The 72,089-nt window shown below is 42.5% G+C and overlaps 1 protein-coding gene and 1 pseudogene across 1 annotated transcript; one reads left to right on the forward strand and one right to left on the reverse strand.

Moving 5' to 3' along the window:
* Positions 1 to 5,689: 5,689 nt before the first annotated feature.
* LOC115108319 (nuclear receptor subfamily 4 group A member 2-like) lies at positions 5,690 to 11,071 on the reverse strand. Its single transcript, XM_029632511.2, has 8 exons — positions 10,901 to 11,071; positions 10,203 to 10,308; positions 9,098 to 9,969; positions 8,402 to 8,531; positions 8,073 to 8,236; positions 7,488 to 7,690; positions 7,150 to 7,328; positions 5,690 to 7,034 (listed from the first exon to the last, which is right to left on the reverse strand). Exons 3-8 carry the CDS (start codon positions 9,965 to 9,967, stop codon positions 6,778 to 6,780), a joined length of 1,803 nt encoding a protein of 600 aa, XP_029488371.1. The 5' UTR covers positions 9,968 to 9,969; positions 10,203 to 10,308; positions 10,901 to 11,071; the 3' UTR covers positions 5,690 to 6,777.
* Positions 11,072 to 18,007: 6,936 nt separating this feature from the next.
* Positions 18,008 to 56,060, forward strand: LOC115108326 (glycerol-3-phosphate dehydrogenase, mitochondrial-like; annotated as a pseudogene).
* Positions 56,061 to 72,089: the final 16,029 nt, after the last annotated feature.

Raw genomic sequence — 72,089 nt, forward strand, 5'->3', positions numbered from 1 at the left:
TCTTTTATTTAGTCAATAAGGTCAAAGGGCGAGGTTCAAATGTTCAGTGCGGCTGCATGTTGCTTCTCACTAACTTGAAAATGAAGGCCTTTTTTCATGTTTTTTTTCTTGGTTATGTTTGTGATAGCTGTTACATGTATATTTAGTAATTATGACATGTTTATCCAAAAGAACTGTGATATATCCATGTTATTCATATAAGTAGCCATCTTAAAAACATTTGGGAACCACCTCCAGACAGATAATTCTATCAATCTCATTGCATGAATAACTCCAGTTCAAGTATTTTATTAATGGATTTCTTCTGTGTGCTGACCACACTTGAAATAATAATTTAAAGGGATAAATCACCCAAATTACAAAATGACACATTGGTTTCCATACCCTGTAAGCAGTCTACGGACAAGGTATGACAGCAATCCATGCTTTAGTTTAGTTCCTCTGGCACTGTTTCCACATGCTAACGTGTTAGCATTTGTGGCACAAATTCTATTCAAGTCATGGGACCGATGTTAGCATTTTTCACGCATCTGGTTAAAATCTGCTATAAGTGACACTGTTGAGATTCACAATCAATTTGAGATACTTTCGGATGATTTGGACATGCTGCTCGAAAAATGCTAACATCGGTCCCATGACTTAAATGGGATTTGTGCCACAAATGCTAAAACGTTACCATGTGGAAACAGTGCCAGGGAAACTATACCAAAACATGGATTGCTGTCATACCTTGTCCATAGACTGCTTACAGGGTAAGGAAACCAATATCTAATTTTGTAATTTGGGTGAACCATCCCTTTAACAACATCCATCCGAAATCCATCAGAAATCAATGTGCAATAACAGACTACCCACAGCTGTTAATAGGAAGTAAATATTTATGAGTGATCTGACTGGGCATCAAGTCCAGTCAATCTTCTTTAAAAGGATCTTTGCAAATGATTAACCTCATTTTACTGGTCCTGTCTCGCTTGCTGACGGCCATTAGAATTGAGGAGGACAGAGGACTTTGATTTTTGGCTCTTCATCATTCACAGCTTGTCGCTTCCCTTCATTCGCCATACATGGCTGCTGAATTGATTGTCTGCTTAGTCCTATGAATGATAAAGCCGCTGTGTGTCAGGGTGATCCAAGGCCTCCAGAGGCTCCATTCCCTTCTGTGCAAGGTGTATTTTGTCTTCACTCTCTTTCTTGGAGTGCAGGGTTGTACCCGTTTTTGTGCCAGATGTTTATCACAGACTTGACTCAATACCATTGAGAAACGTATGAACTCTTCCTCAGTATACGGCAATACATTTTAGCAATAGACGGTGCCTCAATACTCGTTAAAAAATACACGTCACCAAATACTACCAAAATAAATGTTCAAGTAAGCTCCCAGTATAGGGCGTGCATTGAAGGGATAACTATTTGCAAGGAGTCAGGGCAACCAAACACAGTTTAACAACACGGTGGGCTTGTGGGCTGAAGCAGAAGAGTCTAGTTCAACTCCGATGTTCTTACATTTTTACATTTTTAATTTTTAATTTTTTTTTACATTTGAGTAATTTAGCAGACACTCTTATCCTGAGTGACTTACAGTAGTGATTTTTTTTTGTACTGACAGCACTCACAAGTTGCACTCATCAAGCAGCTGTAGCAGACACCGGGCTGAGCATCCATTAGCTAGACCCTTGAAATATGTGAGAAATATTTTTGTTATTGTGTTTCAGAGTTTGCTTCAGTATGATTATGTTAGGGGCCTTGTGAATCAAGCTTCTCAGAGTAGGAGTGCTGGTCTAGGATCAGCTCCCCTCACCAGTCCATGTAATTGTATTAATATTGATCGAAAAGGCCAAACTGATGCTAAATCTCCTACTCCTGCCCCTACTCTGGGATACATGCGGCCCCTAATCATCACATGCAGGATGTGGGAGAGGGAAGCTTCCCACACGGCACTGTAAGTAGACTGTAGTCTGTAGGCTAGAGTAGAGAGCTGAAGGGAAGTGTGACATGGGAAAACGTAAGAAGAACATTAAATGCTATGAAGTGCTAGGAAGTGCTATAAAGTTCTATGACGTGCTATGAAGTGTTAAAACGTGTTATGAAGTGCTACCGAGTATTATGAAGTGCTATGAAGTGTTAAAACAGGTTCTGAAGTGTTGTGAAGTGTTATGAAGTGCTACCGAGTATTATGAAGTGCTATGAAGTGTTAAAACGTGTTATGAAGTGTTGTGAAGTGTTATGAAGTGCTACCGAGTATTATGAAGTGCTATGAAGTGTTAAAACATGTTATGAAGTGTTGTGAAGTGTTATGAAGTGCTACAGAGTATTATGAAGTGCTATGAAGTGTTAAAACGTGTTATGAAGTGTTGTGAAGTGTTAAGAAGTGCTACCGAGTATTATGAAGTTCTATGAAGTGAAGAGACTGCCTGGCCTTGTTCTCCTAACTGAAGCTCACTCACAGTCAAGAGCAGGGCCTTGACCAACATCTTTTCTCAAAGGCACCAATGGTCAAAGATTGAAAATGAATATAGACAAGAGTTGTTTAGAATACTTATTAAGTGGAGCTCCTATTTTGTCAAATAAAAAATGTGAAATCTATATAATGGTCTTGTCACATAAATATGAGATCAAAGTACACTCATTGTGGTATTCCATAAAACTACCTTATCCAAATCCACATTTATTCCATATTAATATTTTTGCTTTTGCAGGAAGGATTTGTGTGACTAAACCCATCCAAAACATTTTATAACACAGGTTAGTCTAATATCTGTAAACTTGTGTAGTTTTTCCAAATCTATCATTCTGATCAGGTGAGGTTTTTGACTATTGCACGATAGCATTTCACCTGTGTTGCGACGCATTCTGGAGGACACGGAATACATTGGGGGAGGACGAGGGAATACATGGAAGAAGGAAAAAAATACAGCATTTCACTGGCAGAGGTCTGCAGGAATAGTAGAAGCCCCGTGAACTAGCAGCACTCTCAGAGGATGAGATGTACCCTTTTCTCAGAACAGGTGCATGCACTTAGCAGAGGACGTTTGGGCACAGTCTCTTATGGAGACCATGCTATTTCTGTCACTCTCTCTGTGCTGCTTTCTCCTTCTTCTTACTACAGACCATGCACTTGCATAACCCTGTAAAGGTGCTATAATGCTATAATCCTATAAGGTTATAGTGCGATAATGAAAAATAATAATATTGAGACCACGTGACGATGAGTCATATTGGATTACAAAATCAATGTATTACGGGTTTTTTTTCAGTAAGAATGTCCCGTCAAAACCTTGTATTGATGTTAAGTATGCTGGTAATTAAGCTAAATGGGACTTACGTATGCAGCCACTGTCAAACGCGTTTTTGCCACATACAAATATCATATTTCATTGTGCAGAGTCATTGGAGTCAACAGAAATGAACTTGAGACATTGCAAGCATCCTTTTCAGCGGATCTGGTAAATGTCACCAAACCGGTTCGGAATATAATCACAATTAGTCTTGGAATTAGCACTTTGCGGTAAAGATCTAATTATTTAGACAATTTATAGCCTTCTGCTAAGAACTTTAAAGACGAGCTATACTGCTGCCATGTTGATCATGTAATACATCTTGTAACATTTGTGGATAAGATCCAGACATCGCCTTAGAGCCACACATCACTTTCCTTTTAGGGGAGAGTGATGTGACCAGCAATGACAGTATAGTTCAATTGCCTGTTTGGGTTTTTGCCTGTGGTTTCTTAATTGCATCTGTAATGTAGCAGTACAATGGTGAACAATGTCTCAACTACTTTTATGTGACAATGTATAGGCTATGTGTAGGCCTACATATGAAGCTATACATAATTCAGTGCGTGCATATGTAAACAATAAATCATTGCAAATGTGAAAAATGCGGGTTAAGCACAACGTGTGGTCCTGCGGGCAATATTATTACATACACTAAGACATATTTACTTGATGAGAAAAGCATTTGTCTGATGTCAAATATCCATCTGATATCACAAGACATGGCCAATTGAAAACCCCCTAATTACATAGATTCAAAGTGATATTAAACGATTACAATGGGCTATGTGACACCTTTGTGGGTCCTTTCTGAGATTTGGAGATGACGGACTAATACATTGGTTGATCAGGGTCCAATATCAATTTACATAGTCAGAACGGCTAGGTCTGTATCAGATCCATATCCCCAATCAGCAGAGGGACACGAGCCTTCCCGCACTCCGTACAGTATGTGGCTACGAACAAGTGATAGTTGGCGGTAAAGGTGCTTTATAAAATGGTCATGGTACTTGAGCACAAACAGCTTTCATATTGTTCAGAGTAGTGCCCTAATGAATTAACTTGATGCTATCTCTGTTTCAATTGTGGCAGTTTTCTTGTTTGGTATATAGGCTATAGCCTACCGGCATAGGCTATTGCTCTGGAGTGTGTTTGCACACCTTTGGAACTGACAAAACAACTTTTTTAAAACGTTAACTTCTATGTTTAAAAAAAAGGACAGACCTATTTCAATGAGGAAGTAATAACTCATTTACGCGCCTCTGACGTCAAGTAAGCAATAGTCTACTATAGTTTAAACTTAAATGTTTCAGTAATTATTATATAGGCCAGTCATAGTTTATCTTCAAATTAATGAGACTGATTAAATTGAAATAAGGATACTTTATTTAGTTATTTTCCTAAATCATATACGCCATAACTCCAAAGTAGATACCCTAATATACCTTTCATAACTTGAATTACTCCTGTTTGTCTATTAATTTCGTTCCAAAACGCCTTTTCAATTATATTGTCCATTATTTTGTCCAGGATAAATCACACTTCGGACAACTATGTTTTTTGACAGATATACTACTGTTGGTTATCAAATTTCAAAAGCTGTCAGAAATGATGCAAAATGTACCGTGTCCATCCAACTGTTTTGAGACGGTTTTACTTCTTTGGTTTGATAGCAGCCTTGTCCTTCTGGCGTGATTGCATAAATAAAGACAGGGACATTTTATTTTATTATGTTATCGGCTGTCAATTTATCTATCAATTTAAATGTAGGCTATGGGCCTTAAGGATGCAACGTCAGCATGCCACTTCTCTTGAAATGTCAATATTCCCAATACTTGTTGAACGTGTCTTTTGGTTACGTAGGCTTATAGGCTACAAAATACGCAGTCCCCATAAGAGAAAATAATGAACAATGTAATTATACGTTTTGTCCAATTATTTTGAGTCCAAGACCGTTCCGACTTTTTTTTTTTTTTTTTTAGCAAACTGCTAATGTTCCCCTCTTTCTTGCAAATACATATCAAATACATTGAATCATACATATCTTACCTCAATGAAACACTTCCAAAAAACCAAACGACGTTCAAGCATTCATGCCAATTACTGAGGGTTATCTATTTTTGATAAACGATTTTTTTTTTTGCGTTAATGTCAATTGTACGTTATTTCACTGTAATCAAAAATCCACTGTAATCACAGCCTTACTAGTAACATCTTATTTCTGCGTAGCCTGAACAAACAAACAAAATATTCCTTAAGACATAAAGAGAAAGAATTTCGTCAAAATGTACACTATATTTACAGGAAAGCAATAATTCACTAAATTAATTTGAGATTGAATAATTTCATTTAGATGCACCTGTAGACTATTTGTAAAGGAAAAAACAATTATGAGGAATTGTTTCGCAAGAAAAAACGATTTAAAAGTTTTATTTGTAAACATTAAATATCTCTTTCTCTCTAAACGTTTGGAATTCGGCACCGAATGCATTGCAATAGCCTACTCAAATACACCAAGAAGGCAAAGGATGTACCGCACACTTATTTATCTTTTATATAGGACGAATTGTTCATTTTCTAATGTGTGAAATTATAACTATCTAGACGTCTATAAGACATAAACATAGACAACGTGCTCAGCATGAATTATGATGGTTTGAAATCATTTAAACTGCTCCCATGCTTAATTTAGCTTTTGGCAATAAAATAATAAATATATAAACGTTTATATTCAACAGCAACAATACTTACAACACATACAAACAAGGAATGTCTGACAGTTTTACAAACACCATGGATCCCTCTTTATCTATACAGATGGAGATACTTTTTCACATATGCGTCATACATAAAAGGTGTGCCAGTACTACGAATCTTTATAAAATCTAGCAGACTACATAGTGTCCGGTATATAATATAGACATCTCCTCGACAGCAAGTGCCTATAAAACCTACAACATGCGTCGTCTTTTCGAAATACTTCCATACCTCTCGGATCCTGACAGAAACACATATAGGCACAAGTCATAAAAGAAAAATGGCATTTTGTCATTAACGAACTTTTTACACGTGTTATAAATTGACGCATTGGACGCGTCACATAATCTATCATATATGTGCATATTTATATATGAAATATATTACATATCAGTATGCGTTATCAATGGAACAGATGTTTGGTCAACCACAAGGAAAATAGGCTAAGAGTTGCAAGAAAGTGTTTTTTTAACTTGGTCGAGAATTGGCCTTGGAGACTTTCCCCGACTGGCTATACTGGGGATTAGGCCTATAAAAAAATCGAACATCAGTGTGTTTTCTGAGGCCAATTTTTTCTCACTCTTCTTTGTATCTATTTCATGGATCCTTGATCAGGATGTAGGGGATTGTACTAGGGAGCTTGGAAATATTCAGAGTTAAAATCTAAAAAAATGTGTTAGGCTGACTCAAACAGAGTCTGTGGAAGTTCTTTGAGGTCTCATTAAAAGTCCGTTTTAAAGTCCATTTAAAAAGGTAGAGTGTCGAGGAAAAGTTTGTCAATTATTGCTGGCGGAGGAACCAAGTCTTCGAGTTTTAAGTAGAAGATACGCTGCAGACCTTGTGTACATAGCGTGCGAAGTTCAGGGAGTTTTCCCAAAAGTTTTGACAAGTAGTTCGGACGAGTCAAGCCCCCGCCATTGAATGTCACTTGGTCTTTGAGGCAGTTCACTATCTTGTTTTGAAGTTCTTCAACCCTCTTGGGTTCCTTAAGCCCATGCCTCTCTGTAACATGAAAATAATAAAACATAATTACCAAAATGTGAATACAAGAAACACATTTAAACAGTCTAACACTTGGGAGAGGGATTCAATTGAAATATGTCCTATATTTGCTTACCTGTTACCATAGCAAGAGCGGCGATGCAGGAGAATGCTGATATGTCGATGTTCATGCTCTGCAAGTTAGAGGAAAACTCCACAATCGAGTCTATCCATTCCCCAAATCCTCGGACGCACTGCAGCCTGTGCAAGACCACCCCGTTGCAAAAAATGAGTTTGCCTTCCACTGGGTTGGACCTGCAATTAATAACAAAATGTCATTAATTACTATGAGCAATAAATTGGGATTTAAGAGGCTCCTAATTATTGGGTGGCTAATAAAAGCCAAAAGAGCTTGAAGGGGGGGGTGGATATTTATTATAGTCGAGGTTATTTCATAATTACGAAGAGGCTTACCTGTATGCCAGCCGCAGAACAAAAAGTTCCAGAAAGGCTGATTCGAAGAGGAGATCTTGATCCTGCTTGGGAAGATCAGAAAACCCAGGGATCTTTTCCGCCCAACCTCGGATAATCTCCATGGAACCCGTCAGGAGATCATAGAACTGCTGGATGTGCTGGGTGTCGTCTCCACTCATTTGGTAGTCAGGGTTAGACTGAAACTGGAATTTAATTTCAACAGGGCTTAATGAGGTCCTTTAAAATATATAACCCGTGAAATTGCAAAGCCTATTTCTAGGAGGGGAGTGCTTTCTTACTATTAAATTCATGTCTTCTTTTTATTGAGTTCTCCGTTTCAAAGCGATTTACTTAAGTAAAATATGCCACCTTAAAAGACGGACAAAGTTTTGAATCCAGACCTGTCTTACACAAAACTTTTGAAGTCCATCAATTGTGTGACAAATGCACATCGAAACATGATCAAATAAATCCAGACATGGTTTGTTCAAACGTTGTATTTTCACTCGAATTATATTATAAATCAGAAAGACAGTGTTTATGTTCATACACCATTTATTGAAGAGAATTAAATGGTAAACTCACTCTTGAATAGTCCAAGCCAGACATGGACGGGTTGGAATCGACATGGGACCTAACAAGGGCACTTATGAGACTGACAGGCGGCGAGGGTGGTGAGGCGTCTTGGGGACTTTTAGGTTTAGAGGGAAGACGGCCTCTTCGACCCTTTAGATTAGCAGTCCGGACAACTGTGTTAAAAGGAAGACAAGAGAAAATATAGAATTGGATTTAACTGTGATTGTTGTGCGTAAAGTTTCAACTTGCTTTACGCGCAAACTTTACGCGCAGGACCGCAGGTGCTTTATGACCATGCACGGACACAAACAATCAAAGTGACCACAGTATGTCCTTACCCTCTTTGACCATTCCGACAACCATGCACTTCTGGAAACGGCAGTATTGGCAACGGTTTCTTCGGCGTTTATCGACAGGACAATTTTTGTTCGCTAAACACACGTATTTAGCATTTTTCTGAACAGTGCGCTGCAAAGGTGAAGACAACAGACGTTTAGCATGGACATCAGTGCCTGTACAATGAATACAAAGCTAGCACTCATTGAGCAGCGCTATATAGGATGATTGATATTGTAACAGCACATCCATCCTTCCAGTTTTGGCTGTTATATATGCGAGGAACCGAAGAGGTAGACATTCAGTAAATACACATCCGTGGGCATTCATAATTTTACGGCCCTCTGAGACCACCTCTATTTAAAGAGGTAAGATTAGGCCATTGAACAGGGGTTCGAAATAAAGTCACCATTTAATTTGACCATGGGGAATATTGTGACACTTTCTAGTCCAGAGATGACTGTCATATCACAAAAAGAGCTCACAACACTGAGAGTGTTTAATGACTTGTTGAAAATGATATCCAAATGTTATTACAATTGTCATAATGGTTTACTGGGCATACTCCCACCACCAATAATAAGAGGAATATTAAAATAACAATACGACAATTGTCTGACAAAAAAACAACAGGCCTAATTATACCATTAATAATTGTAATAATTGAGTTGCATAATTCACAATCAACAAAAGCTCACCTTAAAAAATCCTTTGCAACCCTCGCAGGTTCTCACTCCATAATGCTGGCAAGCAGCGTTGTCCCCACACACTGCGCACAGACCCTCGTTTGACGGTGAACCGCGGGACGGGGGCGAATGGACTTGGCTGTCCATCAACTGGTGTCCATGGCCGAGCTGAAGGGAGTGGGGGAAGGCTAAGCCGGCCTGTTTTCTTAGAGCACTGGGTACCGCGAAGCTCTGGCTGTCTAAGCCTCGGTGTGCCCCTGGGTTGTCGTGGTTCATGGAGACGTGCAGTGGACCATCGAATCGCATCTGGCAACTCGACACAGGGGTACCAGGAGGGGACTGTTTGAAGGAAAATAGTGACAGCCTTGACACCGGGTTTTTGCGCTGGTCTATCATATGAGAGGTCGCAGCCACATAGTTCTGGTGGAAACTGTGGAGGGACCCAGGGTCCTCCCACATGTGATTGGGCTGAACCTGGAAGTTTGGTGTGGTTGGGGCGTGAGGTGAGGAGGGTTTGAAGTAAATTGACCCGGAGTGGGCCATCATCTCTTCCGTCTGAGGTGGCAAATGGCTCTGCTGATGATAGCTGTGCATCTGGACGTCCTCGACTTTGATGGAGGACTGCTCTCCAGAATGCGGCATTTGATATAGACAGGGCGGTTTAACGTCGTAACTGGTGCTATAGTTGTCAATGAATGTGCTGAAACTAGGGAGAGAAGTAGTAGCTGTGATCTCAGTGTTGGTCAGGTCCATACTAAACTTAACAAACTCAGGTGTTAAGAAGTCGCAGTTGTATTCTCCAGCGGTGTGGTAGCTGTAGCTCTGCGAAGCGGGGCTGGCTCCTTGCGGTGATGACCCATACTGAGCCTGAACGCAGGGCATGGCTGAAAACGAAAGTGACAACATGTTGATGTTAAAATCCATTTATAAACTACAAACTATAGACATGCCATATCATCTACAAAATAACAATAATTCTAAATAATTTAGATCCGGATCTAATCTTATGTTCAGATAACTTATTTAAATCGCATTGTTTTAAACGGGACAATTTCGAAATACTTCGGAACTATTCATAATCATTATTTATAATATAATGTATAATTTACTCTCCTACCTTTGGTCTTGGGACTGTTTTTTCGGTGACACTTGAAATAGACAATGTTGTCTGGAGGTGTATGGGGTCAGGATTCAAGAAAGAGTCTCTTTTCTGGACTCGTCCCCTAAAGAAATAATCACTTTTACTTACATTCATTTAGAAAACGCATCAGAGAAGTCAATGTGTACTCCAAGAATCGGTGAGAAACACGCTAAGCAATTAAGCACAATATCGCGACATGTTCACTATGCTTTTACTTTTGCGCGCCTCACAGCCTAAGCTATAGCCTTATAGACAAAGGTTAGATGATGAACCGCATGGATGAGCTTTAAAATCACACAGTGCTTCGCAGTTGCCCGTTATATGTTATACACACGCATGACATTTTGAATGAAGAATTTTGAAGTTCGTCGCTGAATATCCATCCTCCACGGTATTGACATCAATGACTTTCGCAACTTCTCCTTCTCCAAAGTAACGTTGAACAATCCATGTCAAATGTAACAATTCTACATCCGTAAGTACCATTCCCAATGTGTACAGTAACAATGCTTAATTAACAGGACACAATGCCTGAGAATTAAACTGTTACAGAAAAACTGTTTTTTCGATGCCTCCCAATCATTTTCTACAAAGCAAGATGTCACAACTAAAAATTCAGACACAGCCCGCTTATTAAAAATAAACATAACGCTTATTAAAATAAACCAACATACCTTCTTTCACACCAGAAACGTGGTTGTCAATCCATGCATAAAGCATGTAGATAGTCTTCTTCAATTCTGTAAAAAGCTCCAATGTGTGAGCGAGAGTATAGCCTACAATACCAAGCAATCTATACGACTTCCTCAGAGCACTGCGCGCAATACAACCATCGACTACCCCGTCTGCCAATGTGCCTTTGTTTATGTGAGCTCTGGGCAGCACAGCCCACGTGTTTCACATCACAACGTCATCTGCGTCGCCAGTGGCCTGCACCAATCTCTTTTGGAACATGGTCCAGTCAACACGCTGAGTCCGTTGCATAGCCTGTGTATATGTACACCTGAGACGGCTCTCCTTACTGATTGTGTACCATAAAAAAAGTATAGGAAAACATGATTGACATATGGAAAACAGGTTAATGAACAGAAATGTAAATATCTATATATATATTCAAGCCAAGCTTTACTGTGCCATTCTGTTTAGACTGAGTTCATCACCTGTTTGTGCTGCACATCATTCTCATCGTTAGCTTCAACCAGCCAGGTGTATTTCGTAGCCGCAGCCAGGTATTCAAAATAGCCTAGGAACGACGCACAACAGGTCACAAGAGGTTCACACGAATTGTACAGGTAAAGCTCTTTTGCAATATGTCAGTACGCGTAGAAGCCGTTTTTTGAACACGAATAGCGTATGCCTGCTTTTTTTGCCAAGTGAAATATTGGCTCAACATTCGATCATGTTTTAGTGGCAGTGATTTGTTTATCCATGCATGTCATAATCAACCTAGTGGTGGCCTCCAGAGCGGTTCACCACTTTGTTTGGTTAGATAGGCTAATAGGCGGTGGGTCAATATTATTCCTGGCTATCTTTAAACTCAACTAGTAGATTTCACTTGGACTCCAGCAAATCCATAATTGCGTGGGTGTGTGGTCTACCTTTTTCACAAGTCGTCAGTCATGTTCTCTGCTGCTCACGAGCAGACTATAGAACCGTGGGCAGGGCTCATTATTACGTGTGGAGAGCCAGTTGTCACGGGCGAGCCAATTTCATCGAGAAAGGGAAACGCGATAGGGAGATCGCACGACGGCTTTGACAAACGACGGCGTTGACACAGTCAACAGACCTCCAGTCATAGTCTTGTCCCTATTGTTATTGTGCTGTAACAGTATTGCTGGTCTTTAGTTTAGACCTACTTGCATGTGTGTCCACTACACAGTCTTTGAAAAAAAGGTTCAGGATATAACCAAGGGTTCTATTTCTTGTTTCATATATGGCCCCCCCTAAGGGTTCTATATAGAACCCCTTTGTGGGGTTCAGGGGGTCAGGTTTTTTTTTTTGATCTGATTGATTCTTCTTCACTGAACCAACATTGGTTCCAAATAGAACCCCTGTGTTCCATATAGGGTTCTATAGAAGAACCTTAAGGGGTGTCATTCTTGAAGCAAACACAGAACCCCTTTTGGTTCTTTTTCTCTACGAGTGTAGGCCTATTCCACAACTGCTTATTTTAGCAGCATGTATCTGCCACTGAGGCTAAGGACGATAGGGTGTGAATATTCTGCCACAAATTTATGCAGCTTTGAGAGGGAAATTAGTAGGCTTAGAGTCAACAATTCAATCGTCTTGTACTCACTAACACATAGCCTGTGTCTTCATCTAAATTCATATTTCCATGGGATTATGAACTCACGGTCCACGATCAGTGAGCTCTGTTATAGTCATAACATAGTGATAACTAAGGGACAGTGCGGGGGGGGACCCAAACAACACTTCATGGTTGCACTCACCTCTAGAGGACACTATTGTTCATCACCCATAGATCATGCAATCCCTATTTAACTCTGACTTGAGTGAACTAAGGCTACAACATTACACTTTAGAAGTGTATGAAATCACCTTTACTGACATGGAAAATCAAACGTTTTGTAAACGCAGACTTCACCGTATTCCTGCTCAGTGGAATTTCAAAAGTTGTTAGCCTAGACCTAGATCCTGTATGAGTCTAGGTTAGCCAAGTCAATTGTGTTTAAACGGTGTTGTATTTGCAGGGAGTGCTTGGAAAAACTAGATGGTTTCTACATCTCATTCAGTCTACCCTCTGAAAAAGTAGATAGGCCAAGGTATGTGCTCAAAACAGAAGAACAAAATACCTTCTACCTTTGTTGTAGGCCTAAAGTGCATCAGTTACAGTGAATTACAGGTGTTCTTGTATGGTGAGTCAATAGCAACGTTCCTCAAATTATCATAGGCTTGGCATCCTATGACAGTGGGACCCTACAAAATGGGAACATTTCAGGTTTTGCATATACCTACAGATACTCCCATATTATTAAGCGGTGTTGCTTTTGTCAAATCAAGGAAACATTTTCCTCTTTATACCCCCAATGCAACGTAGTTTATTAGACAAACACCATTATGTCACAACAACAAGCACGTTGCATATTTTTTCTAACAAGGATGAGTAATGAAGCCCAACAACTTTATCCTGAAAGTCTCAGTTGTTACGGTGCATTATGAGCCTACTGCTGTTCCTTAATCTACTGTTATCCGTTTACCAATTAAAGTTTCAAATGAAAATACAATTAGCAATTTAATTGCCCATTTTACTGTAGAATAACCAAGTACCTCATTTATATGCACAATTAATTGACAATCATTTGGATGTGGGGCGCTAATCATATATAATCAAATCAGAGCAAAGATATTTTCTAAAAATGATAGCTGTTAAATCTGTGGTGGATGGAATTTAGACTGACATTGCTAATCACTGTCAAATGTGTGTGTGCATGCGTGTTGCGCTCTGTCTTTTATTGACCCGGGAGTATATTAGAACTCATTAGATGACAATTGTACAGTGTGTGTGTCTGTGTGTGTGCGAGCGTGCACGCGTGATTGTGTTCTGCCAGTAGGCAGACTGTAAAAACACAAAGTTGCTGTCCATGGTGCTGAAAAAAAGTGTGCGTTGTCATACAAAGTAAAAAAAAAAGAAAAAAAGAAGAGAGATCTGTCCAAGGTGCTGAAACAAGTGCTGTCCATGAATCATCATCACTGCTTATCTGAACACTAGCCCTGACAAGGTCAACATCTGTTAAACTGACCTCTGTCACAAATAGACCACCACGCATGGCCATGGTCTTACTGTACAGTAGTCTACTTGCACACATAGAGGGTCGGTCTGAGGCAAGTGGTGTGCAGTTTCTCTCCTTGATAAAATAGGATCAATCATGATTGGACAACACTCTATTATCTCTGTTTTGATTGGTTTACTGGGATGCTCATTATATGAATCTACTTCTTGGTTCGACTGCCAAGAGGTTGTTGCTAGCAACCGGTCGCCTACCGGGCTCTCAAGTTGTTGTTTTCACGCTTTGCAATCATTGATCCTGGGGTCTGTGCAGGTTGATAGCTGCCAGAGACATCAGAAGAACTGTAAGTTCATTCATTTTTAGCACAAGACCCCCCCCCCCCCCCCCCCCCCCCCCATGGCATACACATACCAGCATACATAATAATCACTTGTCAGAATGCACCCAGAGATTCTGAACCATTTTCTTTGACATGCATTAGGAACCTGTGGTTTTCTCTCCGTAACTCTAGCTAACCAGCTCAGCTAACTAACATTAGGCTACGAGGTGACAACTTTTGACTAAGTTGCTCAAGATGCCATTGCAATTACTGCTAACTTTAGCTAGGGACACTGTACAGCTAGGGACACTGTACAGCTAGGGACACTGTATTATTCGCTAAAGTAGAAATACTGCAAGCTCCAGAAGCTGCCCTGCCCTGTCATAACAACCATGTCAGTATCAGTGCTAAATATTAGCTAGATTAACCAGTTGTTTATTGTGGCTAGCTAGCTAGTAGACCACCATAGTAGACCACCAGAGCTAGCTAAATGGATAATGATAATACATAATTTCTTTACCATAGTAAATGTCCTAGCTAGTATGGAAATGCCTGCATTTCCCAGTGTCCACCCAGAATTATGCACAGGTCAGGGTGATGTAGGCCAGCCGAAATTATATTGAAATCGTCTTTTGGGTACACAAGCTGCAACTTGCTCATGCAACTCACGAGTAGGTGCGTTCCACCAATTCTGTGTTTTTTGAGAAGTGGTAAAAAATAAACCGTTTGATTTCACCACATTTTATCATTCTGTCGCAAAGAGCTCATATTCAACTTCATAAAAAATATTTTTTCCCATCTCAAGAGGTTAAATAAAAAATATATACTAATCCACTAATCACATGAAATAAATAATTATCTTTAAAAATGACTTTGTAAAAGCAAGAAAATAACTAGGGCTTTATAATGATGGTACGTACACAGAACTTGGAGAAATGTTGGCATTTAGGGGGTTAAAATCTTCCTGAAAGTCACAGAGGTTGCACTGAGGGACATGTCAAAATGCTGAATTCTTACACGTTAGCAAGTCCTTATTCATATTGAAAATCAGATTGATTGCATTCTTCATGTGATCTTTATTAAAGGGCACTTCATTGAATATAACAGGCCTTTAGAAAATTCAGAATTGGCGCGCAAATTTCGACTTCAAATATCAAGGGACGCAAAAAAAGGCACTCTTTTCATGGAACGACCCAGGTAACCTATTGATGTCTTAACTGTCACTTGCAGTATTATCCAGTATCCACCTTTCTTACTACAGTGCAATGTTTCAGGTCACGCAGTTTTTAAATAAGATAAAGGATTTGGTCGCATACTGATACATAGATTTAGGCTAGTTTAGTAGCTCAGGGTAAAACATTTTCCACAGTAGCCTATTTGATATATTTGTTGATAGAACTGACAAACTTCATGACACGGATTGTAAGGAACCTTAACTTTCCCGAGCAGTCTCACCCTAAAGGCGTTCCATTGCCCTGTCTTTTTTCCCCCATTTCAACATTCCCTCTTTACAAGCTTAAATGTCTACTTAATGTGCTTTAATGCGTGCTCTTTAGAGCCAAGGAGCACTTCATCACTTTAATACACTTTTAAATAACATACTGTTAACTAGCGATGCCTTATGGAACAGCTTGTCTTGCAGCTGGAAGGCGCCGCCATGGTATGATGGAGGTACCCGTTCACCATTCACAATGAGACAGTAAAATGGGGACAGAGGCCTTTGCATAGCACTGCCTCTATATCAGTCACTGATGAATATTCATGAATCACAGTGTCATGACATGCTCTGTAATTGGCAGCAACATTAGTAATGACACTGCTGGTATCGAGGCCCTGCATATTCATGTCGTGCGGCAATATTTCCAAGTTGGGCTCTTTTTTACCCAAAATGTATTCTGAAGCTGCAGGTGGCCTTGATGCCACAATCAATTGCCTGTTGGATTGAAAATCAGGGAAACCAATAGTTTCTTTGTAAATCTTTTTGTTGATGATTAATCTAGCTATCCTAATCATTGTGGAAGACAACAGGATCTAAATAGGCAAATTTAGGTCTACATCTCACTGTTGGGCTTTGTATGAATTTAGGTCTAGCCTGTTTTAGGACAGCTTATTTACTTGTATTACAAATTGACAGGGTTTGATTAGATGCGATTTCATCTTACTCTCAAATCACGTCTCTGTTATTTAACTAGGCTAATTCTAATTGATCTATATTAGAACCAGAAATAGATGAAATCATGAGGCAACTTTGTATCTGACTCTGAGCCACTGCCACTATTTACTGTCATTCCATCTTTGCTTCATAATTTGCTATGTTTCCATTTCGGTCCTTCTAAAGTCTCCTAGAATGGATGAGGGAATTGGCTCAAGCTTTGCATAAGCTGCATGGCTTTCTACTTGAGCAGCTGGATGGCAGGATTGTCTCGCCTCGTGCCTGCTGCACACTCCAACTTGTGGTGCTGATGAGGAGGCTGTCCTGGCAACAGTTGAATAGGCCAGGCTCTGGTTGAAATCGACGGTATCAGGAAAAAGTTGCACACCAAACCACCACTGTTGGTCAGGGTAGAAGAGCGACCACAACACTAGCGCCCTTGAGAGCAATTTCCTAAACCTTCAGTACACTGAACAAGCAATGAAAAAGGGGTAGGCCAATTCTCACTGCTTTCAGAGACATATCATGATGATGATAGGCTAGGCCGATAAAGACCTGTGTTTTTCTTTTTTCTTCTCTGTGAAAGTTGTATTTTGTCTTGCAGGAAGCGTTTCCGAAAGGCAGTCAAAGGAACTGCTGTCATAGCAAGTGTAGGATTGGTAGCCTTTTATGGCCTTACACAGCCGACTGGACAGAGAAAAACAGGTGAGCCTCTAGAGTCCACATTGTTGAAATGCTACAGTGAAACTTGAAAACTGCATGTCAGCCAAGTCAAATATGTGCAGAAACCAACTAGGCTTAGAGACCTTGGTTACTTTTTGGTGATCTTGGTAATATTTGGCCTTGTAGACCTCAATTTGAATGGCTTGATGTAATAGACCTATACAGTTTATGTTTAGAAATGATGAGATATCAGAAGATGGTTTGACAATGTTAATCCTATCCTTACAAAGACTTTGCTTATTCTTTCTTTGTTATAATGCCATTTTGCTCATTGTCATCATCCCAAAGTATTAATGGGTAAGCAACTTCTAAGCAGTTTATATAAAATGCCACTCATTATGCATGCTGCTAAGAAATTAGGCTAGTTCTTCACATCTCCTTACTGATGACCTTTGAGTGACCTTTGAGTGACCTCTCCTGCAGTGTTTTGTCTGTTTGTTCTGTTGTAGATAATCTGGCCGTACTTAATGTTACTGTACCATACTATCAATACTTTTAGTGTATTTAGGCTTCTGTATTAGCTTTTCTTTATTAGTTTCTCTGCAATATATTTTTTGTACTCTACAAAGTTATCTTAACACATATGCATGTGGCATGCAGGTTTTGTCATTAATCTCAAAAGACAATATTTGGAAATGGGGTGGGGTATAGGGTTTATTATGAATTAGCATGTTATTTATGATTTTTTTATTCCTTCGTGGTGGCTGCCATTTTTTCCCCACAGATAATACATGGTTTATTTTTTACAAAATCCATCATAAAGAATGTGAAGACATATACATACCAATGAAGTACATTTATTCACATGCACTGTCCCCTGGAGTCATATGACAATGAAATGGATGACTGGTTTGTTTGTGCTGATGGTCTAGGCCCGACTCTCGTTGAACTGCCGAACGTGGCCCTCCAAGACGAGCTCCCATCCAGGCAAGCCCAGCTAACGGCCTTGCACAACACCCAGGAGTTTGATGTGCTCATTGTGGGGGGAGGAGCCACATGCTTAGATTGTGCCTTAGACGCTGTGACACGGAATAAGCTGCCTTTTGCAGTCTTTGTCACTTGCAGTCTACCAGTTGTTCCTAATGCTTTATCTGTTCATTCCTTGCGTTTCTTTTGCATGTGGATCATTTATTTGCAGCACACAGGATAGGCCAACTGCTGGCTTGAAGCAAGGCCGGAATTTACACTGAGTGTACAAAACATTTGCTCTTTCCATGACATACACTACATGACCAGAAGTATGTGGACACCTGCTAGTCGAACATCTCTTTCCAAACATGGGCATTAATATGGAGTTGGTCCCCCCTATGCTGCTATAACAGCCTCCACTCTGGGAGGCTTTTCATTAGATGTTGGAACATTGCTGCGGGGACTTGCTTCCATTCAGCCACAAGAGCATTAGTGAGGTTGTGCACTGATGTTTGGCGATTGGGCCTGGCTCGTAGTCGGGGAGTCCAATTCATCCCAAAGGTGTTTGATGGGGTTGAGGTCAGGGCTCTGTGCAGGTCAGTCAAGTTCTTCCACACCGATCTCAACAAACCATTTCTGTATGGACCTCGCTTTGTGCACGGGGCCATTGTCATGCTGAAACAGGAAAGGGCCTTCCCCAAACTGTTGCCACAAAGTTGGAAGTACATCATTGTGTAGAATGTCATTGTATGCTGTAGCATTGAGATTTCCCTTCACTGGAACTAAGGAGCCTAGCCCAAACCATGAAAAACAGCCCCAGACCATTATTCCTCCTCAGTTGACACTATGCATTGAGGCAGGTAGCATTAGCCTGGCATCCACCAAACCCAGATTCATCCATTGGACTGCCAGATGGTGAAGCGTGATTCATCACTCCAGAGAACGCTCCAGAGTCCAATGGCGGTGAGCTTTACACCACTCCAGACGATTCTTGGCATTGTGGATGGTGATCATAGGCTTGTGTGCGGCTATTCGGCATGAAGCTCCAACGAACAGTTCATGTGCTGACGTTGCTTCCAGAGGAAGTTTGTCCCGTTCTGTAAGCCGTTGTTGCTCCTAGACGTTTCCACTTCACAATAACATCACTTACAGTTGACCCGGGCAGCTCTAGCAGGGCAGAAATTTGACAAACTGACTTGTTGGAAAGTTGGCATCCTATGACGGTGCCAAGTTGAAAGTCACTGAGCTCTTCAGTCAGGCCATTCTATTGCCAATATTTGTCTATGGAGATTGCATGGCTGTGTGCTCGATTTTATACACCTGTCAGCAACGGGTTTGGCTGAAAGAGCCGAATCCACTCATTTGAAGGGGTGTCCACATACTTTTGTATATATAGTGTAGATTGACCAGGTGAATCCAGCTGAAAGCTATGATCCCTTATTGATGTCATCTGTTAAGGCCTGTTCAATCAGTGAAGATGAAGGGGAGGAGACAGGTTAAAGAAGGATTTTTAAGCTTTGAGACAATTGACACATGGATTTTGAATGTGTGCCATTCAGACAGGTGAACGGGCAAGACAAAATATTGAATTGCCTTTGAATGGGGTATGATAGTAGGTGCCAGGCGCACCAGTTTGTGTCAATAACTGCAATGCTGCCGGATTTTTCACGCTCAACAGTTTCCTGTGTGTATCAAGAATGGTCCACCACCCAAAAGTACATCCAGCCAACGGCAGGCCAGTGGTCGAAAAACGGGTCATTGATGAAAAGACAAAGGAGGCTGACACAAAAAGTGCAGAGCAACAGATGGGCTACAGTTAGTCAACTGACAGTCCAGTACAACGTTGGCGCCCAAAGACCCATAAAATAATGCACAACCCGTCATACTTTGACACGAATGGGATATGGCAGACGACAACCTTACAGAGTTCCACTTCTTTCAGCAAAAAAACATTAAACTGTGGTTGCAGTGGGCTAAGGAACGAAAACACTGGACAGTGGAGAATTGGGAAAACATTGCCTGGTCTGATGAATCCCGGTTCCTGTTGTTTTACGCTGATGGGAGGACTTGGGTATGGAGAAAACCACATGAGAACACGCGTCCATCATGCCATGTGTCAATATTGCAGGCTGGTGGTGGTGTGATTGTGTGGGGTGTGTTTTAATGGCACACATTAGGCCGCTTGTTAAAAGTGAGGCAACATTTGAATATCTGAACATCATTGACGATCAGGAACATCCCTTCATCACAGCAGTGTATCCATCTACAAATATATTTTTTTCAGCCGGATAATGCCCCATGCCACAAGGCTAGGATTGTCCAGGAATGCTTCCACGAACATGACAGTGAATTTAGCTAACTACAGTGGCCTGCCCCGTCACTAGATCTCAATCCAATTGAGCATCTGTGGGGATGAGATGGAACGAGCTATTTGGAGTAGAGATCCACTACCAGCCAACTCGGCACAACAGTGGGAAGCATTGGAGTCAACATGGGCCAGCAACCCTGTGGAACGCTTTTGACACCTTGTAGAGTCCATCCCCGACGAATTGAGGCTGTTCTGAGGGCAAAAGGGGGTGGTGCAACCTCAGTATTAGGAAGGCTACTATTCTATAGGCTATACTATACTATGTACAGTGCATTCGGAAAGTATTCAGACCCCTTGACTTGTTCCACATTTTGTTACGTTACAGCCTTATTCTAAAATGGATTAAATAAACACATTTCCTCATCAATCTAAACACAATACCCCATAATGACAAAGTGAAAACAGGTTTTTAGAATGTTTGCTAATATTTACAAAATAAGAAACATAAATACCTTATTTACATAAGTTTTCAGACTCCTTTGCTATGAGACTCGAAATTCAGCTCAGGTGCATCCTGTTTCCATTGATCATCCTTGAGATGTTTCTACAACTTGATTGGAGTCCACCTGTGGTAAATTCGATTGATTGGACATGATTTGGAAAGGCACACACCTGTCTATGTAAGGTCCCACAGTTGACAGTGCATGTCCGAGCAAAAACCAAACCAGAGGGATTGTCTGTAGAGCTCCGAGACAGGATTGTGTCGAGGCACAGATCTGGGAATAGAGCTCCAGAGTTCCTCTGTGGAGATGGGAGAAGCTTCCAGAAGGACAACCATCTCTGCCAGACAGAAGTCACTCCTCAGTAAGGCACATGACAGCCCACTTGGAGTTTGCCAAAAGGCACCTAAAGGACTCTCAGACACAAGAAACTAGATTCTCTGGTCTGATGAAACCAAGATTGAACTCTTTGACCTGAAAGCCAAGTGTCACATCTGGAGGAAACCTGGCACCATCCCTACGGTGAAGCTAGGTAGTGGCTGCATCATGCTGTGGGGATATTTTTTGGGCAGCAGGGACTGGGAAACTAGTCAGGACCGAGGTAAAGAGGAACAGAGCAAAGTACAGAGAGATCCTTGATGAAAACCTGCTCCAGAGCTCTCAGGACCTCAGACTGAGGTAAAGGATCCCCTTCCAACAGGACCACGCCCCTATGCACACAGCCAAGACAACGCAAGAGTGGCTTCGGGACAACTCTCTGACTGTCCTTGAGTGGTCAAGCCAGAGCCCGGTATTGAACCCGATCGAACATCTCTGGAAATAGCTGTGAAGCGATGCTCCCTATCCAACCTGACAGAGCTTGAGAGGATCTGCAGAGAAGAGTGGGAGAAACAGGTGTGCCAATCTTGTAACGTCATACGCAAGAAGACTCGAGACTGTAATCGCTGCCAAACGTACTTCAACAAACTGCTGAGTAAAGGATCAGAATACTTATGTAAACGCAGTATTGTTATTATTATTTTTATATACATTTGCAAAAAAATATATGTATATAAACCTGTTTTTGCTTTGTCATTATGTGGTATTGTGTGATGAGGGGAAAAAATGATTTAATACATTTTAGAATAAGCCTGTAATGTAACAAAATGTTGGAAAAGTCAAGAGGTCTGAATACTTTCCAAATGCACTGTGTACATAATCTTTTAGGGTATCATCAACAGCCAATATTCTGGGCTCGTGATTTGATCGTGAAATAGTCTGATTTCTCTACTAGTACATAAACTATGAACACTTCATTGTGGATATCACACACTATTAAGGAAAAACTATTTTGATTACTCTCACATGTTCTCTCTCTTAATTCTGACGAATCCGATTTATTCAGCTAGCACCACAGATGCCGTTTGTAACCACATTTTGCAGGGATTTTGAGTGGCGGCACACTTTTGTTCCAGTCCCCCCTCACAGCATCGGGTGGGGGGATATTCTCCATCCTGATGTTGCATAACCTCCTAGTCATTGTGCTGAAGCTGCCTCCAAGCCGTCTCCCTGGAGCTCAGACTGTAAGGCGCTTCAGAGGCCAGCTCCAGAGGATGGAACTGCAGAATAGCTAATAGGACTTGGAGGACGTTTCCCTGGAAAAGACCAGGGGGCAAAGTCCACTCACCAAAAATGTAAAGATGTCTCTTTTGTTCCCCCTGATGAGGCTTCCTCTTGCAGTTACCATTACATCCTAAATCAATTATCTATGCTGCTGGTTAGAGGTTTCTTTAAGCTGTTTTTCTCCTTTATCCATTTTGACTGTCTAATGGTGAAATAGGGGGGATGGGGTGGAACCCCCCCCGCCTCATCCCCCTTTCCTAATCCACTTTTACTTTCCCTTTCTTCTTTTCAAAATTGGGATTTACAGTGTTTATCCGTCAGGGACAGAACACAAGCCTCTAATGGTGGGAGTGACGAGCGGTTTCAATGTTAAATCATTTTATGGAAGCCAGACAATTTCTCCTGCAATATAGACCTACTTTCATTTTAGATAACAATATATTGACAAAAACACGACAAAAGTAAAGTGCATAGATTATTTTTTAAATTAATTTTTTAATTTTTTTATTCTATACTTGTTGGGTCCTTGAATTATTATCAAAACCTTTTTACTCGTTTTTATGGTTCACACAGTGAAGAATTATGAAAATGCTTGCCGTTTTTTCCCCAATGGAATACGTGTGCCTGCACAAAATGTCTCCAATCATGAATTATTACAACAGAAGGACATTCATATGAAAATAATATGTGATGTATTCTAAACATTTGGGACAATAAGTAGCCACATATCAGCTTGCTGTTGATCTGTTGCCTTGGTTCCCTTCTCTCTGTCAGATCTTAAAACTGCCCTGGTGGAGCGAGACGATTTCTCATCTGGGACCAGCAGCCGGAGCACCAAGCTCATTCACGGAGGAGTCCGATATCTACAGAAAGCCATCGTGAAATTAGATTACGAACAGGTAAATGCTTCATTTTTTCTCTGCAGCTGACACTTATCTGGTGAATTCCTGGTCCGTCTGGTCATATTGCTTTATTTACCCTCCGTGATCATTTTTCATTCAGAAGAAGTCTTGACATGCTCTCTTTGAGTTACTGCCTGTGATATTTTTATTTCAAAGTTATTTCAAAGAATTCCTACAACTTGGAAAGAGAGGAATGAGTAACTAGTGCCCCCCTGTCATTATCAAGACGGGAATTAGGCTAATACAGGAAAATTATATCAGAGTAATGGGAGGAATAAAGCATTTAGGTGTTCTTTTTGTCGATGTATTGTTAAGAAGAGACACCCAGGTTCAAACTCAAATGTCACAGTTTTCTGTTACATTTCAGAGCACTTGAAGAATCTCATTATTTTCGGCCTGTGTTTTCTCTGGGAGTCTTATTTTCCTATCTGTATGAACATGCTGGGGTCTTGGAGGTGAGCTGGAGAAGGGGCCAATTAGTGTGATTGCAGGAAACGTAACTGCAAAGTCAGCAGCAGTGTAGCAAAGTACAGGCTTCTCACCTACTCTACATGCCAGGGAGGAAACGGAAAGCAAAAGAATGAAGGCAATGCCATTCCGTATTTGTTTTGGGATGGCAACTTTGGTCATCCGTGACAACAATAACTTTTACATGTTTCTACTAATAAACTAATAAACAATTAATCACCATTATACTATTTAAATCCCTGACCTAACAAGACATTACCCATTTTTATATATATAAATATATCTTGAGAAAAAAATATATATATATATTTTTTTTTCTCAAGAAAAACATTGACCTTACGTTATTTCACAGGACTCCACTAGCATAAATGTATTAAATGGTTATTGATTCACATGGTTATATAAGCTACTCTGATAGGAGTCAGTGTATTTCAGTATTTGTTCTAAGGTTACCTCAGTACTATTGTATTAGGATTGAGAGAAACATTTTGTAACCAGGCTTCAGGAAGGGCTATGTGGATATGATTGAGCTTGTACTATGATTTTATTCCCTGGAAATATTTTTGTATCTTCTTTTCTCCTCCAGTATATGATGGTGAAGGAAGCACTACATTAGCGTTCCAACCTTATGGATATCGTAAGGACACCCTCCCATCTCAGCATCTTAGACAGTTTCTCACTACGTACACCACGCGAAAATACCACATGAAGCAGTAAACCTTTCCCTCGGTAAAGACATGGGTTTTTTGAAGATGGAGACAAGTTCAGCTGAATGACAATAAACTTTAAGAGAGGTCCATCGTGGGTAAGGGTGAAATGGCTGATCACCATCTTACCATCTCACCCCGGCTCTCTGAGCCTTGTGTGAACTTAGGGGCTTGATTTGATTGGTGCTGCCTGGTATCATGAGCGTTAATTGCACATGACATTTAAGATCCGTCTCTGGTATTTAAAGGAGTGTACAGGTGTGCCTCATTACTGAAGGGTGTGGGAAATCTGTATTGGCTTCCAGTGCTCTGCCAAGCATTGCGTAAGTCATCATGCCAACACAAATCCTATATCCATCACACACAGGAGTGCCAATTTTACACCAACCTACCTTCCAAATTCCATTGTAATCCATAAAGCTCATAATGTGTTATTAGTTGTTTATTTGACATGTACAGAATGATACCTAATAGATTCATAGTAAATCATCTGGATTTGATGACATCATCAAGAGGCACTTTCTTATGACCTTTTCTAATGATCTTTTTGATTACAGAAAGTAGAAATGCGCCTGTTTCACATATGTAGTACCAGCCGGGAAGGCACCCAATCAGATTGAGCAAAAACATGCAAAACACCATGAGATAGAATTCATAGCAAGCAGTGCACTGGAATGACATTCAGATGAACTGTAATGACATTCACTCTCATGGGATGGGTGGCCAAAAATAACTAACTGAAAGCCACACCCCCAAAAAGCCATGAATATGACCGCATTGAGGCATGTCACTGTGTTTCTATGGCTATATGCACCATGCCACTGCCTACTTATTCTGTTCATTTAGCAATGCCTTTATCAGTCAGCACACCCACATTTAAGCTTTAATTTGCTTTAAAAATGCTTAATGTTCGCTCAGATTCATGGCAAAAATGTGTATAATTACAGGAAATGTGCTGTAAAACAGCAACATTTTCTCTCAGTCTCATGGCAAAATGTGTATGATAACATTAGAAAACCTATAAAACTGCAGTTCTCTTTGCCCCATGAGAAATGTGTAGAATCTTAAGAACCCTTTTGGTTCCAGGTAGAACCCTTTTGGGTTCAGTGTAGAACCCTTTCCACAGAGGGTTCTACATGGAACCCAAAAGGGTTCTACCTGGAACAAAACGGGTTCTCCTACGGAGACAGCCGAAGAACCCTTTTGGAACCCTTTTTTCGAAGAGTGTATGGTGCTGTATGTGAAAGGTTTCCTACCACTGGGCAGAGATCAAGATGTACGACCTGGTGGCTGGATCCCAGTGCTTGAAGAGCAGCTACATCCTCAGCAAGACCAAGGATTCTGGAGCTCTTTCCTATGTTGAAGAGGGACAAACTGCTGGGAGCCATTGTCTACTCTGACGGTAAGCTGCAAACCCTTTCAACTCAGTGGTCCAATCAGTCCTATGTGCAAAAAAGGCCCTGCACCTTTTAAGATGCCTTTTTTTTTCACTAAGAATCCAGAAAAGAAAAAATATATATCTCTGTCACGCTAACATATATGATTATAGTCCCATATAGAACACATTATATGTTATTGTATCTTTATTATTTTCTTCCCTCCTTAATCTTTGGCCTTTTTGGGTTCCCTCGTAGAAATAACCCTTTTCATGCACAGCAATGTAATTGCTGGCCTGGCTATGTGAGCGTAAACAAATGAGAAATAACATGGCTTAAAGCAGAAAATAGCCAGTAGGCATTCCCTTGTTAGTTCCAACCAGTCCCAGGACAAATCTTTCTCCAGGCAAAACGTGCCTCGTGTTGGCATCAGAAAAACAAAGCATATGTTGATTGTTAGCCAGGGTGTACATAGCATGTCCTGTTTACTCAAGGTCTCCTCCGTAGCCTCAAACTCCCAACTTGGTTTCTCCAGGCTATCTGTCAGACTTCATTTAACATTTGAGGATATGTGGATTCCCATGTACTGCAAAAAGGCAACATATTTCTAAGGGAATGTGTCTGCGATCTGAGCAGTGATCTGTCAGCCTTACTCATTTAGCAGAAGTAAGTGGGAGAGGGGGCATTATGCTCAAGCTATTTATATTTGTTTTTTCAATGGAAAAATAGCTAATATGATTTTATATATTTTTAAAAAACAATACGTTTTCTAAAGATCAGATTGTTTTGGGAGAAGACAGAAAATAAAAAGCCACACAGACTTGGATTGAAATATTATGTTGTATTGTATGTGTTAGTTTATACACTTTTTCCCTCAAGCTGTCATTTGTTTTAAATTCCATTATTCAATTGGGGACTATTATGGGAATAACATTTTCAAAGCTGACCTTCCTTCTTGGGGTTTGGTCTTTGATTGCTTCAGTTCATCTCCTCAGGATTCCCCAAGCCATCATATTCACATAGTTTCAACATGTAGACATGCCTTAGATTATGGAGTCGTGACAAATGTATACGGTTTGGTCAGAAATGACAAAATATATTGTGAAACAACACACACACACATGATGAGCTACAGATCAAAATATTCACATGGATCTATTTCAAATTTGATGGTAGTGAATAGTATTATATCCTACGCAGAATTACAGTATAGCTGTGATAAGGTGATATATAACAATTATTACACTTCATCATTTTCACATGCATTTTTTGAGGAAATACAGTCTCTTTGTGTGTATTTATCTCTCCTCCCTTCATTGCCCTCCTCTCCTTTAGCCAGAGGAGTAATTCACAGAAGCGTCTGGGATAATAACTGTGTCCCCCGCTGTACCTGCAACAATTTAATTGGACAAGTCAGCCCAGCCAAGCATCTCTCTCTCATGACTGGGAGACATGAAATTCATTGTCATTATTGTCCCTGTCATTTTGCAGCATTTTGTCCAGCCGTGGAGTTCCTCTCACTCCAATGAGTGTTCTACCTCCAGGAGGCGCGGATTACAGTGGAGGAGGAGGTAGGGGCTTTAAGGGAGGGTGCTGGGCCTCCACTCAACTGGGAGACATGACGCTCGGAGCCCTATGCTCACTATTGATGGCTTGTGCTTTAATCCTCAGATTATTTGTGTTAGATGTTATCATTATTAGCATCGTTATGATTATCAGATTATAATCCCATTAGTGTGGCATGGTAATAATCCCTTGTTACACCATCTGATTTCAACTGGAATGAAATCACATTGAACATTGTGATGAATGTGGTCTGTAATCAGATTATTTTAACATTGTGATGGGTGTAGCTCTAATCTGGGCGCTGCTAATTTGTGACAGGCAGCAGAGACAGGCACATAGTGGCGAACTGTGAATCATGAGGTTAGAGGTCAGCAGGGGGCTCAACAATCATCCGGGATGAGACACACTGACTCTAGCCCCTAAGTATCTGATTTGCTGTGTACATCCACAGCACAGTGCATGTTAGCCAACCATACACTCTAATGGTCATATTCAGCCCACAGAGATTTGGAAGGGAATACTATGGTCTTTCTAATACATCATGGCTGGGTGCATACTCTTGTATATAATTCATTCTAAAATGTGGCCTTTAAATCTGATGTTTTCTTGTGTTTTACTTTTTTGTTTCCAGTTTATTTCTTTTTCTTAGTGGTGGAATGGCTCGGAGCATGCGGTAGCATTAACCAGCAGAGCCTACCAGTTACCTAGCCTCTGGTTGTTCAAACCGCAAATAAATCAGGGCACAAAAGAACCTGCTCATTCCTGCAAAGTAGCAACCTTCTCTCCTCCTCAAGGCCAACAATGAGGACTTGAACCCCGACCTGGTAAAAACAAACAGAAAGAAAGTCGTCCAAGACACCAACATTAAAAGTGAATCATCATCTCTATCCTCTTCTCTACTATAAACCAACAGATTTCCCAGCGATAAATCTTCAAAGACGTACATAAGAAGCCCTTCCTAATGAAACCGGGCTTTGTTCATTTGTCACCTTTTAGACCCTTTCATTTAAATGACAGAATGTATGACCTGCTGACTCTTGAACATAGATCTGGGTATATTCTCAAGCCAGAGAGGGATTCATCCATTCATCTTCATACCAGATTCCTCTCTCCATTAAAAGGAATCTGAGGAGGGATCTTCTGCTTTACAAATAGAATCCGTCCCTGTCAGAGTCCCGCTCCTGATGCTGATGTATTGGAGAGCATGGCTACCAGGGACATTGCGAATGATTATTTTGCAATTATCACTACCATTATCACCCCCCTGTTTTTTTACCCATTTTGAAAGGGAGCAGCATTAGTGATTGATTTTTAAGTTGAGTCTATCCTCACTTGACCTAGTCTCCTGCGTTTCCTAACTGAGGTGCCTATTAAATCGGGAGCAACGTGTATGAAGCACACATATTATAGTGATTATGTTTCCTGTAACAAAATGAGTGTCATGCTTGCAGGCAGTGACGGCACACTTGCGGTCTCATGCAGTGTGTGTGTATAAAAATACGCATGGGCTTTCAAAGAACAGGTTAGTAAAAACTCCTAGCCCTCAACTTGGTGGGTTTAACACTTTGAGGCCCAGCTCACTGAGCTCAGCCTGCTGCTCTTCTTGTGGAACCCCCTAGCCCAGTGCAGGGGAACGGGGGTTGGGAAGGTCAGGGCACGCGGACCCCACTGCACACACAGGCCAAAGGCCCACTGTGGCTTTAAGTGTCCTCCTTGTGTGGCCAGAGCAGCCATCCCACTGATACAAAGTGACAGGGACAGATGTGACATATCGGTTCCGACACACTTCCATACCACCAGTCACAGGCTGGGGGTGACTCACATCCGCTCCCCTGTTCCTGTCCCCCTGCTGCAGGACAACGCGACGATGCTCGAATGAATCTCGCCATCGCCCTCACTGCTGCCAGGTATAGGGCTGCCATAGCCAATTACACTGAAGTGGTGCACCTACTGAAGAGGGCAGATCCTCAGATGGGCACGGAGAGGGTCTGTGGAGTGCGTTGCAGGGACGTGATCACAGGTAAAACTACAGCTACAAAGCCGCTGCTTCTTCCTCCCTGCTCCCTAGCACTCAACACGAGGCGCTAACGCTCAGAGCCTGCCTGTTAGGGAGCCCTGTTAATCAGGGCTATTTTGCACATAGTCATAGCACATCTAATGTGGGGCTTTAATATTTTATAAGGGTTTTATGGTGTAAAGGGCTCTTTCAGATCTGCTAGCAATGTAATACGGAATGAGCGTTCTCCAAATGGCCTTACTTACCTTTTAAATGTCATGCATAGGAATGGCTTTGGAGGAATAAAGCTGTAAGGGGAACAGATGGGTTTCATGAGTAACCAAGATTTTAGGATCTCAATACATGACTGCCCCCTCATGTTTTGAAAGATGGAAGTGGTGCTTTTCTTTCTTTCCTTCTGAAGAAGAGGAAGAAACATTTCACTTTCGTTTATGAGAGAGAGACCTCCCAAGGAAAGTGCTACTAGGAACACATTGAATCAGTATTTTGCTTTAAATTCTAACAAAATGTCATTTTTATGTCAGAGGTAAATGTCTCTGCTTTCATTTGGACACAAGTCAAATTAGGAGGATGGTCCATCATTCAAGCCGTTGTCAAAACAGATCATTTAGTTTCATCATGCTACCTTTGATATGTGCCCCATTATAAAGGCTCGTCAACATCAGGCAGCATATTAACAAACATTGCCTGAATCCCAAATGGTAACCTTAGCCATACATAGTGCACTACTTCTGACCGAAAGTACTTATCTTAACAGTGGAAAGGATGCCATTTGGGACACATACATTTCCCTGTGCACATTAAAAGCACTCCCTCACACACTGCCTCTTGGGCTGCACTTTGACACAAAGAGGCGAGAGGGAAATTAGGTGTGTCTGTTTCCTATTAATTACAATCCTCTGAAGTCTCCCATGGACACACGCGGGCCACTCTATTACGGAAGGGGTGTCGGCTGATAAATGAATAATCCCGGTTGTCACTGGGTACAGATGAATGGCTCCTGATGATTGATGCTGTTTTCTTTCATAGGGCAGGAATTTGATGTCAGAGCCAAATGTGTTATCAATGCCACGGGACCTTTTACCGACGCACTGCGGAAAATGGATGATCAGAAGAACCCCAACATCTATCAGCCCAGTGCTGGGGTGCACATCGTCATCCCGGGCTATTACAGGTAACAAACGACGCCCCCTTCCGTCTCTGTCATCCCCCCCCCTGCGTCACTGCATCATTAGCGCCTGCCTGATCAATTCATTAGCACCTTCGGCTGAGCCACGGAGACAGGGACAGCCAGGACAAAACATAGGTACTCTTTAAGATTAAAGAAGCTCTTGCATGGATGGTTCAGAACAGGTACTTACTGCTGAGGGGCTCTGTTCAGGAGCATCAGGTCCTTTTGTGTATCTTCACACTTCCTGTTAGGTCGACGAGCCCATTTTCGAAGAGTGAAATCAAGCAAACAGATGGCATCGTATGCCGTTTATCTCCAGATGAAATCCCGATTTTTGAAGAGAGCTTTTGGCCTACTCAACCCGACTTTCCTGTGATGCTGTTGCGAATTGACTTCCTGATTGGATTCCTCCCTACTCAGTGCTGGTTTTCTTGATGATGCATGTTATTTGTGTTCACTGTGGAACAAAGCTACCCCCCCCCCCTGCCACCTCCACCCCTCCACTGTTTCCTGTATTAAATTGAGTCAGTACCGTGTGCATGTGTTTTAAACAGGACAATATGTGGGCTATGGTGTGGCTGGAACTCTACGGGAGCAGCAGCGTAGCTGGGATTGAAACCAGCAGAATTAATCTCCTGGAAAGAGAGTTGACAGGAGCCTGATTATGGGGTGTCCCCCAGTTGGCCCTCTCACGCCCCCCAGCAGACCAAAGGTTAATGTAGTCTTCTTGTTTGCTTCCTCCCCTCTGCCTCCACCACTCCCCCCTCCACCACACCCCCTGCCCCCTACCTTCAGTCCAGACAACATGGGTCTCCTGGACCCAGCCACCAGCGACGGACGCGTCATCTTCTTCCTGCCCTGGGAGAAGATAACCATCAGCAGAACCACAGACACTACCTCAGCCCCGATGTCGAAGGTGACTATGACATAGGCCTAGGATTGAAAAATGACAGTAACTTTCCACCCAAAAGATATCCTGGTTGGAGGATTCTAGATGTCCTGCTTATTTCTTCCTGATTCCAGGAATCTTCCAGACTTCTGGAAAACATAGGATTGTGCAACCCTACACGCACCTGCTTATGAGGGATTCACAGTGTAAAAATATAATATCTCTACCGATACAATTATTAAGATCATATTTCTAACAGATTTTTTTTTACAAATGTTTAATAATGCCACATGTGTTGGTTATCTATATATTATACAACGGGTGGGTCTAATCCTGAATGCTGATTGGTTATAATCGCATGCCAGCCGGTGTCTATTCCACATCTGACTGTGCAATCCACTGTCTCATCAGCCCAGCCAGTCAATTTAGAAACTTGATCTTCACTATAAAAAGCATCTAGATATTATCTCACATTTCTTTTAGACTAAGATTTCGTTTTCAACAGCGGAGATTTGAATAAACCTTGCTGTCTGTCTGTCCAACATTTGCAATATTGTTTCAATATTCAAATTCGATCTCCAGCTGTCCCATAGTAATGAATGTGTTGGGACGAGGCAGACAGACAGGCAGCATTTCTCAACTAGTCGAAATCATGAATCAGCTGGCATAATTTGTATGGATATATACAAATCAAATTTACGTCAAAGAAAGAAATGTAAATTGAAAAAGTTCAAACAAGACGAAGTGCAGCTAGTTTGCAGTCTTTCCAGCTTCAGTTTGAATTGATTGTGTTAGCTGTGTTGTTTGCACATTTTCTAAGCCAGGTGAAATCGTGCCTCATTAGCTCATTGTTATGGATGTATCCAAATAAATGTCACTAGAAAACAGCTTAAACAAATGCAGCTACTTCGTTGTTATTCTGTCTGCACTGTTTGACGTGACTGTAAATTAGCCGTAGTTGGCTAGCTAGCAAGCTAGGGATAAGGACGTTGTCATCCAGTATGGCAATGGAACATATAGAACGAACGACTGGGTCGCGTCCATAGATACAGAACAAAAAGACTGAATGACTAGATTGCGTCTTTGGCAACCGAACCGATAGAACGAGTGACCAGCCGGCTTGGGCAGCAACCCCTGTTTTGTGTCATGACTATATCTTGTGAAAGGATGAAATAGTATGAATAAATTCATCAAAACAACATTTTTTTAATGAAAATATGTCAATCATTATTTGAATATGTTCGTAACCCGTTTGTATAAAAGTGATAATGCCCTCGAAGCCGGTGTTTGGAGGATATATTGGCATGGTTTGCCGGACCTCGACTTCGTCTCGGGCCTAACAACACCCGTGCCAATATATCCTCCAAACACCGGCTTCTCGGGAATTATCACTTAAATAACTCCATTAGCCTGTATCTCCAGTGATATCAAACGTTTGGATCATTAAATTTTTTTTTAAAAAAATCGATATGAGTGAAACGATCACATTCTATGCATCATCAAGTGAATCTTGTATGGCATTATGGAAGGGAAGGCCACGACGCTAAAGCTATAGCTTGGCAATGTCAAAACATGTTTCCTTCCCAAGCCATGAATCACCCAGTGTGCTTTGCATTTACACTTACGGCATTATAGCCCTGACATTAGAATCATACCTAATTCATAAGACATTTATGATAATAAATACACGTCCGACAATCTCACAGTATTTTTTTTCCCCTCTCTAGTTTTACAAATAGCTGATGGAGCAAGCAGCTGACTAATATAAATGGGCTAATGTGATGTCAGTGTAGCACAGTGTAGGACTTCCACCAGATATGAATTCATCAGGAGGGCACAGAGTGCAGACAGATACAAATCCCTGCTTTAATTATGCATGGTACCTGCAGTCGAGAAACAGGAGACATCAACCAACACCACTTTGAGGATATCTCATAGGAACTTTATGAAGCCCTATTTATTTTCGTCCACATGGTTATTTGGTTTCCTTCAGCTACAGTATGATGCCTTGCTGCCCTGTTGTTTCCCTCAAAACTTAGGAACAAAACAGATGATCTCTTTTATATTCCCCTAAACTGTACCTCCACATGGGAGGTTTGTTTAATGAACCAGTGAAAAATAACCAATATCGCATTACATTATATTGTTTTCCATTTGCGATTTTTATTTGGGGCCTCTGATGGTTTTACCGACTAACTGGTTTATCAAATCCCAGAGAGACTTGATTAAATGAAGGACTGGTGGGTATCTAAACAGAATGCGGTGCTATTGATTTTTGAGAAGTGGTCTAATTGTTTTCAGTGGACAAGGGGTTGTTGAGATTATTTGATTGATTATCTTGGTTCTAGTCTGCCTCCACATCCTCTCTTGGCCAGCCAATCTAATGGCACGGTAATCCCAAAGCATTGCGTTCTCCATTATTTTTAATCTGTCATCATTTGCTATATCCTGCATAAGATTAGCCCAAAAAGCTTTTTCACATTTCCTACTCATTAGCTTCCCAGCTTTCCTTTACGTCTACCGCAGACCTCGAGACAGTGGAGAGGTGGCACCTGTACGGTACAGTAGCTCTGTCTGTATGGAACATATGGAGAAGGACTATGTGTCATGGTGGCTCTGCGGCTCTGCGTCTCAGACCAGCATCCCAGGAGGCTCCAGGCTGCAGCCAGTGTGCTCTGAGCTCTGGACGGCCGGCCGGGCTGACATGTGGCGTATGTCTGGGCGAGACCCTGTCTCCCCAAGTCCTGTGGTCACAGTCGGAGCAGAAGGCCCTGCAGCCCGAGAAAGACAAAAAGGAAGTGTGAAGTGATGGAGCGGGAGGCCATGAGGCAGCCGACTCCTCTCCTCCGTCTCATCTCTCCGTCCTTGCCTGTGGACGTGCTCCGGCTCCAGACGTGGAGTCTCCAGTCATCCGAGCAGCAGAGAAAAGGAGGAGAGGAGAGGTGGATCGTTCCAGGGGGGATTTGTCACATTGCGCGGTAGTGTCACCTCGGTGGAGACACAGTGGCCTGGAGTGGACAGGCAGTGTCTCCTCAGTCCTTCCTTCAGTCCTTCCCGATAGGAATGGGTCTCCATGGCTTCTCACAGTCACACCAACCTCTGAGTGACACCCAGCAGACGGCTACAGATCCCTACTGGAACCAGACCTGGGTTCAAATACTATTTGAAAAAATTTAAAATACTTTAGCTGGGCTTGATTGAGCTTGCATGTCACAATAGAACCAATAGAATAGTCACAGAGCTGCAAACACCACCCATCTGGCTCTCCAAGCAGGTTAAAGCAATCACTTATAGTATTATAAAGATTTCAAATAGTCTTTGAAACCAGGTCTAACTAACAGTGCTGTAACAGTAACACACCACTGGCCTGCTGCTGCAGCTGAAGCACTGGGCCTGCTTTGTTCTCCTACTGCAGTACGGACTGACTGGACTTTCTGGCCTGGTGGAATGTTTCCACACCATTCCCTGATAATGACTCATCCCAACAAAGGACCCATCAGTTCAACTCATATTTTCTCATAAAAAAAAAAAAAATTGCACTCTTTTTCATATTGTATCCTTCACATCTCAGACAACCCACATTTCGGAGTGGAAGAATATTTTCTTTGTTCACGGCCATATTTTCTGAGGAAGGGTAAATGTATATGTTTTTAGTGTGAGTTGAAAGATTTTGGGGTGTGGACTGAAACGCCTTACTCAGTCAATCAGACTGAGCCGGTGAACTCTTGAATGCAACCAGCAGGTCCCCCATGGTTAATACAGCCAGAGATGGAGACCAAATACCCAAATACCACCATATTCCCTATATAGTGTACTACTTTTGACCAGAGTTCTGTGGGTCCTGGTCGAAAGTAGTTCACTAAATAGGGAATAAGATGCCATTTGGGATGCAGACAGAGATGTTGTTTATCATGCATAGATCTCACTTTGCACCGGTGCTACAAATGTGCATTGTATTCATCTGCTCCCCTTTTAGGCCATGTGAGGCCTTCAGCCCCAGAGCTACTCAGCTGTCATAAATGTTTTAAAAAATGCCCTTTGATAACGAGTTTGTCATTGTTTTATTCAGAAATATCAACCAGCCCATTATGTTGGCAGCAATTTTTTTCAATCGATACACAACAGCATATTAATATTTAATTCTTTATATGTCACCTCGATATAAAGAGAGAGTGGATTTTGTGGGGTAGGAACTGGAACTCATTTCTTTTCTAGCAGTAGAGGAGTGAGGTGTTATTTAGGCTTTAGTTGGGGCTGGGATGTGGTGGAATAGAGAGAGCGAGGCCGCTGGATTGCAGTAGCAGCATGCGATGATTTCACTAGATGTCCATCCCTCTCATAGCTGTGTCTCTCCTGCCATGTGTACTATAATGTGTGTGTGCGTGGGCTTCTTAAGCCATAATCCATAATAACGGCCATCTTTAAATCAGGCGACCCAGCTGACGTGAGTAACTACAGGCCCATTAGTATACTACCTGTGGTGTCAAAGGTTGTTGAAAAGTGTGTAGCAGAACAACTGATTGCCCACCTCAACAACAGCCCCTTCACATTACACTCCATGCAGTTTGGCTTCAGAGCGAAACACTCCACAGAAACGGCCAACTGCTTTCTTCTGGAAAATGTGAAGTCCAAGATGGACAAAGGGGGTGCTGTTGGGGCTGTGCTTTTGGACCTAAGGAAGGCTTTTGATACTGTTAACCATGAGATTCTCATCACAAAATTGTCCAAGTTCAACTTTTCCCCTGATGCCTTGAGATGGATGAAATCATACCTTGAAGGCAGAACTCACTGTGTCAGAGTGAGCAATGAGCTGTCGCCCACTCGTAGCTATGATGTGGGCGTGCCCCAAGGGTCAATACTGGGGCCCCTCCTGTTCAGCCTGTACATTAATGATCTACCTTCTGTCTGTACTGGGTCTGAAGTTCAAATGTATGCAGATGATACAGTGATATATGTGCATGCAAAGAGCAAACAACAAGCTGCACAAGAACTCACTACTGTAATGGTCCAGGTTACAAAGTGGCTCAGTGACTCGTGTTTGCATCTCAATGTGAAAAAAACTGTTTGCATGTTCTTCACAAAGAGGGCAACAGATGCTACTGAGCCAGATGTCTATGTGTCAGGGGAGAAGCTCCAGGTGGTATCCGATTTTAAGTACCTTGGCATCATACTTGATTCCAACCTCTCTTTTAAAAAGCATGTGAAAAAGTTAATTCAAATAATCAAATTCAACCTAGCTAATTTCCGATTTATACAAAATTGTTTGACTACAGAGGTAGCAAAACTGTACTTCAAATCTATGATACTCCCCCACTTAACATACTGCTTGACTAGTTGGGCCCAAGCTTGCTGTACAACATTAAAACCTATTCAGTCTGTCTACAAACAGGCTCTCAAAGTGCTTGATAGGAAGCCCAATAGCCATCATCATTGTCACATCCTTAGAAAGCATGAGCTCTTGAGTTGGGAAAATCTTGTGCAATACACCGACGCATGTCTTGTATTCAAGATCCTTAATGGCCTGGCTCCCCCTCCACTCAATATTTTTGTTAAACAGAAAACCCAGAAATATGGCAGCAGATCCACAAGGTCTGCCATGAGAGGTGACTGTATAGTTCTCCTAAGGAAAAGCACCTTTAGTAAATCTGCATTCTCTGTGAGAGCTTCCCATGTCTGGAATACACTGCCATCAGACACACATAACTGCACCACATATCACACTTTCACAAAATGCTTGAAGACATGGCTAAGGGTCAATCAGATTTGTGAACATGGTCCCTAGCTGTGTGTTGCCGCTTTCCATGTTGTCTGTTGTCTGTAGCTTGTGAGGTGTGGAAACACTTTGTTGCTTTTATGAATTTTGTCTTGCTGCTTTTTGTTCTATGTTGCTCTGTCTGTATGCTACGTCTTGCTTGTCCTATGTTGCTCTGTCTGTATGCTATGTCTTGCTTGTCCTATGTTGCTATGTCTTGCTTGTTCTATGTTGCTATTGTCTATATTGTAATTGTTTTTAATAACCTGCCCAGGGACTGCGGTTGAAAATTAGCCGGCTGGCTAAAACCGGCACTTTTACTGAAACGTTGATTAATGTGCCTGTAAAAATAAAATAAACTCAAACTCAAACTCAAATCCTCATGGGTACCGGAAATCCCCAAAAGTCCCCCCAAGGATAGTAAAAACAAGAAATTCTCCCTCGTAGGGACATTTTCCACATCCCTACGAGGACAAAGGCTATTTTAAACTTAGGGGTTAGGTTTAGAGTTAGAATAAGGTTTAGGTTTAGAATCAGGGTTAGGGTTAGTTAGGGAAAATAGGATTTCGAATGGAAATTCATTTTAGGTGCCCACAAGGATAGTAAAACATATGGTGGGTGTGTTAGTGTTTGTCACGTGTGTGTGTCTGTGTGTGTGTGTGTGCGTGCGTGCGAGCGTGTGCGTGTGTGTTTGTCCATGTGTGTGCGTGGGTCCGTGCCTACGCCTGTGTGTGTGTGTGTGTGTGTGGTCTCACTCTATCTGGTCTCTTTGTCCTGTGCAGTGAGGAGAGGAGATGTCTTGGCAGCCTGGAGTGGTATTTGTCCGGCGGTCACAGGCCAGCTCCAAGGACACTCAGTCCATCTGCAGGAATCATAAGTTACATAATCATATTGTCCACATCAGTGACAGTGGACTGGTCACCATGGCTGGTTAGTCTGGACATTCAACTGTTTCAATGCTAATCATGCTATACATATCACTTTATTTTTATTTTTATTTATTTTTATTTCACCTTTATTTAACCAGGTAGGCTAGTTGACAACAAGTTCTCATTTACAACTGCGTCCTGGCCAAGATAAAGCATAGCAGTGTGAACAGACAACAACACTCTGTGTGAGATGATATAGGCCTATACTTGAATTGCAGCACTAACTAGTCCAGTGCAGACAGTCCTCTCAAGCTCTCTCAGGTTGGATGGGCCTACCATAAAGGCCTAATTGGTGGAGTGCTGCAGAGATGGATGTCCTTCTGGAAAGTTCTCCCATCTCCACAGAGGAACTCTGGAGCTCTGGCAGTGGCCATCAGGTTCTTTATCTCTCTGACCAAGGCCCTTCTGCACCGTTTGCTCAGTTTTACAAGGGGCGGCCAGTTTTAGGAAGAGCCTTGGTAGTTCCAAACTTCTTCAATTTATGAATGATGTAGTCCACTGTGTTCTTGGCGACCTTCAATGCTGCAGACATTTTTTGGTACCATATCAAAGGGTCTGAATACTTATGTAAATTGGTATAAATTGGTGTACATTTTTTAATACATTTGTAAAAGTTCTACACCTGTTTTTGCTTTGTCATTATGGGGTATTATGTGTAGATTGATGAGTAAATGCGTTTATTTAATCTATTTTAGAATAAGGCTGTAACGTAACAAAATGTGGAAAAACTCAAGTGCACTGTATATAGTATAGTATAGCCTATAGAATAGTAGCCTATACTAACCAATAGTATTCTCATTTCACCTACATTTTTTATTAAACTACTTGTTATATGCATTTCAAATCAAATCAAATCTCTCACATGCGCCAAATACAATTTCACCTTACCGTGAAATGCTTAGCCCTTAACCAACCATGTAGTTTTAAGAAAATAGAGTAAAGAAAATATTTACTATATAAACTAAATTAAATAAATGAATGAACAAAAAACAATAACACAATAAAAGAACAATAATGAGGTTATATACAGGGGGTACCGGTACCGAGTCAATGTACGGGAGGATAAGGTTAGTCGAGGTCATTTGTACTTGTAGGTATAAGATAATAAAATGTGAGTAGCAGCAGTGTAAAAACAAAAAGGGTGGGGGGTGTCAATCCATCTAGTCCGATGGCCATTTGATTAACTGTTCAACTGTTCTTATGGCTTGGGAGTAGAAGGAGCCTTTTGAACCTAGATTTGGCACTCAGGTACCGCTTGCCGTGCGATAGCAGAGAGAACAGCCTATGACTTGGGTGATTGGAGTCTTTGACAATTTTTGGGGCCTTCCTCTGACACGACTAGTAGATACAGTAGGTCCTGGATGGCAGGAAGCTTGGCCTCAGTGATGTAATGAGCTGTATGCACTATCCTCTGTAGCGCAGTACGGTCGGATGCCGAGCAGTTGCCATACCAGGCAGTGATGCCTGTGTGAGAATGCTGTTCATTGACTACAGCTCGGCATGCAACACCATAGTGCCCATAAAGCTCATCACTAAGCTAAGGAACTTGGGACTAAACACCTCCCTCTGCAACTGGATCCTGGACTTCCTGACGGGCCGCCCCCAGGTGGTAACAATCAACATTTTGACACTTTTTGTACTTAAGTACATTCTTAGTATAAAAAGCAAAACAAATATACTTTGAATACACCTTAACTATATTTTATGTATATTCTCATAAAGTAGAAGTATACCAAAATGGGATTTGAATTCCTGAATTGTCTTTACAGATAAAGTGTATTTATAATCTGTTTCAACTATACTTTTATAATTGAAAAAGACGTCTACTCATTAACCACATTAGCGACTGTAATTAGCATGTAAAGGATACCTTGATTGATACCTTCTCAGCCAATGTTAAGGCTATTTACAAAGCAGATGTGGCTAGAGAAGCAATTTACAAGTAAAATTTCTGAACATTTTTGAAACATTATGGATATAAATTAACAGTTAAAAAAAATTAAAAGTACATTATTCAGTTGGAAAATGAACATCAAAACATTTGAACAAGCTAAAAATGAGGGACAACGTCATTTTACAAATCACAACTTCAGCTGCAGAAAATGATGCTGGGTAATATGCCCAAAACATGTATACATGCATTTTTTTTAAAGAATACTTTAAATATATTTTGTGGCCATTTAAGTTAAATATACTTTTTGTATATTTTCTTAAGATATGAAAAAGTATACTCTCAGGGAGCATGTTCCTCAGCTGTGCATGTTCCCTTATGTGAAATAGACAACCATTATCACTAACCATGTTTCCATCCAACCATTTCATGCGGATGAATTACCTGACATATGGAAAAAGTTACGACCAGGCTGATGGAAACATGAAATGTCAGTACAATTTTATAAATGCCAACAGACAATTAGTTCGTTCGACATGGTGGGATCTTTTTCTGTCTGTAAAATGTATTATGTGAGGAATGGCGGTGGAAACGCCTTGATGAGAAAATATTGATACAATAACCAGCACCTCAAAGTAAACTTGAGAATCACACGATGATATGATAATTACATTTTTTTAGGGAACTCAGTCCGGCTTTCAATTTACTCTTGAAAGTTGTAATAGTAGAATGCATAACGGTAGTCCATTATCCGTTTTCCTCTTGTCATGTCAGTCATTGCATACCTTAGAGAGCTATTTACATCTTGTCAGAAGTGTCCAGAACAACTAACATTTTTAGCTAGGTTTTTTTAGCCCATAGATTTTGTAGTAATGTTTAAGTCACTCAAATATCACATGAATACACATTAGACAGAGGTGGCCGCCTCGCTTCGTTACTAGGAAACTATGCGGTATTTAGTTTTTTTATGTGTTATTTCTTACATTGTTACCCCAGGAAATCTTAGGTTTAGGTACATACAGTCGGGAAGAACTATTGGATATAAGAGCAACGTCAACTCACCAACATTACGACCAGGAATACGACTTTCCCGAAGCGGATCCTCAGTTTGGTCCACCACCCAGGACAAAGGATCGGATCCCATCTGGCGACCCAAAACAACGGCGCCGCAGAAGGGGCAGAGGGAGCGCACTTCTGGTCAGGCTCTGTCGACGGGCACATCGCGCACCACTCCTGAGCATACTACTCGCCAATGTCCTGTCTCTTGACAACAAGGTGGATAAAATCCGAGCAAGGGTTGCCTTCCAGAGAGACATCAGAGATTGTAACGTTCTTTGTTTCACGGAAACATGGCTCACTCGGGATACGTCATCAGAATCGGTACAGCCACCTGGCTTCTTCACGCATCGAGCCGACAGAAACAAACATCTCTCTGGTAAGAAGAAGGGCGGGGGTGTATGCCATATGATTAACGAGACATGGTGTGATCATAACAACATACAGGAACTCAAGTCCTTTTGTTCACCTGACCTAGAATTCCTTACAATCAAATGCCGACCGCATTATCTACCAAGATAATTCTATTCGATCATAATCACAGTCGTGTACATCCCCCCCCAAGCAGACACATTGACGGCCCTGAAAGAACTTCATTTGACTCTATGTAAACTGGAAACCACATATCCTGAAGCTGCATTTATTGTAGCTGGGAATTTTAACAAGGCCAATCTGAAAACAAGGCTCTCTAAATTTGATCAGCATATCGAATTCTAGTCAAGGACGATATCACCTCCACCCTACCTGACACCCTAGACCCACTCCAATTTGCTTGCCGCCCCAATGGGTCCACAGATGACGCAATCGCAATCACACTGCACACTGCCCAAACCCATCTGGACAATAGGAATACCTATGTAAGAATGCTGTTCATCGACTACAGCTCAGCATTTCACACCATAGTACCCTCCAAACTCGTCATTAAGCTCGACCCTGGGTCTCGACCCCGCCTTGTGCAACTGGGTCCTGGACTTCTTGACGGGCCGCCCCCAGGTGGTGAGGCTAGGTAACAACATCTCCACCCCGCTGATCCTCAACACTGGTGCCCCACAAGGGTGCGTTCTCAGCCCTCTCCTGTACTCCCTGTTCACCCATGACTGCGTGGCCATGCACACCTCCAACTCAATCATCAAGTTTGCAGACGACACTACAGTGGTAGGCTTGATTACCAACAACGACGAGACGGCCTACAGGGAGGAGGTCAGGGCCCTCGGAGTGTGGTGTCAGGAAAATAACCTCACACTCAATGTCAACAAAATAAAGGAGATGATCGTGGACTTCAGGAAACAGCAGAGGGAGCAGCCCCCGATCCACATCGACGGGACAGTAGTGAAGAAGGTGGAAAGTTTTAAGTTCCTGTGTGTACACATCACAGACAAACTGAAATTGTTCACCCACACAGACAGTGTGGTGAAGAAGGCGCAACAGCGCCTCTTCAACCTCAGGAGGCTGAAGGAATTTGGCCTGTCACCCAAAATCCTGAAAAACTTTTACAGATGCACAATCGAGAGCATCTTGTTGGGCTGTATCACAGCCTGGTATGGCAGCTGCACAGCCCCAAAACCGCAAGGCTCTCCAGAGGGTGGTGCGGTCTGCACAACGCATCACCGGGGGCAAACTACCTGCCCTCCATGACACCTACAGCACCCAATGTCACAGGAAGGCCAAAAAGATCATCAAGGACAACAACCACCCGAGCCACTGCCTGTTCAGACCGCTATCATCCAGAAGACGAGGTCAGTACAGGTGCATCAAAGCTGGGACCGAGAGATTGAAAAACAGCTTCTATCTCAAGGCCATCAGTCTGTTAAATAGCCATTACTAACTCAGAGAGGCTGCTGCCTACACTGAGACCCAATCACTGGACACTTTAATAAATGGATCACTAGTCACTTTAAATAATGCAACTTTAAATAATGTGACTTTAATAATGTTACATATCTTACATTACTCATATCACATGTATATGCTGCATTGAGGCTCAATCACTGGACACTTTAATAAATAGATCACTAGTCCCTTTAAACGAAGCCACTTTCAATAATGCCACTTTAATATTGTTAACATAACAGAACAAAACTTGAATTGTTGCATCTAGTTGTTGTTGTCCTCCGGTGGCTAGCTAGCTAGCTAAAAGCATCCCTAAATATGCCATGGATGGAGATTCGGATTTGGCCTTATGGTTTTACTTAATTCTCTGTACTGGCCAATAATTATTATGACGATTCTGTTCCAACCATATACATTGTGTCCCTGGCCTGAGAGAATGGAAGTTTAACATGTAGCTAGATGTAGTATGCAAATGTTAACTAGCTGACCTGGCACATCATTGCCCATGAAAGGAAGTTAGGCTAGCAAGCAAGTATTCTAGCCAGGTAGCCGAGGACAACAAAAACAAAAAAGTGTGTACTGTATGAGAGAGTCATAGACCGTTTAGGCAACGTGAAGACGATGATGGCATTGGCGTTTCTCTACAAGTAGGGTGAGTCAACATGTTTTTTTCTGCTTGCACGCACACACACCACGGACACACACACACACACAAATCAGAAGCATGGACAGCAAGATAATATTTAGCTTAAGCTGATTGGACTAAATCGTTATGATATCTTTGACAGTAGTTGTCATGGCAGAGGTGATTAGATGATGAAGTTGAAATGGTGCTGGAAAAGTGGAGGCAGCTCCTGTTTTCTTTGTGATTTGCGGCAACTCTCTGTGGTTCTAAATCATTAGTTGTTTAGTGGTCCAAAAATATCGGAACCATTGCCTTGCTTGACCATGCTGTAGGTCACGTAACTGTTTGTTACATGCAATATGCTATTGTGGTACTTGAATGGACAGATGTTGCTCTCCAGTTTTGAAATGAAACAAATGTGTATTCTGCTACTTATTGTCTTATTGTTTATCTCAGCCTTAGGGCTATATACAGTATCACGGTGTCAAGGCACATGAGCTGACCGGTTGTAGAGCAAACAATGCAATAATCACAACACATTGGTTGTAGTGTGGCTTTTTGCTGGATTGGCTTCCCCAGTGATTTTACCCACACACTGCTACTGTTCGGTACATGGGAATTTAAAGGTACAACTTTTTTTTATGTGCACTACATCATCACGCGCAATCTTTTATCCTAAAAAAAGTAAGTTTGATGGAAACACATCTCTAGTGGGAAAATGTACAGATTGTTTATGCAGATTTTAAAATATTCACGTGAAAATGTAAACCTAGCTATTGTCAAATTTTCTCTGCACTCTTCTGAACAGGAAAACTAGTTTTTCAACCACTCCACAAATTTCCTCTTAACAAACTATAGTTTTGGCAAGTCGGTTAGGACATCTACTTTGTGCATGTACTTGTCCAACAATTGTTCACAGACAGATTAATTCACGTATAATTCCCTGTGTCACAATTCCAGTGGGTCAGAGGTTTACATACACTAAGTTGTCTGTGCCTTTAAACAGCTTGGAAAATTCCAGAAAATGATGTCATGGCTTTAGAAGCTTCTGATAGGCTAATTGACATAATTTGAGTCAATTGGAGGTGCAAATTAATTGCAAATTAATTACTTAAAAATCATACAATGTGATTTTCTGGATTTTTGTTTTAGATTCTGTCTCTCACAGTTGAAGTGTACCTATTATAAAAATTACAGACCTCTACATGCTTTGTAAGTAGGAAAACCTGCAAAATCGGCAGTGTATCAAATACTTGTTCTCCCCACTGTATGTCAAGGCCTACCTTCAAACTCAGTGCCTCATTGCTTGACATCATTGGAAAATCAAAAGAAATCAGCCAAGACCTCAGAAAATAAATTGTAGAACTCCACAAGTCTGGTTCATCCTTGGGAGCAATTTCCAAATACCTGAAGGTACCACCTTCATCTGTACAAACAATAGTACGCAAGTATGAACACCATGGGACCACGCAGCCGTCATACCGCTCAGGAAGGAGACGCATTCTGTCTCCTAGAGATGAACGTACTTTCGTATGAAAACTGCAAATCAATCCCAGAACAACAGCAAAGGACCTTGTGAAGATGCTGGAGGAAACATGTACAAAATTATCTATACCTACAGTAAAACGAGTCCCATATGAACATAACCTAAAAGGCTGCTCAGCAAGGAAGAAGCCACTGCTCCAAAACCGCCATAAAAAAAAGCCAGACTACGGTTTGCAACTGCACATGGGGACAAAGACTTTTTGGAGAAATGTCCTCTGGTTTGATCAAACAAAAATAGAACTGTTTGGTCATAATGACCATTGCTATGTTTGGAGGCAGCTTGCAAGCCGAAGAACACAATCCCAACCGTGAAGCATGAAGGTGGCAGCATCATGTTGTGGGAGTGCTTTGCTGCAGGAGGGACTGGTGCACTTCACAAAATAGATGGCATCATGAGGAGGGTGAAATTATGTGGATATATTGAAGCAACATCTCAAGACATCAGTCAGGAAGTTAAAGCTTGGTACCAAATGGGTCTTCCAAATGGACATACTTCCAAAGTTGTGGCAAAATGGCTTAAGGACAACAAAGTCAAGGTATTGGAGTGGCCATCACAAAGCTCTGACCTCAATCCTAAAGAAAATATTTGGGCAGAACTGAAAAAGCGTGTGTGAGCAAGGAGGCCTACAAACATGACTCAGTTACACCAGCTTTGTCAGGAGTAATGGGCCATAATTCACCCAACTTACTGTGGGGAACTTGTGGAAGGCTACCCAAAACATTTGACCCAAATTAAACAATTTAAAGGTAATGCTACCAAATACTAATTGAGTGTATGTAAACGTCTGACCCACTGGGAATGTGGTGAAAGAAATAAAAGCTGAAAGAAATCATTCTCTCTGCTATTATTCTGACATTTCACATTCTTATAATAAAGTGGTGATCTTAACAGACCTAAGACAGGGAATTGTTAGTATGATTAAATGTCAGGAATTGTGAAAAACAGAGTTTAAATGTATTTGGCCAAGGTGTATGTAAACTTCCTTCTTCAACTGCATAGTATACTTCAGATATTCTAGAAAAGTACATCTCATATTTGAAGTATATTCTTTTTATTTGTTTTATATTTACCTATACTTGAGCATAATTCAAATTTAAAAAATTGTCGCTTGCTAACAAGATCTCATCTTAGAAAACATGACATGGTCTCTGCCTAGAAACCTCCTCTGACTATTATTTCAGCCGCTATTGGAGGGACAGCACAGAGCACGAACAAGGCCGAGAGATAGAGGAGTTGGCAGCCCACAGGACCACTGGGAACCTGGGCTATATGTGCGTTCATTTCCACCTCTCAAAACGTAGGCTACTTCTAATAAAATTAACAAAGCACTCGCTAGTTTAGCTAGCTAGCTACTGTAATGAATATCTAGATGCAGATATGTCGATTTCAGAAACTGCTAATCTAATGTGCCATTCTAATGATTGAAGGGCCGGATGCTACTTGTTATAGACTCGAGCTTTAGGCTACTGTATTGTGGGCGCAGTATTGACAACAGAAATGCTATGACCATTTCAATCTATCAATACCTAGCAATATGTAGTTCAAAAAGAGGTAGTCCAACTTTGGCTGTCTGTCATGTTCCAGCAGGCATAAATTAGTTTATGATGAATTTTTCAACTGTGATTAATATCCAATAAAGTAGGTCAACTTATCCACCAATTTAGCTCCCGACTTTGCATGCATGCATTGCATGATCAACGTTGCAAATGTGAAGCACAAGTCATTGATCATATAGGCCTGTCGCATATGTGGACGCTCATAAAAGAGATTTATTTTTATTTCTAGAATCAGATACCTATATGAATGAATAGGCAATTCCATCTTAAATTCTGGCATTGGGCAATGTCCTATCGATTTCATGAGAACTATTTACCCTTTTCACGGTTATTTCTATGGTCTCTGGTATAGTAATATGCTGCAGTTGATTGACTGGTTCCTCGAGTGATGTCAAAGTCCATTGTTTCAGAACGCCAAACGTCGAGAACTTTCAAAAGTATTGCAAACCCTTGGTTTAAAATTCAAATTGTGTGTTTGTTTTTTTTTGCTATTCAATGTTAATAAATAAACTGAATAACAATAATATGGTGCCTGGTGAAGGGTTTCCTTATCCCTAACCCCTTGTTTCATATACACCCTTTAACTCAAGTCTATTACAGGTAGTGTGGTAATAACACAATACTAACACAAGTCTATTACAGGTAGTGTGGTACTAACACCATATTTACACAAGTCTATTATAGGTTGTGTGGTAATAACACAATATTAACTCAAGTCTATTACAGGTAGTGTGGTAATAACACAATATTAACACATGTCTATTACAGGTAGTGTGGTAATAACGCAATATTAACACAAGTATAATACAGGTAGTGTGGTAATAACACCATATTAACACAAGTCTATTATTGGTAGTGTGGTAATAACACCATTTAAATCATTGTCTAGGATGCTGCAGTCAAGGTCCATAACCTTTCTGCTGGCCCCAGTAAGACAGTGGGACTGATGCTAGAGGGAGCTAAAGACTGGAGTCCTACCATGTACAGCCGCTTGGTACAGGACTACGGGATGAAGGTGGAGGTGGGCACAACAACTAGCAGCTGCACGGTTGCAAAATTCTAATAACTTCCTAAAATTCCCAGGTGTTCCATAAATCCCATATGGAAGATGCCCAATATCAGGAAGGAATAAGCAGAAAATCCAGAATCCTCCAACCATGATTTCTGGAAAACGGAATTGGCAACCTTAAGTAAACCTTGAGTAGAATTCCATTTTTCAGGACCCTTTCTTTGAAAGATAATTAGTAAAAATCCAAATAACTTCACAGATCTTCAGTGTAAAGGGTTTAAACACTGTTTCCCATGCTTAATGGACATGCATCTGTGGAATGGTCGTTAAGACACTAACAGCTTACAGACAGTAGTCAATTAAGGTCACAGTTTTGAAAACTTAGGACACTAAAAGAGGCCTTTCTACTGACTCTGAAAAACACCAAAAGAAAGATGCCCAGGGTCAATGCTCATCTGCGTGAACGTGCTGTCATGACGTTGGCCTCTTTGGGTATAGCAAGCCCATCCCCCTCTCCTTGCCTCCCCCTTTCCTCCTTCAACTATGGTGCTGTGGTCAGAGAGACATCGTAAATTCCTGAGAATCTCCACATGGACACATAGTAGAGAGAGAGTAAACTTTCATGGAGAACAAAGGAAATCCTTCCACCTCACAGAACTTGAGGACCGAACAAATGTCATGTTCCGGAGAAAGTATAAAAGATCGGTGAAGAATCCAGCTACGAACTGGTCCGTTTGTCACAAATTGGAAAGCTCATGAGAGACGGTGTTGCCACATTACCATAACGCTGTTTATATAATAGCCTCAAATATGAGGTTTACATCTAATTGTTGTATAAGATGAATGAGTGAGTATGATACTGTTTGTATAATTATGTAATATGATTTTGGACTGTTTAATGAAGAAAAATACAATTCCCTTTTGATTTGAACTAAATCAGAGTACCGCCCCTGAGCCCAGTTAGGGTCAGGCCTCCTGGGACAGCCCCTTTTCTGCCATTCCGAATAAAACCCAACTTTGAGAAATTATCAGCAGACCGAGCTTACCTCAATTACGAGATGGCTAAAGGTTGCAGACCATGTTTTTCTCCATTAGGAAGAGGACAAAGGTTGTAGACCATTGCTGAATCTTTTAACCATACCACGTAGTTAAACTCTTAGACTATCGATACCGACAGAATAAGAACAAGTCTTTGATATTGATTACTAATCTGCAGTTAGGAATTCGGCATCATTGAACGCGAAGAACGACAACCACCGAAACATCCATTCTATAACAAATGTCACTGTGAACAATCCCCTCTAACCACAACTGAGAGAGAGAGGGAGAGAGACGGACAATTCTACAAAATAAATGAACTTTTCAGCAGCGATCAAGATGACACACTGAGCGTAAATATATATATTGATTGCAATTGTTCCCGAATGAGTGAGCGTTCATGTGTAAAGGATTAGCATTTCAATTGTTATAATTATCACTCTGTAGTGACTTCTTAGTCGACCCCCACTTTCCTTTTTGTCTAACAAGCCACCACGCCGGTTCAGTCCACTAGGGCACATTCTCCTATCATTTCATGTAACCACATTTACCATGTTTGTTTGTTTATGCATTTCTGTGAATTACTTAGTTAGTAATAAATAAATGATTTAAGACAATTGATGTATGGATGACTCATAGTGAAGACTGGGTTCGTGCAGATAACCAACAATTTCCGACATTTGGAATGAGACTAACGTGAGGTACAGTAAATAATTCATTAATTCGAAGACTAATTGATCAGATAAAATATCTGAATAGTTGTTTTAGGAAATTACTTTGTAATCTAAATATTTTTCCTTGGTGCCCCGACTTCCTAGTTAATTAGTTACGTGATTAATCAGTTGATCGCGCAGTAACTAATTACAGAGAATCTTTGGTAAAAACTATCAGTCTTCAGTTAATGATAGTAAAGACACGACAGTGCCTTAGGCATGCTGCAAGGAGGCATGAGGACTGCAGATGTGGCCAGGGCAATAATTTGCAATGTCCGTACTGTGAGACGCCTAAGGTTTACTACAGGCGCTACAGGGAGACAGGATGGACAGCTGATCGTCCTCACAGTGGCAGACCACGTGTAACAACACCTGCACAGGATCGGTACATCCGAACATCACACCTGCGGGACAGGTACAGGATGGCAACAACAACTGCCCGAGTTACACCAGGAACGCACAATCCCTCCATCAGTGCTCAGACTGTCCGCATTAGGCTGAGAGAGGCTGGACTGAGGGCTTGTAGGCCTGTTGTAAGGCAGGTCCTCACCAGACATCACCGGCAACAATGTCGCCAATGGGCACAAACCCACCGTCGCTGGACCAGACAGGACTGGCAAAAAGTGCTCTTCACTGACGAGTCGTGGTTTTGTCTCACCAGGGGTGATGGTCGGATTCGCGTTTATCGGAAAAGGAATGAACGCTTAACCGAGGCCTGTACTCTGGAGCGGGATCGATTTGGAGGTGGAGGGTCCCTCATGGTCTGGGGCAGTGTGTCACAGCATCATCGGACTGAGCTAGTTGTCATTGCAGGCAATCTCAACGCTGTGCATTACAGGGAAGACATCCTCCTCCCTCATATGGTTCCCTTCCTGCAGGCTCATCTTGACATGACCCTTCAGCATGACAATGCCACCAGCAATACTGCTCGTTCTGTGCATGATTTCCTGCATGACAGGAATGTTAGTGTTCTGCCATAGCCAGCGAAGAGCCCAGATCTCAATCTCATTGAGCACGTCTGGGACCTGTTGGATAGGAGGGTGAGGGCTAGGGCCGTTCCCCCCATAAATGTCTGGGAACTTGCAGGTGCCTTGGTGGAAGAGTGGGGCAACATCTCACAGCAAGCACTGCAGTACTTAATGCAGCTGGTGGCCGCACCACATACTGACTGTTACTTTTGATTTTGACCTCCCCTTTGTTCTGGGACACATTATTCAATTTCTGTTGGTCACATGTCTGTGGAACTTGTTCAGTTTATGTCTCAGTTGTTGAATCTTGTTATGTTCATACAAATATTTATACATGTTAAGTTTGCTGAATAAATGCAGTTGACAGTGAGAGGACGTTTCTTTTTTTGCTGAGTTTAGTTGAAATGATTAATTGAGGTGCCAACTTTAAAGTACGGTCTGCCATAATTGTATGATATTAATTTGTAGTCAGGTCCATTTGTAAAGCTAAATTGCATGGCTCCCTAAATACATACGTCCAGACAATCCCGGAAGCTGGTGTCAAATGAAAATGATGCCATCAATTCCCTGACATCCCAATGTGTTCATCTTGCCCGATGAGTGAATTAAACATCGGTGCTTTCAGCAGAGTAGATTAGAGGTGCTAACAGTGCAGCTTGCTCTCTCTCTGTCACTGCATCACTCAGGCTCTGTACTCCTGATAATACACTCACATCTGCAGGACAGTCCAGGCCATGTTAGACTTCAAATGAACTGTACAATGACCTGCAAATGACAAGCCGGGAGAGTTGCAGCCCCTTGTGACTTGGTGTGAATGAGTTTTAACCCTTCGTTAGCGGGGAAGAGGGGAGAAAGCATAGTCTATGATCCTGATGTTGCCGGAATGTTTAAAAAGGTCAATATGCTGATATTTTTTGACAGCATGTGACCTTTAGTTAAAAAAGTAGCAAATCCGGTTGAATTGAAATAACTTCTTCTTTGTTTAGTTCTGGCACATAATGTATCATAGTCAAATCATGCTGTCTCCTCTGCAGCCATCTCCCAATGAGTGACTCGACTCTTAATACATCGTATTGATCTCATATCAAAAGGTGCTATTTAAATGCAACAGATTTCCCAGGGACCATTGGCCCATTCTGTTTGGATTTGAACTGAATTGCAAATGTGTCTGTGGTGACCAGGTGGCCCAACATCTGGCCTCCACTAGGCTTAGCGGAGTTGCCAGCAACCGGATGCATCCGGTTTTCATGGATACAGCTAATTCAACCTAGCTTCCTTTTCCGCTGAAATACGGATGTAGGAACTCCGCTCAAGCGTTTTCTTTTATGCCTGCTATGTTAGGTTAGGCCTCTGCCTACGGAGGGAGGGCCAACGATGTCGCCGAAATGGCATAATCCCGGTCGTTTTCCCAATATTCCCCACCGGGATTTCTGGAAAACCTGGGAATTTAGGAAACGTTACCAGAGTTAACTTAAAATCAACAGAGCAGAACAATGAATAAGTGAGTGAGAGGTGCATTAAGAACATGTATAGACTAAGCATTATATTTTCTAGTTCCAGAATTCCATTAAAGAGTATGTATCCACGGCCATATTGTTTCCAGATCCAGTATGCCATCACAGAGTATTCATGCACAGTCATCGATATGATCGTCAGGTGCACGTCGCTGGGCTTCCTGAATGTGTAAGCGGCCGAGGAGGTCCTGCCACGCATTGTAGACATCATGGGAAAACAGCTGGTGTGGAGCGGGCAGTGAAAGAGGGTGAACTGCACCACCAGTTTTTTTTTTACATATCTATTGTACAGTATATTGCAGGGATGAGTTAAGAAGGAAAGGTGTGGTGGTTTGAGTGGAGTGTTGTCTGTGAGATAGGGTTGCAAAATTCCAGTAACTTTTCCAAAATTCCCAACATTCTGAAAATCCCGGTCAGGGATTGGTTTTTTAAAACTTTTTTGGACACACCTACTCATTCCAGGCATTTTCTTTATTTTTGACTATTTTCTACATTGTAGAATAATAGTGAAGACATCAAAACTAGGAAATAAGACATAGTAACCAAATAGTAAGGAAAAAAGTGTTAAACAATTATATATATTTTATATTTGAGATTCTCCACAGCTGGTTGAAAGAATGCAAAGAGTGTGCAAAGCTGTCATCAAGGCTGAGGGTGGCTACTTTGAAGAATCTCATACATAATATATTCTTTGATTTGTTTACCACTTTTTTGGTTACTACATGATTCCATATGTGTTATTTCATAGTTTTGATGTCTTCACTATTATTCTACAATGTAGAAAATAGTAAAAAATAAAGAAAAACCCTTGAATGAGTAGGTTTGTCCAAACTTTTAACTGGTACTGTAGTTGTTTGTAATTATGGGTAGAGCAGACATTTCCATATTTATTTGGAGCTGCACACATGACATAAATCCACCAGTCCTATTTAGGATATAATTTACAAAGATAACTTTTTTAAAATGTTTATATTATTTATCAATTCACAGATTTTCTTGCTTATTCCCTTCTGATTCCGGGAAATCTTCCGATCGGGATTCCTGTAATCTTGGGAATTTTGGGAAAGTTAGTGGAATTTCGCAACCCTATCTCACAGACAACACTCAAACCACCACGTCTTTCCTTCTTAAACCATTCCTACAAAATTCACTGTACAGTAGATATGTGAAAAACAATCCTATTGACTGCCACTCCCAGTATCTCTCTCCCATTCACCCACTGATATTCCTGCTCAGATATTCCCGCACATGCATTTGATCAACCTCGCGTTAACCCGGATACGTTTGATCTTTAAAAGGCCGTTAATTGGCTTTGGTTATTACCATAGGTTAATTAGTGAGATTTGCTCTGTGCTGTTACTACATTCACACTGTAATCATATGCATCTAACAAAAGCCATTCACTACTTGGGTATCCACTAAATAGCTATTGTGTTGATATTTCTATTCCAGTCTAGGTTTTGTTTGTATTAGGCTATTAATAGATAAACACCTAACTAGAGCTTGGATACTGTTTGATTCTCATGGATACAGATGGGGCCTCACCCTTCCTCTAATTCTACTCCTTGCAGTAGGACCACTGAACCTTTAGTCTAGTTGTGGAGTGATTGTTGTCTGCATTCCTCAGAGCACCTTTACCAATCCATGACCAAGCCAAACTAAAAGCTAACCGGTATTGAACGTGAAAGTACTAATTCACACCTATGGGTAACTGACCGCTGTTTTGACTGTAATTATGGATTCATGTGTAGCTACTAGCTACAGTATTCGTGGTAGATTTCTGCCTACCTGTTTGTACAGTATGTGAGTGTCTGAGTGTCTGCTATGTGATGAATGTGTGCTCATGTGTGTCAGTAGTGCTGGTGCTGCTGTGATTAATGTCTTGTCTTCTAATGGCCCTTCACCTTCATGTTATGTGTACTTCCTGTAGGAGGAGTTAGCTGCAGGCAAACAGTTTGTGTACTATGAGATTGGCCTCGCTTCGAGCAGCTGACCGACACCCTCACTCCTGCTGTGGACAAGTAAGACAGACAGGCTGGTGGACAAGTAAGACAGACACTCTGCTCTCAACACAAATGTGACCGGGGTTCAAGCCCGAGTCGACTCTGTATTCCCTTGTAACTAAAGTCTAAATAAAGCCTGAAATTATATTTGTGGGAAAAAGACACAGGCTGAGGAGAGGACTCCTCCACACTACTGTCCCCTTCTCCTCCCCTGTCTCTCTCAGAGGTCTAGCCTTGCGCAGCGCTAACTGCCACCTACCACTTAATTTCTTCTGTCAACAGGTATATGAAAAGGTTTCCCGGAAGTTTGACAAAGAAAATAAGAGCTTCCTCACAACACCGTGGATGTTCAGCGGGTGTTAGAGGTAACGAACGATCATCAGTCTCATTTTGCATTTCTCTTTGTTCTCTCTTCTGAAGTGTGTGTGTGTGTGTGTGTGTGTGTGTGTGTGTGTGTGTGTGTGTGTGTGTGTGTGTGTGTGTGTGTGTGTGTGTGTGTGTGTGTGTGTGTGTGTGTGTGTGTGTGTGTGTGTGTGTGTGTGTGTGTGTGTGTGTGTGTGTGTGTGTGTGTGTGTGTGTGTGTGTGTGTGTGTGTGTGTGTGTGTGTGTGTGTGTATTCAGTAGTGGGCCGCCACGCAGTGCTGCTCTGAAGATCCTCTTTTAGCTCAGTAACCATGACACTCCGTCTCTGTCTCTGGAGCACTCCCTCCAACTGATCTCAGACATGAGGAGCAGGTGGGCTAATTATGAGTATTAGTTGACATAGCATTGTCAAATGATGTTTGAAGCATTATTCAGGCCCTTCAACATAAGGTAATGGTCATATGCAATGGAATGTGCCATTGTAATCTTTGGACCCAAAACAACTTTTAAATGGTCTATAAAATGATATAATGGTGATAATCACAACAGAATGTTCCATGCACAAGTGAATGATCAGATGTTGATTATCATTGATTGCCGTTGTGATGTTAGTAGTAGCTCCTGCAGTTTGAACGGCATGTTGTGGAAAACATTCAAGTAGCGTTTGGTTTGAAACCCACTGGGGTATAACTATCGGGAGTATTTAAGGTAGGTGCCTGTCTTTAATCCCAACCTATTCACATCCATTCCATTGAAAGTGTATGGATTAGCTGTATATGGAGATTCATCTGGCAACAGGCCTCTGTAAGAGACCCCTCTTCTCTCTACTAATTGAGCTGTGGGTTGGCTGTGGGGGTTGTGTGGGAGTTTCTGTCAACACAATATCTAAATGAAATGTGTTTCGTTGCTAGGGAGCAAATACCGGGGTGACATATTCATAAGAAGCCTCATCTCAGATATGATATGAATATACTGGATGTGTGTCACTCGGGATATTGCCGTAGCTGAAGTGACTTGATGAGACCATGGCAGCGTCCCAAATGGCACCCTTTTCAGCCCCATAGGCCCCGGTCAAAAGTGGTGCACTATGAAGGGAATTGGGTGCCATTTGGGATGTGCCCGTGCGGTTCATAGCTCTGGTGTTTGAGATGGAGACACAGCAACTGCACCAGTCTACTGACGTCGGCTCTAAACTATGTTTCCTTTGTTTCAGAGTATCAATGTCTACATAGATGCAGACACACTCCATGAAATTCTGAATGAAGTTGACCTCAATAAAAATTGTAGAATTTAACAAATCCTTGCAGGTACAGTATATGTATTTTGTCCAATTATAATCATTTCTGTGTTGGGTGTTTTGTGTTAAAAATGTCTTAAATCCCAAATCCCTGCAACAATTTTTTTTGTCTCTCTATATATGTTTTCTCTATCCTAAAAGATGTCCAGTCTAAAAAACAATACACATTTTTATGTTTTCTATAGTGTTCATGGTTTGAATAGATGTGTATGCCTGCATATACATGCATGCATGTGTGTGTGTGTGTGTAAGTGCGTGCATGTATACGTGTGTGTCTGTTAGAGAGAGAGAGAGTGAAGTGCACACACACACACACACACACAAATGTGCTCCCTCCCTCTTCTCTCCTCTCCTCTTGACACTGCCAGGCTTCTCCTGCTCGGTGACAATGATGAATGCAGAACATGAGACACATTAATGCAGGGGATTCTGGTCAATGTCAGCCCTTTCTTCACTGTGTCAAGTTAAACAAACAAGATCAAGGCAAAGGGAATGGTAATTGTCCCTCAAGAGATAAGAGACGTGCTATGAAGGCCCGTTATTAGTCCTAAACATGGTCAGACTTCCTCTGCCACTAGGCTCTGGGATGGAAAGTTCACTTTACCACGGCTGAGGACCCTGCTCTTAGAAACAATGTTCCGTATTCACAAAGTGTCTCAGACTACGAGTGCTGGTCTAGGATCAACTTCCCCCCTGTCCATGTCATCTTATTCATTATGATTTTAAAAAGGCACAACTGATCCTAGATCAGCACTCCTACTCTTAGACGCTTAGGGCCCGATTCAGATTTAGGAAATCTATTCCTTTTTATGTGTTTTTATTTAAGCACTTCTCAGTAGTTGACATTCAGATTTACCGTATGCAGGTGCATAATGGGCTTTGCAGCTGTGCGCGAAGTGAATACATTGAATTAAACTGCTGAAAACCAATTTTCTAGTGGAATTCAATAGGGGTTTCAGTACATTTATCTAAAGCCATCCCTGTAAATACAGTGTACCTTTTAATTATAATTTTATCGACAGACAGACAGAAAGAAAGCCATCTAAATAAACGGGTATTCGTCTCCATTTCAGCACCAGTTGGTACATTTAAAAATACTCAGATCTTGTGGATTATTTAGTGTTAGGAAAGTATTTATGAATCATACATAAACAGGGTTGGTGAGCCTGTACACATGAAATATATTGATTAATTAAAAATACAATGGTTTGCCAAAAGTTGCCATATTCAATTGTTCAATCCATGAAATATTGGAAGGTGAGAAAAGTGTACAATACAGGATTTTTTTATTTAACCAGGTAAGTCAGTTAAGAACAAATTCTTATTTTCAATGACGACCTAGGAACAGTGGGTTAACTGCCTGTTCAGGGGCAGAACAACAGATTTGTACCTTGTCAGCTCGGGGATTTGAACTTGCAACCTTCCGGGTACTAGACCAACGCTCTAACCACTAGGCTACCATGCCGCCCCTATGAACAATAAACCTATAAATCTACCCTAATCCTGACTAATCATTGAACTGTGATGAAACCGGGTCCAGTCGTCATGTGCCAGGCTCAAGGTTTAAACTGCTATCTAATGTCTGCGTTCCATAATGATTCAAGTGGGCTACATGCCCCAAATGATTGCCCAACTTGTGATACGTTAGCCTAATATGATCCACTATTGCTAGCAATTCTAACTAATGAAATTATGCAAATGTTGACTACACTCTCACTAAAGTGAGAGTTACTACGGGGCGGCAGGTAGCTTGGTGGTTAGAGTGTTGCGCCAGTAACAGAAAGATTGCTGGATCGAATCCCTGAGCTGACAAGGTCAAAATATGTTGTTCTGCCCCTGAACAAGGCAGTTAACCCACTGTTCCCAGGTAGGCTGTCATTGTAAATGAGGATTTGTTCTTAACTGACTTGCCTAGTTAAATATAATTATGTGGGTATTTCTGACAGTGGCTACCTGTCACGCCATGACCTTTGTTTTCTTTATTATTTTGGTTAGGTCAGGGTGTGACGAGGGTGGTTTGTTTAGTTTTTGTATTGTCTAGGGAGTTTTGTATGTCCAGGGGTTTTTGTATGTCTAGGGGTTTATATGTCTATGGTTGCCTAGATTGGTTCTCAATCAGAGGCAGCTGTTTATCAGTGTCTCTGATTGGGGACCATATTTAGGTAGCCATATTCCTTGGGTATTTTGTGGGTTGTTATTCTGTGTTTAGTTGCCTGTTCTGCACTTCTCATTATAGCTTCACGGTTCATTATGTTGTTTTGTATAGTTTTGTTCAGTGTTTGTTCTTTCATTAAAAGAGTTATGTACTCTTACCACGCTGTGCCTTGGTCTCCTCATTATGACGACCGTGACACTACCAATAGTAGCTAATATTTAATATGATAGAAATTGTATTATTTTTTTTTAAGTCAGCACATATAATTTAAAACATTCTAGAGTGCTTAAATCCATTTGGTAGGTTCAGCGCTACTTCCAGTGCCCACGAGTTTCCATAGGCTACAGCCTTGGCTTGAGTCTCCAAATTTGAGCCCAACAAATTATGAAGCCATAGGCTTACAATTACAATTCTGAATAACAACGCAGCCATTTACTGTATACGCACGTCACTGTGGAAAAGATGCTTTTCAGTTTGCTGAAATATGACTGGTTTCACGTTTGTCTCCAGCAATAACAAAATGGGTCTAAAACAATTGTCATTTATATTTACAATCCCCTTCTCCAAACATATTTGTCAACGACGTGTGTATAGGTGGCAGGGAAGTCAGGCGCAGGAGAATCGAACTTGGTATAATGGAGTAGTTTAATAACGCCCGATGTCTCGGATCCAGGATGGATCGAACGGAGTACGCCGGGGCCCCCTTGATGCCCACCGGGGGCGGAGGAACCTCCCACACCTCAGCCTCCTGGAGAGGGCCAGCCACCATTGGCCTGAGGAGAGACACATGGAACGAGGGGTTAATGCGGTAATCAGGAGGAAGCTGTAACCTATAACATACCTCGTTCACTCTCCTCAGGACTTTAAACGGCCCCACAAACCGCGGATCCAGCTTCCAGCAGGGCAGGCAGAGGGGTAGGTTTCGGATCGAGAGCCAGACCCTGTCCCCTGGTGCGAACACCGGGGCCTCACTGCGGTGACGGTCTGCGCCAACTTTCTGGCGTTAAAGGTGGACGTGGGCGGCTTCCCAGGTTTCCTCCGCATGCCGGAACCAATTGTCCACCGCAGGAGCCTCGGTCTGACTCTGATGCCATGGAGCCAGAACTGGCTGATACCCTAATACACATTGAAAGGGAGAAAGGTTAGTGGAGGAGTGGTGGAGTGAGTTCTGGGCCATCTCTGCCCAGGATACGAACGCCGCCCACTCCCCCGGCCGGTCCTGGCAATAAGACCTCAGAAACCTAGCCACGTCCTGGTTAACTCTCCCCACCTGCCCATTACTCTCGGGGTGAAAACCTGAGGTAAGGCTGACCGAGAACCCCCAGACGTTCCATGAACGCCTTCCAGACCCTTGACGTGAACTGGAGACCCCGATCAGACACTATATCCTCAGGCACCCCATAGTGCCGGAAGACTTGTGTAAACAGGGCCTCCGCAGTTTGAAGGGCTGTAGGGAGACCGGGCAAAGGGAGGAGACGACAGGACTTAGAAAAACGATCCACAACAACCAGGATCGTGGTGTTACTCTGTGAAGGTGGAAGATCGGTTAGGAAATCTACCGACAGGTGTGACCACTGCTGTTGTGGAACGGGTAAGGGTTGTAACTTACCTCTGGGCAGGTGTCTAGGTGCCTTGCATTGGGCGCACACTGAGCAGGAGGAAACAAACCCTCACATCCTTAGCTAAAGTGGGCCACCAGTACCTCCCATCAAGACAGTGCACCGTCCGACCGATCCCAGGATGACCAGAAGAGGGTGACGTGTGGGCCCAATAGAACAGCCGGTCGCTGAGGGGGAGCGGACTCTGCACGTGACGCCCGCTCAATGTCCGCGTCCAGCTCCCACACTACCGGCGCCACCAAACAAGAGGCTGGGAGTATGGGAGTGGGTTCCATGGGCTCCTCTGTGTCATACAGCCGGGACAGTGTGTCTCCCTTAAAGTTCTGGGAGCCTGGTCTGTAAGAGAGGGTAAACACAAAACAGGTGAAAAACATGTCCCACCTTGCCTGGCAAGGATTCAGTCTCCTCGCCTCCCGGATGTACTCCATATTGCGATGGTCAGTCCGGATGAGAAAAGGGTGTTTAGCCCCCTCAAGCAAATGTCTCCACGCCTTCAAAGCCTTGACGACAGCCAACAGCTCCCGGTCCCCCACATCATAGTTTCGCTTCGCTGGGCTGAGCTTCTTCGAGAAGAAGGCAGAGAGGCGGAGCTTCAGTGGTGCACCCGAGCACTGAGAGAGCACAGCTTCTATCCCAGCCTCGGATGCGTCCACCTCCACTATGAACGGCAAAGAGGGATCAGGATGAGCCAACAACAGGAGCCGAGGTAAACAGAGCCTTCAGGTGCCTAAAAGCCCCGTTCGCCTCAGCTGACCACTGCAAGTGCACTGGGCCCACCTTTAGCAGTGAGGTAATGGGAGCAGCTACCTGACCAAAACCCCGGATAAACATCCGGTAGTAGTTGGCAAACCCTAAGAATCGCTGCACCTCCTTCACCATGGTGGGAATCGGCCAATTACGCACGGTTGCAATGCGGTCACTCTCCATCTCCACTCCTGACTAGGAAATACGATGCCCTAGGAAGGAGACGGACTGTTGGAAGAACAGGCATTTCTCAGCCTTAATGAACAGGTCATGCTCCAACAGGTGACCAAGCACTTTGCGAGGCAGGGACACATGCTCGGCACGTGTAGCAGAGTTATCAGAATGTCATCAATATACACCACTACACACTGCCCGTGCAGGTCTTTGAAAATCTCGTCGTCAAAGGATTGGAAGACCGATGGAGCATTCATCAACCCATACGGCATGACGAGGTACTCATAATGCCCTGAGGTGGTACTAAATGCCATCTTCCACTCTCCCTTCCGGATACGCACCAGGTTGTACGCACTCCTGAGATCCAGTTTAGTGAAGAAGCGCGCCCCGTGCATTGACTCAATCGCCGTAGCGATAAGAGGTAGCGGGTAACTGTACCTCACCGTGATTTGATTGAGACCTCGATAATCAATGCACGGGCGCAAACCTCCATCCTTCTTCACAAAAAAAGAAACTCGAGGAGGCGGGTGAAGTGGAGGACCGAATATATCCCTGACGCAGGGATTCGGAGACATATGTCTCCATAGCCACCATCTCCGCTTGTGACAGGGGATACATGTGACTCCTGGGAAGTGCAGCGTCTACCAGGAGATTTATCGCACAATCCCCCCATCGATGGGGTGGTAATTGAGTCTCCTTCTTTTTACAGAAAGCGAGAGCCAAATCGGCATATTCTGGGGGAATGTGCACGGTGGAGACCTGGTCTGGACTTTCCACCGTAGTAGCACCAACGGAAACCCCTAAACACCTACCTGAGCACTCTCGTGACCACCCCGTGAGAGCCTTCTGTGGCCAAGAAACAGTGGGGTTATGACAAGCTAACCTGGGTAGGCCCAGCACCATGGGATACTTAGGAGAGTCAATAAGAAAAATACTAATCTTTTCCATGTGACCCCCCTGCATCACCATACTCAAAGGAGCGGTGGCCTCCCTGATAAACCCTGACCCTAATGGTCGACTATCTAAGGTGTGAACGGGGAAAGGCACATCCACGGGAACAACGGGGATCCCTAAACTATGAGCGAACACTTTATTAATGAAATTCCCAGACGCGCCTGAATCTACTAGCGCCTTATGCTGGGAACGCGGGGAAAAATCAGGAAACGTGACAGACAAACATATGTGCAACAGAGGGCTCTGGGTGAGAATGGTGCCTAGTCAACAGGGGTGACACCAGAGCTCCCTGCCTGCTGCCAAGATTCCCAGAGGAACCAACTCGGCACCGACCAGCAGTGTGACCTCTGCAACCACATATGGTGCACGAGCGGGAACCCCCTCCGGTCTCCCTGCGCACCGTCCCTCCCAGATCCATGGGTATCGGAGAGGGGGTGTGGGAGGATGGAATAACCAGACCCCGATCTGGACGTCCGCGAGTAGCCAGCAGGTTGTCCAGCCGGATGAACAGGTCCACCAGCTGGTCGAAGGTGAGGGTGGTGTCTCTGCAGGCCAGCTCCCGACGGACGTCCTCGCGTAGACTACAGCCGTAATGGTCGATTCGGGCCCTGTTGCTCCATCCAGTGCCGGCAGCCAGAGTCCTAAACTCCAGAGCAAACTCCTGGGCGCTCCTCGTTTCCTTCCTCAGATGGTAGAGGCGCTCATCCCCGCTCTGCCCTCAGGTGGGTGGTCGAATACTGCCCGGAAACGGCGGGTGAACTCCTCAAAATGGTCCAACGCCGCATCTCCCACACACATCGCCGGCCCACTCCAGGGCTTTCCCGCTGAGGCACGAGACAAGGGCGAAACTCTTCTCAAGGTCCGATAGAGCTGGGTGGACCGTGGCCAGGTAAAGGCTTAGTTGGAGGAGGAAACCAGTTGGCAGTTGGCAGCACTTCCGTCGTACCCCTGTGGCATGGATAGACGGATCCCACTGGGATCAGACGGGAAAGCGGCACTCAGGATAGACCCCGGTTGTGCTGGTGGAGGCGCTGGAAAAACTCCCTGTTTCTCCCAGCGGTCCATATTCTGGACAACGCGATCCATGGCGGCACTCAGATGGTAAATCTTCTCCGTATGTTCCTGGACCCGCTCCTCCACCTCCATGGCCGGGGTACCATGGCCAGGGTACCTTCTCCTGCTGACTTCATATATTGGTCAGAGATTCTGTCAACAACGTGTGTATAGGTGGCAGGGAAGTCAGGCGCAGGAGAATTGAACTTGCTATAATGGAGTAGTTTAATAACTTAAAAACACAGCTCCAAAACCATGATACATACTCAAAGCAAAGTGGGTACGAGGATCCGTCGCGAACCAATACAAACACGATCATGAACAACAAACAATCTCTGACAAGGACATGAGGGGAAACAGAGGGTTAAATACACAACAGGTAATGAATGGGATTGGAACCAGGTGTGTAGGAAGACAAGAGAAAACCAATGGAAAATGAAAAATGGATCAATGATGGCTAGAAGACCGGTGACATCTATGATGGCTAGAAGACCACCGAGCACCGCCCGAACAAGGAGAGGCATCGACTTGGGTAGAAGTTGTGACAATATTACTAATTTGCCTATCGCTTATCAATAGTTCTTATAATTTCATAAATTACAGTGCATAGAGATTGGTGTTATTTTGATCAGAAGAAAATGTAGTCTAGGTTTTTCCCCTTGGAACCTACAGGTTGCTTGACCTTATTCATTGTTTCCTCACACTTGAAGGTGGTGGAATCATGAGGGCATTAAGTTAAGGTCAGAATATGGCGTATCTGTAGACACACCTCCGCCACACCTCCATTTCTCCGATCTTGCTGGGGTTAGCTTTTTCCCCATGCTTTAAGTTCAAGGTCAGAAAACAGATAGAGAGAAAAGTGCATAAAAAGGGAATGATGTTCCATTTGCACGTGCGTAACTCGGGTCTGAATTTCCCCCTTAATGAATTACAGGCCAATGTCCATATTGCTCTTCGAAGAGGGGTTTGTCTCATACCAGAGACAGGGAAGCATTTGCATGTTCTATAAAACATCACATTGACTTCGCTCGGCGTATTAAGCAGGATTTCATTCGAGGTGGAGGTGGCATGACTTGTCTGAGCCCTTTGTTCCGTGCGTCAGACACGTGAACTTTTCGTGACGTCTTAAGAGCACATGCACTCTCTGCTGAAATCCAATTAATTAGGAGGAAGAATGGAAATATTTACATTAGGCTGTTATACTAAATATGAAACCCATCACTGCCATCACATGGATGTTCATTTAGTAACGATCATGCTGTGTGCTTGGAATCAAAGAAAATACAACTAAAACTGAATACCCATATTCATAAAGCAGTGCTGATTTAGGATCAGTTTGGCCTTTTCGGTCACAATGAATATGATTATATGGATAGGGGTATCAGCCTTCCTCCTCGGACGCTTGATTACATACAGCCCCTGGACCAGAAGATTTCTAAGATCGATTGGATCCTAGAACCTGGTTTGATCTTCATTAGTGTACTTTTTGGGGTGTGGAAGAACCATTTATTTCCTGGTTTTCTAGTGTTGGATCAGTGTCCAGTGGCTGAAGGTTCTGTATATGGTGGTATGGTCTTCCTCACTTAAAAGCCTGAGCTGACTTACAATCAGGATGGCCGGCGAGCTGAACATGTTCTAGCATGATAATGACTCAGACTCTCTATCTCTCTCTCTCTCTCTCTCTCTCTCTCTCTCTCTCTCTCTCTCTCCCCTCCCACTCCCACTCCCACTCCCCACTCCCCACTCCCCACTCCCCACTCTAAGATGCATCGTACACAGGGCCACGCTCCAGCCTCGTCAACCACATCTGTATGTGCTTTAAACAAATCCCTCTGACTTGTATGTTGCTGTGCCGTACATGGCGGATCGTATTACATCATGAGTGTAATGTATGACATGACAAATGAAGTCTGAAGGGTTGGTTAAAGCACGTCCTGTATAGCAGTACACAGACCTGGGGACCAGGGTGGCCTGCACAACCCAAAGATACTGAACTCTCACTGAACTTCCCGTGTTGTTTGTGAACGTTTTCTAATGTATGCCTGTACCGTTATTTTTAACCTTCTCTAAAGGGCACACAACTGAATGTTGAATACAGTGCAAAGTCATGTGCAGCGCATGTTGTGAATTGTGTAGCATATTACTGTGCCCTTTTATACATTTCAGATACTGAGAATCAGAAGGTATGCGTTTTCATACAAAACAGGGTATGCTGGATATCATTTCGGACCGCGCTTTCTTAACGATGCAAGGCTCAGTTGGAAATGATAGCATGTTTCACTCACTGCCATTAACATCTCTGTTTTGTCCCTTTCAAATAGACTCTAAATGCTAGATTTGTATTGTATTAATTGAGTCGACATCAAATCTGAAACAAATCAACAGCAAGCATGTTTAAATATTCCACAGTAGGTATGTAGATGTGATTGGTTCCTGGAAACATTATTGTCTTGCATGATTTTATTATGCTGAATGGGATTAAGTGTTGTATTTGATGCTGGCTTTTAATTTCTGTATCTGTCTGTGCACTTGGTGTTTTTATGACTTAATTTATTACTTGTGGTTTGTCTGGTAAGCCACTTGCATTTATAGAGTAATAAGGGAATGTATTTAATGTGCCTTGCTTTCAGATCCAGTGCGAATTGAGAGCATGAATCAACAGAGTTGATTAAACCATACTCTCCCTGGCTTTTAAGCGTGCTTTAATTTCACAGTAACTATAAATAAAGCAATTATTTTCTCATGCACACTGCTAAAGCAAAGATTTCCTGCGTTTGCCACTAGTATGCCAATTGTTTATGAGGGCCGTTTCAAAGAGTTACATCTCTGACTGTCAATTCTTAATTAATCCACTTTGAAAGTTGACTAGAGAGCATGAGACCGATTCACTGAACCCGTGATTGTTGTTGTTTCCGTTTGTATGAATAAAGCTCGCGTTACTAGGGAATTGTTCTTAGAATACATCGATGGGCAATGCAAGGGTTAAACGCAGGGAGTTACAATGCATACTTCTGTTGGGCTTAATCGACAGATTGTTTCTCGCCAGCCATGCGGGTATTACGCAAGGCCAACTCGTCAAAAGCACGACAACAGTTGCTATTCTCAAGACATAGTATGTGGGAGGGCTTATCCGTTCCTCTACTGCCAACTCCAGCACATGAGGATACTAGATGTATGACTTGGATTGCCTCTTTTATTCGGATGGTTTCATTGGTCAATTGTTGTTCTTATGCTGGCGGGTGACGTTTTGTCTTAGCAATGGTATATCAATTGAGTTGCTGAAGGAAGCAACTGCTTTCAGCAATAAGGACTCATTTGAATAAATAATGCTGGTAAATGAACCACTATCAAACTGCAACAGTTTTCTGTATTTCTTTTTTTGTGAACAATTGTTTTTGAGTCGCTTTATCAGTACAATCAATGAGAATAATAAAAAAATATATATATTATATATATATATATATATATATATGTTCTTTATTCCCTGATTTCAACAGGAACAGGAGTGTCTCCTTCACTATATTTTTGTATACATTGATGTCCAGTGACTGATTCTAATGTGGACAGCTAACAAGACTATTGATCCAGCTATCTGGTGAGACCAACATAGCTTGTGTAGTGCCAGTTATAGATAGATAGCTCAGTGAGAGAGAGATACTGGCCAGCGAGGAGATCTTTCTCTCGTAAAAAAACAACAACATAAAAAGGTCAAATTAATGTCCATACATACAGTAGTTTTGCAAAATACGTTAACTTTCCCAAAATTCCCAGGTTTTTTAAAATCCTGGCTGGAAGATTCCCAGAATCATCATGAATTCTTCAACCAGGATTTCTGGAAAACTTGCCTTTGTTATAGGATTCACTTTATAAAATATATATATTAAAAAATCCAATCGAAAAATCTTATCAGATTTTGGAACCTTTTTTTGGAGTCCAATAAAATTGTTTCCAAAATCTGATAGGATTTTTCTATTGGATTATTGTATTGGAATCCTATTGGATCCTATTATATAGAATACTATAGGATAGAATCCGATAGGAGTCCAATAGGACTGGTTCCAAAATCTGATTGGATTTTTCTATTGGAATCCTATTGGATCCTGCTATATAGAATCCTATAGGATAGAATCCGATAGGAGTCCAATAGGACTGGATCCAAAATCTGATTTTTCAATTGAATTCAGGTATTGGAATCCCTATGATTCAATACTATAGGATAGAATCTCATAGGAATCCAATTGTGCATAAGAGCATTTTCTTACTCTGTAAATGGTTAAACTAGTGAGAAATATACAGTATCAGTCAAAAGTTTGGATGCACCTTGTCATTCATGGGTTCTTCTTTATTTGTACTATCTTCTACGTTTTTTAATATCTTCCACGTAGCATAATAATATGTTCTACATAGCATAATAGTGAGGACATCAAAACTATGAAATAACACATATGGAGTCATGTAGTAACCAAAAAAGTGTTAAACACACCAAAAAGTATTTTATATTTTCAATTCTTCAAAGTTGCCACCATTTGCCTCGATGACAGCTTTGCACACTCTTGGCATTCTCTCAACCAGCTTCATGAGGTTGATAATATTAGAAAACCTGAGATTCTCTGCACCGCCACAGCCTTGTGGTGAGCTGAGTGAGGCTAATTAACACCGCGAGCTCGTGCTAGCTGTGACGTCATCAGTCACTCTTAAAGGGACAGGCTTTCATACAGGTGAATAAAACAGAAATTGATGTATAACTGTTGTTTCCGATAAACCAAAATGTTGTAACTCATGTTGCTGTATTGTACTGGAACTAATGACAACAAACTACAATTTAATGTGTTCAATTAAGAAAAAAGTTCCAATAGGATTCTGATAGAGGTGATACAAAATCATATTGGATTGTGAGAATCATATAGTGTCCAATACGATTACTTTTGATTCCCAATAGGAAAAAAAAGTAGTCCATTAGAATTCCAATAGAATTCTGATACAGAAACCCTATAGGACTGTGAGAATCCTATATGTGGACTTCCGGCGCCGACAGAGATGGCCGCCTCGCTTCGCGTTCCTAGGAAACTATGCATTTTTTTTTTACGGGTTATTTCTTACATTAGTACCCCAGGTCATCTTAGGTTTCATTACATACAGTCGAGAAGAACTACTGAATATAAGAGCAGCGTCAACTCACCATCAGTACGACCAAGAATATGACTTTCACGAAGCGGATCCTGTGTTCTGCCTTTCACCCAGGACAACGGAATGGATCCCAGCCGGCGACCCAAAAAAACGACTTCGTAAAAGAGGGAAACGTAGCAGTCTTCTGGTCAGACTCCGGAGACGGGCTCATCGTGCACCACTCCCCAGTATACTTCTCGCCAATGTCCAGTCTCTTGACAACAAGGTTGATGAAATCCGAGCAAGGGTAGCATTCCAGAGGGACATCAGAGACTGTAACGTTCTTTGCTTCACGGAAACATGGCTCACTGGAGAGACGCTATCGGAAACAAACATCTTTCTGGTAAGAAGAGGGGCGGGGGCGTATGCCTTATGGCTAATGAGACGTGGTGTGGTCACAAAAGCATACAGGAACTCAAGTCCTTCTGTTCACCTGATTTAGAATTCCTCACAATCAAATGTTGACCGCATTATCTACCAAGGGAATTCTCTTCGATTATAATCACAGCCGTATATATTCCCCCCCAAGCAGACACATCGATGGCTCTGAACTAACTTTATTTGACTCTTTGCAAACTGGAATCCATACATCCTGAGGCTGCATTCATTGTAGCTGGGGATTTTAACAAGGCTAATCTGAAAACAAGACTCCCTAAATTGTATCGGCATATCGATTGGGCAACCAGGGCTGGCAAAACCTTGGATCACTGGTATTCTAACTTCCGCAACGCATATAAGGCCCTGCCCCGCCCTCCTTTCGGAAAAGCTGACCACGACTCCATTTTGTTGATCCCTGCCTACAGACAGAAACTAAAACAAGAAGCTCCCACGCTGAGGTCTGTTCAACGCTGGTCCGACCAATCTGATTCCACACTTCAAGACTGCTTCCATCACGTGGATTGGGATATGTTTCGTATTGCGTCAGACAACAAAATTGACGAATACGCTGATTCGGTGTGCGAGTTCATTAGAACGTGCGTTGAAGATGTCGTTCCCATAGCAACGATTAAAACATTCCCAAACCAGAAACCGTGGATTGATGGCAGCATTCCCGTGAAACTGAAAGCGCGAACCACTGCTTTTAATCAGGGCAAGGTGACCGGAAATATGACCGAATACAAACAGTGTAGCTATTCCCTCCGCAAGGCAATCAAACAAGCTAAGCTCAGTATAGAGACAAAGTAGAATCTCAATTCAACGGCTCAGACACAAGAGGTATGTGGCAGGGTCTACAGTCAATCACGGATTACAAAAAGAAAACCAGCCCCGTCACGGACCCGGATGTCTTGCTCCCAGGCAGACTAAATAACTTTTTTTGCCCGCTTTGAGGACAATACAGTGCCACTGACACGGCCTGCAACCAAAACATGCGGTCTCTCCTTCACTGCAGCCGAGGTGAGTAAAAACATTTAAATGTGTTAACCCTCGCAAGGCTGCATGCCTAGACGGCATCCCCAGCCAGGCCCTCAGAGCATGCGCAGACCAGCTGGCTGGTGTGTTTACGGACATATTCAATCAATCCCTATCCCAGTCTGCTGTTCCCACATGCTTCAAGAGGGCCACCATTGTTCCTGTTCCCAAGAAAGCTAAGGTAACTGAGCTAAACGACTACCGCCCCGTAGCACTCACTTCCGTCATCATGAAGTGCTTTGAGAGACTAGTCAAGGACCATATCACCTCCACCCTACCTGACACCCTAGACCCACTCCAATTTGCTTACCGCCCAAATAGGTCCCTAACCGACCTGGACAAGAGGAATACCTATGTGAGAATGCTGTTCATCGACTACAGCTCGGCATTTAACACCATAGTACCCTCCAAGCTCGTCATCAAGCTCGAGACCCTGGGTCTCGACCCCGCCCTGTGCAACTGGGTACTGGACTTCCTGACGGGCCGCCCCCAGGTGGTGAGGGTAGGCAACAACATCTCCACCCCGCTGATCCTCAACACTGGGGCCCCACAAGGGTGCGTTCTGAGCCCTCTCCTGTACTCCCTGTTCACCCACAACTGCGTGGCCACGCACGCCTCCAACTCAATCATCAAGTTTGCGGACGACACAACAGTGGTAGGCTTGATTACCAACAACGACGAGACGGCCTACAGGGAGGAGGTGAGGGCCCTCGGAGTGTGGTGTCAGGAAAATAACCTCACACTCAACGTCAACAAAACTAAGGAGATGATTGTGGACTTCAGGAAACAGCAGAGGGAACACCCCCCTATCCACATCGATGGAACAGTAGTGGAGAGGGTAGCAAGTTTTAAGTTCCTCGGCATACACATCACAGACAAACTGAATTGGTCCACCCACACGGACAGCATCGTGAAGAAGGCGCAGCAGCGCCTCTTCAACCTCAGGAGGCTGAAGAAATTCGGCTTGTCACCAAAAGCACTCACAAACTTCTACAGATGCACAATCGAGAGCATCCTGGCAGGCTGTATCACCGCCTGGTATGGCAACTGCTCCGCCCACAACCGTAAGGCTCTCCAGAGGGTAGTGAGGTCTGCACAACGCATCACCGGGGGCAAACTACCTGCCCTCCAGGACACCTACACCACCCGATGTTACAGGAAGGCCATTAAGATCATCAAGGACAACAACCACCCGAGCCACTGCCTGTTCCCCCCACTATCATCCAGAAGGCGAGGTCAGTACAGGTGCATCAAAGCTGGGACCGAGAGACTGAAAAACAGCTTTTTTCAGGCCATCAGACTGTTAAACAGCCACCACTAACATTGAGTGGCTGCTGCCAACACACTGACTCAACTCCAGCCACTTTAATAATGGGAATTGATGGGAAATGATGTAAAATATATCACTAGTCACTTTAAACAATGCTACCTAATATAATGTTTACATACCCTACATTATTCATCTCATATGTCTACGTATATACTGTACTCTATATCATCTACTGCATCTTTATGTAATACATGTATCAATAGCCACTTTAACTATGCCACTTTGTTTACATACTCATCTCATATGTATATACTGTACTCGATACCATCTACTGTATCTTGCCTATGCCGCTCTGTACCATCACTCATTCATATATCTTTATGTACATATTCTTTATCCCCTTACACTTGTGTGTATAAGACAGCAGTTTTGGAATTGTTAGTTAGATTACTTGTTGGTTATTACTGCATTGTCGGAACTAGAAGCACAAGCATTTCGCTACACTCGCATTAACATCTGCTAACCATGTGTACGGTCCGCAGGTAGTATTACATTTCATTACATTTCATTATAGTACAACGGTTTGATTTGTCTAATCTTAGCAATTTTTCTTCTTAGCTAGCTACATAGCCGTCTTTGTATCATAGATAATTGCGTAATTATCGTATTTCGTCGTCCTAACGCAGTCTACACCGCCCTGCAGCTAGCTAGCTAGCTAACGTCTACCGTTAGCTAGTCCACCGTCTACCGATTAGCAGCACAACTTACACTCAACTGAACGACTTGATTAGTGTAGTGTTAGCTAGCTACATAGTTGTCTTTGCTGTCTTCATATCCAAGATAATTGTGTAGTTTAGAGTGTGTAGTTTTAGAGTGATTATCTTAATTTACCGAGGTTAGCTAGCCAGCTATTCGTCGTCCTTAACGTAACAGAACTTCCGCACTCAACAATCCGGTCGCATTTCGCTTCGCTCCACAGGTAGTATCACATTTTTCATTTCATTACAGTACAACGGCTTGATTTGTTTGATCGTAGCTAGCTACATAGCTAGCTACATAGCCGTCTTTGTATCAAAGATAATTGTGTAGTCTTGAGCGATTTCCTAGGTTAGCTAGCCAGCTATTGTCATTCTTTTAACGCAACGTAACGTAAATCAACACTGCTAGCTAGCCAGCTAGCCCGAATAGCAGCACAGTAGCACAGTAGAAACCATTACACTCAACGGAGCGACTTGATTAGTGTAGTGTCAACAACGCAGACACTGCCAGCTAGCCTACATAGTCAACAACGCAGCCTCTGTCAGCTAGCCTACTTCAGCAGTACTGTATCATTTTAATCATTTTAGTCAATAAGATTCTTGCTACGTAAGCTTAACTTTCTGAACACTCGAGACGTGTAGTCCACTTGTCATTCAATCTCCTTTGCATTAGCGTAGCCTCTTGTGTAGCCTGTCAACTATGTGTCTGTCTATCCCTGTTCTCTCCTCTCTGCACAGACCATACAAACGCTCCACACCGCGTGGCCGCGGCCACCTAATCTGGTGGTCCCAGCGCGCACGACCCACGTGGAGTTCCAGGTCTCCGGTAGCCTCTGGAACTGCCGATCTGCGGCCAACAAGGCAGAGTTCATCTCAGCCTATGCCTCCCTCCAGTCCCTCGACTTCTTGGCACTGACGGAAACATGGATCACCACAGACAACACTGCTACTCCTACTGCTCTCTCTTCGTCTGCCCACGTGTTCTCGCACACCCCGAGAGCTTCTGGTCAGCGGGGTGGTGGCACCGGGATCCTCATCTCTCCCAAGTGGTCATTCTCTCTTTCTCCCCTTACCCATCTGTCTATCGCCTCCTTTGAATTCCATGCTGTCAC

Source organism: Oncorhynchus nerka, linkage group LG3, assembly GCF_034236695.1.
Source record: "Oncorhynchus nerka isolate Pitt River linkage group LG3, Oner_Uvic_2.0, whole genome shotgun sequence".
Taxonomy (NCBI): Eukaryota; Metazoa; Chordata; class Actinopteri; order Salmoniformes; family Salmonidae; genus Oncorhynchus; species Oncorhynchus nerka.

Bases quoted from the DNA above. Each gene is read 5' to 3' on its own strand.
- LOC115108319 (XM_029632511.2), bottom strand. From the start codon at position 9,967: ATGCCCTGCGTTCAGGCTCAGTATGGGTCATCACCGCAAGGAGCCAGC. The intron at 8,532-9,097 runs GTGAGCTTTTGT...TCACCTTTGCAG, and splicing joins GTTGCAAAGGATTTTTTAAG to CGCACTGTTCAGAAAAATGC. The intron at 7,035-7,149 runs GTAAGCAAATAT...TTCATGTTACAG, and splicing joins CGCTCTTGCTATGGTAACAG to AGAGGCATGGGCTTAAGGAA.